Source organism: Ochotona curzoniae, unplaced genomic scaffold (assembly GCF_017591425.1).
Source record: "Ochotona curzoniae isolate NIBS_2020 unplaced genomic scaffold, NIBS_Ocur_1.0 contig_21, whole genome shotgun sequence".
Lineage (NCBI taxonomy): Eukaryota > Metazoa > Chordata > Mammalia > Lagomorpha > Ochotonidae > Ochotona > Ochotona curzoniae.
In genome coordinates this window covers 7,491,574-7,557,561 of record NW_024465322.1, presented here as the reverse complement: position 1 = coordinate 7,557,561, position 65,988 = coordinate 7,491,574, and the positions used below count along the sequence as shown (strand labels likewise).

Here is a 65,988-nt window from a genome sequence, read left to right as displayed (position 1 = left end):
AGCTGAGGCAGTCAAGGACTGGAAGTCAGGTATCAAGGACTCAATCAAAACTTCCCCCAGCTGGCATGAAGACAAGCTGTTGACCATCATCTTCTGTCTCCCAGTAACATCAGCAGAGAGCTCGAATCAGGACCCAGAATCAGGCCATGAACAGAGGCACCCGGATGAGGGGTGTGGGCCCCCCAGCAGCATCATGACCACTGCATTAAATGCTCACTCGTAGATGTATTGCTTAACATGACCTTTTGACACCAAATTTTCTAAAGTGGTTTTTTTTTTAGATTTATTTATTTTTATTGCAAAGTCAGATATATAGGGAGGAAGAAAGACAGAGGGGGAAAACTGATTCCATTGATTCACTTTCCCAAGTGGCTGCAACGTCCAGAGCTGAGCGGATCTGAAGCCTCTTTCAGGTTTCCCACAAAGGTGCAGGGTCCCAAGGCTTTGGATCATCCTCAACTGCTTTCTCAGGCCACAAGCGGGGACACCAGGAAACAAACCATTGCCCATATGGGATCGTGGTGCATCAAAGGACATAAGCCGCTAGGCTATCGCACTGGACCCTAAAATGTTTTTCTTGCTGTAAGTTGTATAAATGAAAATAGTATCAGTCATATGATATCTAACTCTTAAAAAGCATTAGATAGTGCATTACAATAGTGCTCTTCTTAAGTTATATTCAGTTACAGATTGAATACTACAGACATTAAAGAAAGTAGAAGATGTTTGCTTGCTGCTCTTTTTCTGTCTTCCTTTTTAAAATGTTTAATTTATCTGAAAGAGTGACAGAGACAGAGAGAGAGACAGAGAGGGGGAATGAGCTTCCATCCTCTACTTCATGTTCTAATGGATATAAAAGACGGAGCTGGGGCTGTGGCAACCTGGATCCAGGAGCTTGGAACTCCATCCCAGTGCCCCACATGAATAGCAAGGGCCCACGGGCTTGGGCTGTCTTCTGTTGCTTCCCCAGGCACATTAGCAAGTGTCTGGATCAGAAGCAGAGCAGTGAGGACTTCAGCCATCACTCTGACATGGGATGCTTGTATCACAAGAGGCGATTTAACTGACCACACCACAACAGTGGCCCCTTTTAGGTTTTCTTAACTGAAAGAGCAGTATTAGCTCTGTGGCGTGGTGGTGAGTTACTCCGATCCACCAAATCATCTTGTTTTTTTTTTTTTTTAAACCAGTCGATAAAGACACAATGTTGGGTAGTTATTTCCTTTACTTGAACTACAACTTCCTAACTTGTACACAAGATGAGAAAAATAATGAATCAATATACACGATAGCTGAAAAAGTAAAACAAACAAAAAACTACCGACTTTGTTATTATAAGCAACAGGTGTTTAATGCAGGCATGCTGCTTTGAGTGCCATATGTGAAAGACACAATGTTGTTTAAGTAATATCATTTCTGAGGTTGTTGCTGCTATTGATGCTTTTGGCATCCATAATTATTGCATTTAAACAGCCTTTCTAAACCTTTGAGAAATGTAATCTATCCGTTTGCAGGTAATGCCAGCGGTGGTGTTCATAAAAAAGCACTGAGATATGATTCTAAAGAAAAGAAAATGCCTGCATCTGTTTTGCCCGCTGTGTGCATGGAAAGGCAACCCACAGATGTCCCCTTTTGGGGGGGCGGGTTAAGTGAGAGATAAGGGGAGAAGCCCCACCCAGTCTCCCACCCATCCCAGGTCCCTGATGTGGGGCATGCTCCGAGGATCTTGCTCAAGTGGTTTGGATAGTTCAACAGTTATGAATTGCTGCCAATCTTGCCATTCCAAGCACGATGAGGTCGCTGCAGAATCCACTGATTGACATAGTCCACAAGTTGCTGATTGTTTGTAAAAATCAGTTCCTTTGGGGCCGACCTGGTAGCCTAACAGCTAAAGTCCTCGCCTTGCACGCACTTGGATCCCATATGGGATCTGGTTCTGATCCTGGCAGCCCTGCTTCCCATCCAGCTCCCTGCCTGTGGCCTGGGAAAGCAGTTGAGGACAGCCCAAAGCCTTGAGACCCTGCACCCGCATGGAGACCCAGAAGAGGCTTCAGACGCCTGGCAACTGGCTGGTGTGGTCACTTGGGAAGTGAATCATCAGACGGATGATCTTCCTCTCTGTCTTTCCTCCTCTCTGTATATCTGACTTTCCAATAAAAATTAAAAATTAAAAACAAACTGCATTAAGTAAGCTCTTAATAACATCAGTTTCCTCCCCTGGAAACAAGACAGTTGTGGAGATAAAGTGTCATCACATCATGAAAGCCCATATTACAGTGCTTGACATACGGTAAACATTCATCAAATTTAAGCATTATAATCCCTTTATGCACTTTTCTGATAAAATTACAAATATTCCATTTTCACATGTGTTGTGTTTGAGTCAAAATGATTTGCCAAAGTGCCATACGGGCATTACAGAGAGTATAAGCCAAGGTTCCCTGTTCCTCCTCTTTATGATTCCAACCTCACAGTCAGCAGCCAAAGTCAGCAGAAAGAATAAAATCAACCCACCATGGGTTATGTTTTCATATTCTACCAAAATAATATGCATGAAACGTATTGCACTGATCTTTCTTCTTTGTTCTCTATTACTTTCATTTCCATCCCTGCCAAGAGATCAACTTTCAAAGTCCACAAAATTATTTTTACAATTTTCAAAGCTATTCAGATCAACATTGTTTTTTGGACTGCTATGAAGATCTGTGATTTCCTCAGTCTGATTCTAGGTTAAAAAAAAATGTTTTTTATGGAAATTAGTAGGGGTGTTTTCATGTAGAAGAAGATGAAGAAGAAGGGGAGGGAGGAGAAAGATGGAGAAAGAGGAAGGATGGAGGGAGAGGAGAAGGACAAAGGAGAGGAAGGAACAAGAAGGAGAAGAAGCAAGAAGAAGGACAGGGAGCAGTGACAGAGGAAGATGAGAAGGGGAGGGGAGAAGATAGCAAGGAAGGGGGGAGGAGGGGAAGAATGAAGAAAGAATGAGAGGAAGGAGGAAGATGAGGAACAGAAGGAGAGAAGACCGTGCAGGTGGGTCTTCAGTGGAGCATCCCTTGCTGGAGTACCTGAGACCTCCTGGATCTTTCTCCTTACTCAGGCTCCTGCGAGAAGGCAGCAGACGGGTTCAAACAGTTAGGGTTCCTGCTGTGCACCTAAGAGACTTCAGTTCCTGGCTGCTTCCTCGGCCCCAGGCCAGCCCCTTCCTGGCAGTTGGGACTATTTGAGAGTGAGTCAGTAGGTGCAAGCTGTGTTCCTCTTTCTTTTTCTCCCTCTTCGTGTCTCTCTGCTTCTTACACAAATAATTTTTTTTTCTAATGAGCAGTGGAGTTAACTTTGATTTGACTCTTCCTATGCATGTAACAAGAAACGTGCCAAGATGGCTGGAACGATGCCTCTCTCACCCAGACAATATGTTCACATGCTAATCCCAGAGCTCAGTTAGCACCTTAATTTTAGCACTCCTGATCACCAAATTCATTTAGCAGAAAGTCTCTCACTGTTCTTCCATACGTATCCTATCCCCTACCATGCCGTGCTCTTATTCTCCTACCAACCATGCTGCGTTTCACTGTGAAAATGACCATGCTAAAACAGTTCGTGCAGAGATTGGACTTGCTTCTTAGAAACCCACAGCTTTTTCTGAAAGAAGGAATGCTTCCCCCTCCCCTCCCCCCCAGGATTAATGGTCCAAAAAAATGTTGATAGCTGTGTTTGTCATGCATTTCAAACTATAGTAACCAGCTATCGCTAACTTGAACGGCAAATAAACCGCAGAGTTTGGGATAGTGCCCAAATTCATGAAGACTGCAAAGGCAGTATATAAAATATTCACGATGTAAATCCTCCTTTCTTCAAGGAAAAGTGTTGAAAAGGATCCTTAATATGAGTCACTGTGTTGCACACAGCACATGATTATGAAGATTCGTAAGTGGGGGCTGATTTTTTACAAGGAAATACAATTTTTTTAATTTAGAAACATTTTTCAAATTGCCTTTCTCTCTGCACTTTGCTCATTCATTTCAGTTCCAAGTGGTTTTTGCTCAACTGTCTACTTATAGCTAAGAAAACCTGCTATAGTCACTATCAGAATCCATGGGCTGTTTCTCAATGCTAACTAACTTTTCTATTTTTTTTTTTTATTTGGACATCATAAATGTTAGTAGGAAGTAGTTCATTCCAGGAGTTGAGAATGAGGTTTGAGAGGAAGCCAACAGCATAGCTAAAAGGCTGGGAAAGTGAAGGGGAGTAACATATTGTGGAATGGTCCACGGCACCATGGGAATACACGCAAAGATGAAAGGATGGAATTATTTAAACATGTGTTGCTCCAAAACAAAGTTATTTTTTCATCTCTTCTCTAAAAATTTTTTAAGTCCACTCAAATAAATATTCATCTCGGGCTTTTTAAAATCCCTTCAAATAAATATTCATTCTACGAAAGATATCCAGAGAAGACATCCGGTCACATTTCCATTGCAATGCCACATATGCTTTCATCCCTCGTACAAACGAACACATCTCCTGGTCTCTGCTGACCTGTCCGTGAGACTTTGAAGAAGCATTTGTCTCTCAACAGCAGACCACCCTCACCGTGTTTTCCAGCCCTATATCTTAATTCCCGTTGCAAGGATCTTGATTGCCATTGTCTTTGACAAATGACCACACTGCCTCAATACATTGATGACATAATGCTGATGGAATCCAGTGATTGTGAAGTTGCACCTATGGTAGACTTACTACTGGGACGTTTCCATGTCAGAGGCACTACCACTGTCTTCTAATTCTACTTGCCACACAAATATGCTTGAAAAGGTAATGCAGATAGATCAAAGACAGGCAACGCCTCGTTTTTTCTTTGTGAAATGTTGAGGAGTATCTGGCTATCCGTAATAAAGAAAAAAGAAGGAAATGTGAAGGAAGAATGGAGGATTGTCTGTCAATGGGGAACAATAGAGATCTAACCTCACTGCTGGTCACTGTCCTTGGATAAACCAAGTCAAATTTTGAAGTTTAGTTTTATTAGATTTTCTTTTTATCTGTGTTTGGAAAAACTTGACTACGTTTTTTTTTTTTTTAGAAAGCATGGGTTTTACAAACCATTCAAAGATATGTGCTTTGATTATGTTAATGATTTATTTGAAGAGGGATTTAGCTACACTGACCAGCTACACTGACTAGCAACAGCCTGACCTAATACTTGTTTATCCTGTTTTTCCACGTTGTTGTGCCAGAAGCTTCCTCCATCTGTAGCAGCAAGACTCACATCAGGACAAATGTATTTGTATCACTTGGAACCATATTGTTCATATTTGAGTCAATGGTTCAGTTTTCTTTGTAAACAGAATTCATTTTAAATTTCAAGACGATTTTTATTGAAGCACTCTTATTACAATATTCATGTGGCAGCAATATCTGACAAACTTTGGAGACAGGGTAACATTTTGACAAACTGCAAGTCTGTCAGATGCAGAACTGAAAGTAAATGTTATTTAAAACAAAAGTGAAAGCAATAATAAGAGAAGTGTGATGTGCAGTAAGATGGGTTTCAAAGCACAATTCAGTAGCTATTATCCTTCGGACAGAGGAAAAGTTGTAAGAATGATTTAAGTTTAAAAAGCGGGATACCTATAGCAATGCAACTACAGCAAAATGAGATGTTTCTTTGATATTTACTAAAAATGAAACTATGTGGGTAGGATACCTTGTGAAGCAATCCAAACAATAGGACTGAAAAAGAAAAAGGAAAAAATAATTTCCTTGATTCCTCAAGAAGCAAAAGTGTTCTCCTCTAAACCAAAGCTCACACACTTCTGCTGGTTTTCATCGATGTCATTTCAAAATATTAGCTCTTTCCAGTCTTTAAACAACAAGGTCTCAACTTCTCCTCTAGACACTAAGTCCTTACCCAATAGATACATATTTTTAATTTTGTTCTTTTAGACCACAGGGTCTAAAGTGCGTCTCAGTAGCGGTCTAGCAGTAGATTCCAGAGAGTTCCCTTCCTTCTGAATATCCATGTTACAAGGGCTAATTGGGAACATGCAGAATCTGCAGGCAAGATCATCTACATCTGCTCAGGATGACACATGACTCAGAGTTAAAAACTTGCTGACCAATTAAAACCATTTCCACGTAGCAGGTAAAGATTCATTGCAATGGCTGAATAAAATACCGAAATTTGTACTGACACATGTGCTTACAAAGAAAAGGAAATCATCTTTTGGCATATGCAGTATATAAATTGAGAACAACATATAAATATATACATACATAATATACATACACATGGAAACTCAAACATAAGAGTGCTGAAATATTTCACTTAAAGTGCAAAAACTCAAAAGGCTGGAGGTGGGAGAATAGGGCTCTGGAGCAGTGAGTGTCAAGTTCTGAGCTTTTACACAGTATCTTTCATCTCCATGTTGAGAGGAGGCAAAGCAGCAGTAATTTCTCAAATATGGTTGTGTTTCTATCCACTCAGTTGTACCAGCTACAATCTATTCATGGACAAGGGTGGCTCATTGTGATCAAACTGTGCCCAGCTGTCACAGGTCCCTGCATCACTGGGAATGGCTACCATATTTCTCAAGGCCCAGGACCCCAGGATCACTATCAGCACGACTTTCCACGGGGATTCCGTTGCGTTGATCTTATTCCAGGTGAACAATACTAAACACATCCGCCTGACCAACTTCTATAATAGCTGTTTTGTTTCAGCTTTCTCTGAAAAGACCTGTCATTTCCTCAACACACATGGATTTGGCAGCATGTCAGACTAAAACATCTCAGTGAATACTTTTGGATTTGAGTCTTCTGCAAATTCTGCCAAATAATTCCCTTCACAATCAGGAACGTTTATCTGCAATTTCACTTTCTGAGATGACATATTATGAAAAATTAAATAGCTTGGAAGGTAACCGCAAACTTTTCTAAAGTCTACTTATCAGAATATCTGAGATTAAGTCCTGGACGGGTCATCTAAAATTTGCCTTGATTTCCACTGCTGTGTTTAAGCCTAAGAGGCTAAAATGTTCTCAACACTGTATCTATTGTGATGCAAATGAATATTCTGCACAGTTGATAACAGAGGTGGCTTTTAGAACATCACATCTTCCTTGTCTCTTAGATTTCCTTCTTTTTTTAAGCCTTTAACTTCCTGAAGAACTTGTTTATTGAAGGTAATGACTATGGGGAAATTGGGCATAATGTAAGGGAAATAATTTGGGTTAAAAAAAGTATGAATGCTTGGTATAGTTAAAAATAATTCAGAACTGGTCCTGGGTAAAGCTGCCTCCAAGAAATTTCAAACAAAATGTGCAAGTTTTGAAGTGCCATAAAACAAGCTTATCAAATGAGCATGCATCATTGGCATCCAAAAGGAAGCACTTATAACAAGGGAATATTTCATCACATTTAGAAGCCAACAAACTAAGAGCAGGAGACAAAAGCACTAACTGGTCCCACTACCGTGAGCTCTTGGCTTTCACAGTTGGCATGCTTCTTCTGCTTCTCATTGAAGGATGGAACCCATTTCCAAGGGTGTGAGAAGCATGTCAGCAGAGAGCATCCATGCTAACACTAGCCCAAGTTGCCAGTAGCGATGTCATTGTTTAGATGAGCGGCCCTCCCTTTCACCTGTATGCAGACAAGCAAACTGCACTTCCCTATCATTGCGGAAGAGTTAAGATTCTGTTTTGGAAGAGTTGGTATGTCCCTCCGTACAGGGATTACAAATTCACTGGTTGAGCCCCTTTTAGGAGCTGCCTGTCTCTCACACCGCTCAAGTCCCCTGTCCCTGCGACCTTTAGGTTCATCTTCCAAGAAGCACTAGTTATAGGGTGAAAAAGCACCAAAGTGTACAGTCAGGTGAAATGAACTTTGTGCTGTGAGAGTGGTGATGGACCAAGCCACCCTGGACAAGTCTGTCGAAGAGATTCCTGTTTATTACTTATGAGTTTGGCAGTTCGAACAAACACGCTTAAAACCTCAGCAGTAATACTCTTGGGGGATTTGGATTTACTAATTGTCTTCATGGGGAACTGAATGCACCTGTCAATTGAAGGCAAAATAATAATAATAATATACGAAAAAATATTGTATGGCTCTCAGAGCTTAGGAGAATTCCAGCTGGACGTTTCCTGGCTGGGAACGTCATTTGGATGCAACTCTTCTTTCCTCTAGAGCGAAGGATCTGAAGAAGTAGTGGTCTTGAAGGTGACAGGATATTCCAGGGCCAGATACCCCAGTTTTTCTGTTCACAGCAGAGTCACTTTAGTTAGGTTTAGGGGCCAATCCTCATTTAGTCACTTGTAATGGCACACAGGTATCCTCATCCACAGTCTTAGATACGGCCCTCCCCGCCTGTGCACCTGGTCTACCCTGCTCTTCCTCTAAGGATTGCCATTGTTCTCATCATGCAACTTCACAACTGTTGGAAAAAGAAGCAGAAGCCAGTGGGTCGTTTTGTTGTTGTTGTTGTTGTTATTTGTTTGTTTTCTGTTTTTCTGTTTCTTTTTCCATAATCAATGGACCATTTTAGTCTGTTTGGCAGAAGCCATTCCAGACTAGAAAATTTTTAAGATATTTTTTTATCTGGATAAAATTCCAAATCTGGAAAGATGTTGTAGGAATAGTACCAGGGAAAACTCCCCAACTGGTTTTACCCAGACGGTGTACCTTTCCCTATTTGTTCTGTTTTATGTCACAAGCATGTGCAAGGTAATTCCGATTTCAAATGCTGATTGATTTACTGATTGATAGGGAACAAATTATTAACAAACAAGGGCCTGCTTGCATATCTATTTCATGTTGACATTACATGCTTTTTCATTTTTCTTAATCCCCAGTATTTGCCCATCAAAAGGGTTCAGGTTTTTTTTTTTATATATATAAAGAAAAAATGTATTTGTTTCTTAATTTTCCTTGTAAACACTTATTTAAGTTTATGTAATTGTGAGCCGGTAATTGTATTTTCTGAAGTTTTATAGTATTTTCCCATAAAGCATATTTAATCTTTTAAGACGCTGAAGTACAAAGCACTTTCCTACAGTAATTTCCTAGTTAGAGACTAGTTAACAATGATATTTTATTGCTGGAAGAGAGACAATTTAAAAAGTTGTAAACTAAGTCATTTCTCTGTGCTCCAACTACGACTTCAGTCTGTTTGTACTTCTAATACTTATTTCAAAACTATGATGTTCATCTCTTTCCTTGCTTTTACGTTAAGGTCTTTTAAATATTATATGCTTTTTCCAAATCAAACTCTGACAACTTTGTAGGTTTTTTTTTTGTTTGTTTGTTTTCTCAAGTTGGTCAGAAAACTTAAGCTGACATCAGGCAAAATAAACATCCAGCTCTAGACAAATGCTTAGAATTTTCCAGAATGAAATCACATCATCATTTGCTACAACGCTACTAGTGGTCTTGTAATACACATCACCAAGTTACTTCCACAAAAGTTTTTTTTTTTTTTTAACTCCACAGTATATGCTTAAGGAGACTGAAAGTTGGTGATTCTTACATATACACACGTGAGAATATTCGGCGTAAATACGTAAGAAAAAGTGGCCATCAGTAAAAAGGGAGAAGGAAAGAGGGAGGAAAGGGGGAGAAAGAGAAGAAAGAAAGGAAACAAGGAAGAAACAAAGTTCTTTCCCTTGTTGTTTTATGTGGCTCAGTGTGGCAATGGAAGTTGGCTGCTGAAGCAGGTTTTCCGTGTGTATGTGTGTGTAAGTGTGTGTGTGAGTGTGCACGGAAACGTTTTATATGACGGTAGGCTCCGTGGGTGCATACTGTATTCTCACTCTGCTTCTCACTAAATTAGAAGATTATTATTATGTTGGCAGGACATATACTAAAATTGGAACAATACAGAGAAGATCAGAATAGAACGTATTATTGCATGTTGTTCTAGGTTGCGTGTCGTTTTCCATCCTGAATATTTTGCTAGTAGGATACCTAAATGTAGTTTTAACTTGAAGATTTAAATATAAAATTTTGTATTTACAGAAGAACTATGCTATATTCATATTGCATCTAACCCCCTAATTGCTTATTTCCTTAAAAAGTGCAACAGAGAAAAAGTAACTCAGTATTTTGTTATAGATACTATAGTTAAAAGAGAAAATGTAACAAAATGCAAAATTGAAAAGTTGCAAGAACTTATGGTATCAATGACTAAAATTTCTACTGAAAAAGTTTTGTAAGGGCTGCACGATCACAAATACACATTAACCACCATCGCATTCCACCAGAGCACGAAACTGTGTTGGCTTCATCAGTTTGTGTAGCCAGCTACAATTATCTGATATATGTACAATGTGCTAACTTGTGAGTATGGGTAGTGACTTATAAAACCAGGATGTTCCCTCAAAAAGTAAATTTTTGAAGGTCCCATTTTTTTTTTTTAACGGCTGAATCGAAGGAATAACATCATAGTTTTTGGTCATGTTAAACGGGAGAAAGATCATATTGTGACTTAGCTCCTGAAATCTCACTACTGCTTGCTAGCTTCCTACAAACTCAAAGTGCATTCAGAGGCACTGCACAGCCTCCCAGGACAAACGCTATTCCACGACAGAGCGGTGCACTAATCAATTCCTGAGGCTTTGCCTAGGAAGTTGGCATTGCCATCATCCAAATCTTTCTTTTGGAAACACAGTTTCGAATTCGCTCCTTGTTCATAGGCATCCAGAAAGTAACAGATCCCAGGAATGTCACTGGGAAAGTTGGGTGGAAGTTCTTCTCTTGATCGAGGCGTAAACACAAAGCCAGGGCAATCTTTGAGCAGTCTGAAAAGATACAATATGATAATTCAACACTGTCATGGGTGCTTGCATAACAAAACCAACATCACTGGGAATACTCATACATCCGCTATTTAGATATGCGCTCAGATTTGCTATATAAATCAGAGTTCTTGAATCCATGTGCCCACGTCACAATGACAACATCCACTTACACCTGCCATTTAGCCTTGATGATCCCTGGCTAGCCTCATAAGCCTCTGTCCAAAACCCACTGATTCCACACTCTAACAAGATCTAACACAGTCACTGTAACTTGTGCTTATGTAGAATAGTGTCACCTAAAATGATTAAAAGGCGGGATGTGTAATGTCATTATAATGCTACATTATGAATCACTGATTCGAATTTAAAAGTGAAAGATTGAGGATAAGGATTTTTTTTTGGATCATGTATTCTCCTGTGTCCTAAATTTACACGTGTTTCATAAATATGTCAAAGATGTTGTATTTCATATTCAACAGGTAATTTTATTATCTGGGAAATGTCATTTTACGATTCATTGTATTAGCAACAGTTCTCTCTACAGAAATTACTTTCTCTCATTTTTTAGACTTTCTAGTAATGTCTATTCCTTGCCCTGAGTTTTGGCTGAACTTTAAATTACTAATTACACTCACAAGGCATGAATATCTGAATGAGATTTTAATTATCCATTCCTTTTAAAGCTTTCAAAACATATGACAAACAGGAAGTACCTCTGTAGTAAGGAAGAGTTTTAAAATGTCAGAAAACTTATTTTACAGGAAGTATTCATACCTTTCTAGAATAAACCACCACAGAACCATTGCTTGATCTTTAAACACGGTATATATATACAGGCCACAGGCTGGCGATTCCCCACCCTTGGGAGGTTTCGATGCCAGTCATATGTCACCATTCCATACTGGCTCCTGAGTGCAGCTTGAGAGGCAGTAGCTGATGGTGCAAATGACCGGGTTCCTATCACCCACATGGGAGGCACAGGTTGACCAGGGGTGGGCTGGGGTAGAGGGCTCCTGGCTTCAGTCATTACAGGCACTACGACAGTGAAGCAGGGGATGGGGGCTTCTTTCTCAGTCTTGTCTGTTGTTTATTCTCTTTCTCCCTTGCAAATGAACGAGTTATCCCCAAGAACAGGAAATACAATTTGCTTCACTCTGACAAAACGTTTGTATGCAAGAATTTTCTATCTACCAGAGAGTGGATTGGTGACTCTTAAAGATGCTTCAGTGATATCAAAATGGCAGGTTGCTCTGATTCAGGTGCCCACACAGCATGCTGTTGTGGACACAGTCAAATGGTGATTCTTCAGATGCTCATTGACTGTAGTCTCTCTTTTGCTATGTTAATGCCCGTTGGATGCAGGCTTTACCTCTGTAACCCTTGGGAAATGTGTAATAACCTGCTCATTTTCCCTGGAAAAATTCTTCCTTGTTGTTATGTAACAGGGAATTGGCCGGGCCCTGGCCACCAATTACAGGCAGGGATTTTAAAATCCTTGGAATTTCCTGAGTTGTAGGAATGTCTTTGTTTTCCAAGTCCCTTGCATCACACCTGAATTCAAGTTAAATGGATGACTCACAAACGGAACAGGCCACCAGAAAAGTCTACTGTGCAATGAAAAAGCTGGGGATTTGAGCCAGTCTGATCCATGGGCAGAGGAGGGGACTGTGTTAATTCACAAGGCCAAAGGTTCCATCAATCATGCCTACATAATGGAAACCAATATTATTGCTTGAATACCACAGCTCAAAGCTCAGCTCAGCAGAGCTTTCTGATTGGTGAACTCATTGATTCTAGGAGGGTGACACACCCAATTCCCTGGCCAGAAAAGGGTATGAAAGCTCTCCAAGACTCCTCCCCCAGGTCTTCCTAGACTCCAGTCTGCTTTCTCTTTGATTGACTGTTCTGGTCTGCATCTTCTATAACAAAAGTGTGATCAAAAGTATCATACTTACTTGAGCACCATGAATTATTCTAATCCCGGGAACTTCTGAATGTTTGCATCCATTCGGTCAAAAATATCAGTGGCACAAGGACCCTGAGAGTGTGGTTGATAACTATCCTTAATAGGACACTTTTATTGGAGACTGTTGCCTTACATCTCATGGTTATAACTGGGCTGATTCTGGATAGCTAGTGTCAGAATTATAGTGCAGGATAAGGATCAATGGCAGAATAGCTACCTACCTATGGGAATACTATGTGCACAGTTAAAGAGGAAAGATGGAAGAAGACAATGTTGTCTGTCAAGACACAGCTGGACTACAAATATCTCAGAAGCCCTCTCAACTTCAGTTGAAGATAATAAAGCTATTGTTTTTCTCTTTCCTGGATGACTCTCCAAGTCAAAAACTAGTCTGGAGAATTAATCGGATCCATGAGGAAAAATGACAATTGCACATAAATAAAAACAATATATTTCAGATGCATATCATTTCATTTGTACCTGTAAGTAGTTGGGCTGACATTGATTTTCCTTGGCACACTGCAGGACTCAAACTTGTTAGCCAGGGTGACATCGTTTCCAAAAAGACAATAACGGGGCATTTTAACTCCAACAACTCCCGCAAAAACAGACCCAGAATGCAGACCGATTCTCATCTGAAAGCAAAAGGTAACACATAGTTCCCCATCAGCGGTAAGCTACTTCCTGATTGTCAGTACTAACTTAAAGGCCCCGACGAATTGTTTTACCAAGAACTCTCACCACACCAGTCCCTTCCTCAAAACCTTCAGCCGACTTCCCTTTACTTCTCAAACGCAACTGAAGACGACCAGGACACACTCAGCAGTCTCCCTCCTGACGTTTACCCATATTTGAAGTTCATTACATAGAGCTTCTTTATTTCACCTGTTTTCCTACCTGAAGCCATCTCCCTACACAGCTCTCATAGTCACCGTGGCAACAAAAAGAATCGATGGACCATGTACATACACCTGCTCTCTCGCTAAACAGGAGTAGGCCAATTTTTCTGGACTCCGGGAGCTGTTGTCCAAAACACTCAGAGAAAAGGGTCTATGAATGTAATTTATAGGATGTATTAAAAGACCTTTAAAGACATTTTACATTAAAATAACTTTCTACCAAACATGATCACACTAAAACACGACTAATGACCAGGAAAAGATAGTCGTGATATTGAAACAGAACATAATAGAGGAAGGGGAAAGCTGTATCTACTTAGGCCTAAGTGACTATCAATTCACATTACCCTAAACTCTAGAACCATGTACCACCACAGTTGTCCTAGCTGTGGATGTAAGAAGCTCTCTGGGATGTGCTGGGGTGATCTTGTGCAGAGCCAGGAAACAGAATGGTTGAAAATCAGTCCTCTAGAAGATCCGATTACTTTAAGGCAGCGACTTAGGCTGAATAGAGTGTTGGCTATTGGAATCTTGGAAGGGTGAGAGGAATTTGAATTTCAAAAAACAGGGAAATACATACATTTCTACACATCGAAAAACAATGTGCTATTAATTCTCCTGCCCCAAACACACGTGTTTGAATTATGAAGCCCATTTATGTGGAAATCACTGGTTTCCCTCTCAATTATCTCAGCATTTTTTGATAATTATTTTGATGCTCCCTCACAAAATACTAGAAAGTCAGAGAAAGACAAAATTCTCCACTAAAAACTCCAATGATCAAAATCTAGTCCAGTAAAGTTGCATGTAGGGCTTTGTTCACGTGGTCCAAGTTGTTTCGCACTGTTCCTTTTGAGACGCAGGGTCTAAGGCCCTCTTTCTCAGGGAAGCTTTTATAATTGCTATGATCAACAGGATGCAGCCAAGTGTCAGCGAGCATCATCCAAGACAAGGACAAAAAAGGCTATGTAGCTTTCATCCGTCTTGTCCACTGAGATGAAAGCCCCCATGAGCTCTCTCTTTCACTGAAAGTCTCCCTTCCAAACAAATACATAAATATTTTCCTTTCATTTCCTCTCTCCACATTTTATAACACGCCAGATGGTATTCAACATGACTCTGAAAGCTCATTTCTGAAGGTCATCCCTTTACCACTGCTTTACAAAGGTGACAGAAACTATAAGTAGAACAAATAAAGGACCAAAAAAAACTCATGTTTTTTTTTTTTAAAACCAATACCTGGCATAACATTTTTAAACTTTATTTCCTTACATGTGTGAAAAGATCTTTGGGTCATCTAAAAATATTGATATGTTATGTGCCTTGGAAAGTACTGGTACTTCAGTGATAATATCTTTTTTAGAATATTTTCCACTCCTGCAGACAGCGACCAACAAATAGCTACATTTCCCAAACTGCTGTGTGGCACCTAGGTTTGCTGAATCCAATCTGCTTACATGGTATTTGCATGACTGTGGAAGCCTTGGGGCTTTCTAGGTTATATTTAGCAGAGCCCATTTTCCAGTGTATGCCCCATAGTCAGTTCTTTCCTGTTTAAATGAGTTAGAGAAGATATCACACTCCACCACAAAACTTCTATGCACACATTACTGTTTGGATAGTCATTCAGTAACCCTTTACTTCCCTGCCACCTCTTGAATGGGTTATCCTCAGCCTCACCTTGATAGGTTCTCCGTGAGGAGACATGACCTCATCAGAAAGTTCCATCATTTTCAAAGCCATGAGTGCGATCTGCACAGCATGAGTGTCACTCTCCCTGTGCAACCCACCAGCCACACAGTAGGCATCCCCGATGGTCTCCACCTGGGCGAGAGATATTGTCCGTATTAGAAATGAGGACACAGGGAGGATCTTTGCACACATCACACATCATGCAGCAGTTAGAAGGTTGTCAGTGCTTAGTCTCTGTGGAGAGCCAGAATACAGAAATATGCAGAACCACAGCTCAAAGATGGGAGACAAGAAAGAAAATGAAATGAAGCAAAAGCCCTGGCAATAAATAAAAACATGAAATGAAATAAAGGCCTTAGAGTAAATAACACTGACTCCTGCTGGAAGCTCTCACACTCCGTGGATCAGCCTAGGGAGAGACTTTTCCACATCGATTCTTTCCTATTTAGTTCAGCCAGATCTAGATCTTCTCAGAAGCAGTCAGGAATGGAGAGAAGGCTGGAAATGAGGATGGGGAGGGAAGGTGGTTTCCAACCAGCTCCTCTTGGATTCAGCGGGGGACTCTGGGGCTGCTGTTCTTGTGGTAAGGAGTACAGTTCCAAAAGAGTTGATAGGGTTTGTGGAAAACTCCACCCTAAAGGCTTGAGAAGAATCGTGCAAAGGAGAAGGCTGTGTTGCCCGCAGCCTCTGCAGCTGGCCCAGGAGTGGGGCGCGGGGGCACTTCCTGCTTACAGCTCTGAAACAGGAGACTATCTGCAAACAAATGCAGCAAATTCCATAAGAGGCCATCAAATCTAATCTAAGGGAAGCCAATTATTTTTATCTGTAATTATCCATGGGCCTCTTTCTCCCCCACCCCCAGGGAATCATGGCTGTGTCTGGAATTTCCTGTTAGAAATGTTTTGTAGGAAGGGTTTACATCTAAAATCTAGAATGAAAAAAAAAGTGGCAAGGATTTATGTATTCCCATAAATCATACTTGTTTTCTCCTCAATATTTTATTTATTTCATGTTGAGTTAAGCTCCGGAATGCCAGATTGTTCTGCGGCAAATTAAGCAGATGACTCAAGCCAAATGAGAAACACGCTTTATTTTTAATGCCAATATTGAAAACAAAGGAAAATAATTTGAATTGTCCAAAAATGGCTTTTTAATTCTAAAGAAGCAGGTTGAGTTTTAAATCTCTTCATTTTCTCTTTTCCTAATAATACTTACATAACAAAAAGAATGGCATATGGCAACAGGAGCAGTCACTGCTTAGAATGGGATAAGCGCTCAGTATATCCTGGATGCCTGGTCCATGGTCCATGTTATCTAACACAATGTTGATACTAACTACTCTCATCTCTGAAGACCATGGGGTGCACTGCATATTATTCACACATTTTAACTGTGGATATTACTTTCTGGCTATAAAAATGAGAAAGATTATTTTGCTTGCACAACTTTCAAAGCAAGTAAAATGGAGAGGGACAATTTGAAGACAAGTCTTTTCTATTTAAATGTCTCCACCACTGCTCAGAATGCAACTATTTCTTAAATAGATGATTTTGATTTTTGTTAACCAGACATGAAGCATATCATGTTAATTCTGTACCGCGTTGTTCCACTTGAAGAAAACGTGTATAAACTTCCATGCTTATTTTTATAGATACAAAGGATAAAGTTTCCCTCTTGTAATTCATACCTTAAATTGTTTCATGATTAATGAACCAGCACAGTCAAGTGATTGGTCTACTGACTGTCACAACGTAATCCCACAGCAGACTCTACACCCCATCCTCTTGTCCACTCCTTCCATGCCCGGCTCATTCTTTGAGCGGACAAAGTGGCAGCCCTACTCCTCCCTGGTGATGGCTAACTTGACCTAGTGGAGAAAGCCTCTGCATCTGCATTATAATTCAAATTCAAGGTCAATGCTGCTTCCTTGGTGCACCCGTTTCCCTGCTCCATGCCTACCTTGTAGACATCCAGCTCTCCACACTGCCGGTCAAAGCGAGTGTAGAGAGCATTGAGCATGGTGATGACCTGCAGTGGCGAGCACTGGGAGCAGATGGCCGTGAACCCCACAATGTCTGAGAACAGCATAGTGACGTTGCCGAACCTCTTGGCCGGCACCACCTGCCCTTGCCACAGCTGCTGAGCCACCTCGGAGGGAAAGATGGAACACAGGAGATCCACGGTCTTTTTCTTCTCCTCCTCCAGGGCCTGGTGGGCTTGCTCCAGGGTGGCCTTCAGCTTGCCCAGCCTCTTCTTCAGGCCATCTTGAGCTCGGGCTTGTTCCCCTATCAAGACCACATCCCTCAGTGCGTTGTGAATCGGGATGTCCGATAGGTAGAGCCCACGTCCTGTGAAATCTTCCAGTCTATCCACGCACGGTGACCCCAAGAACAAGATAGCACTGGATTCCACGAGGTAGATCATTTGGCCTTTGAGGTCCATAATCTGTGAAGTAAACGTGAACGGATTTGTTGTGATTCAGTCGAGTTTCCTACACCTTCTGAGACACAAGATGAAGAAGTTGATAACAGCAAACATTCCTTTGTAGCTACACTCTATTATTTCAACAATATAAAAAATGCTATATTTTCTTATAGGTATAATTTGTCCTACATTCTAAAATACATACAGACGTTTGAAGAGCATCCCAGAGAATAATCTTTGCAGATGTCAGGATTTGCAACAAACAACAAAAAGTTCTTGCTTCAAGCACCTCTCATTCAGCAGCTTGCTGGTGTGTTTGCTGCTGTATTCTTTGGATATTCCCTTTGGGTTAATCTGCACGTGTTTTCCGGATAATTCTGTCCTCAAGAAATATAGTCTCATGTTCTTCCTTTTTCCTTGTGCTCTGTCACCCTCTCTTACCCAGACTTCCTCCCCTTCTCCCAGAAATTACTTACACTGCATTTCGGAGGTATGGGAGTTTAAAAGCTTCCAAAGCACCCTCTTTTAGCCCAGTACTTGCTTTTCTATCTTGAGTGGCTCCCCAGGTAATACTGATGACAAGTCATCATTTTGCTAACAAGAGGTCATTGGATCTTACGGGAGAGGTTGCTTTCCCATTTCATCTTTGTACCTAACTCTGCCCTCCACAATGCAAGCTGAAGAACAAATTAATGGAAAGAATTGCTCTCGTGGGGTCTTGGAAGTGGATCTTGAAGTGATCATTCTGGGCCACAAAAAGATTTATCTGGATGTATGCAGATTACATGGGCAGGCAGGTTCACTGTAGCAGAAAGCCAAATGCAACTGAAATAGTTTGCAGTAAGCAACTGGTTAAAGTTGCACACATCATACAATGGAATATCACAGTTCCTGCAAAATAGTGAAAGGAACATCCACAGAATGATAGACAAAGATATCCAACACATATTGCTTAGTGATAAAAAAAAAAAGGAGGTTAGTATATGGGATAGCATGGTAAGCCACTGCTTATAGTGCTGGCATCCCATGACACCTGCTCCGCTTGTAATTCAGCTTCCTGCTAATGCACCTGGGAATGTAGTAGAAGGTAGTCCAGGCATTGGGACTCCTGCCATCCTTATGCTTCCAGCTCCTGCCTCTGCCTGACCCAGCCATAGTAATTGGGGCCACTTGGAGAATGAAACACTAGATGAAAGATCCACCTCGCTTTTTCTGTCTCTTTCCCCCTCTCCTATGTTCTACTTATGCTACAAATAAATAAACCTTCAGAAATGGGAACGTAACAAACTGTAAAAGTAGAAGCTGTGAATATTATTTTTCTGTTTCAATCATGGTGTATATACCTCACCGTTTTCACTTTCTGTTACAATGATGTCTTGAAGTAGTATCCTTTTCTCTCTCTTTTTTAGTCATCGAGATAACATTTTATAATACAAAATACTGTAGTTGTTTGCCTTTGGGGAAAGCACTCAGAACTTCTTTCAATGTGACGTGTGTGTGTGACGCCTCTCTCTCCATTTTGCTTGTATCATCAACTACCACTTAACAAAACTTTCTCTCTTGAAACTAAATAATCAGCAAAGTTTTCTACCCTGAGATAGCAAAGTTAGTCTTTCTCCACATTCTGTTAGAATTAATTAAGCAAATAAGGTACTTCTTAAATCTAGTGAATACTACAGCCTTCCTAGCACTTTCTAAGTCTAGTTAATACTACAAACCCGTCTAACACTTTCTAAGTCTGGTAATACAAGCCCATTTTCTGATAAGCAATCAGTAACTTTGGCTTGCTCATGATGAAACAATACCTGTTACTGCTCAGATTAATTTAACTTTCTGATCATAGTTGGAAATACATTTTCTATAAATATGTATTTCATTTAATTACAAAACATGCCAGTGGGTTTCAGAACACAGGATGCTTTCGATAAACACTCATGGAGCAATGACCCCTGTAGGCAAGCAGATGCCAGTCTTACGATAGTTTTGAAAGGTCACACTGCATAAAATCAATACTTACAATGTAACAGATCAAGCCAGCAAATAATTAAATGAGAAAGGAACTTCTGAAAGTTTAATTTGACCAAAAACTTACTTTGCAGTGGTTTTAAGCCATGCATGCTTTCCCAAAAGCCTTTGAAGTGATGCATTTGAGGGAAGTTCCAAAAATTCACGGAAAGTGGAGTTAAAAGTTGTTTATTTTGGTGCCAAAAAATTCCGAAATCTATGTAGGTTTTTTATGAACCCATTTTCCATGAACTTCTGTGAAATCTTTCTCCCGTCTTTTTACTTTTTCATTTCTGATCCTTGCTTAGATATCTATGATCAAGTTTTAAACATCAAGATAACATTTTATAATACAAAATAATGCATTTTATAATACAAAACAATGTTTTCCTTACCCGGGAGGATTTCTTCACAGAATTGTCCCACCGCCTCACACGTACAATGAACTGCATATTCAACATGGTCATGATCCCACTGAATGTTTGGTTGATTTTTGGAGTCAGGACTTCAAAATACTCGTCAAAATGAGGCTTTCCTTGGAAGTCCCTCCTGTTCATGAGCCTTCGGATGCCATTGCCGAACTGCAGGATGACCATCTCTTTGTCAAACATGAAATGAAACGGAAATGTCTTACAGAAGAGCGAGGCAGGGATGACCAGGGAGGACTGAGGCTTGCCCGGGGACAGGGACGGCCTCGTGTTCTTCACGTGGACAGAATAGAGCAGATAGGGTTGATTGACAAACTCGGTGCAATCGTTTCGGAACGTGGGCGGCAGTAACGCCACCTCCACTTGGCTTTCGTACAGGATGTGAGCGGCTGCTTTAATGATGCCAGGGAGGACAAGAGCCGTGGCTTTCTTGGGGAAGAAGTAGTAGACATCGAGGAAGTCGGGGTCCTTATCCAGGCACAGAATGGATGCGTCCTCCGGGCCGCCCCTCTTTTCGGCTTCTGGGCAATGGCTGCTCTGCTTCAGCAGGGTACTGAAGCTGTTGAGGAAATCTTTGAGGGTGCCTCCCACCACACCAAGGATGTGTTCGTCTTCCTCATAGCAGATCTTAAAATGCTCTTCCCCCAGGGACTCTCTGAAGACCTCCACGGGCAAGCCTGAAAGCATAAACACATTTGAGAAGCAGATCAAGAACCTCAACTGCATCGACTTGGTGGCTCTTTGCTGTTGTTATTCGCATCAGCCACAGACATTAGCTTATACTCGGCTAACTCTGCAGTCAAGTCTCAAATCAGGACACTTTTGTTTGTGTAAATCGTGCTATTTTTAACTTCCATTACATTTAACCAAAAGAGAACTATCTGAATTGCAGGATGAAGTCCATATTAGAAAAAGGACCGCTATGTTTCTGGCAACAGTCAGAACGGTCCAGCTTCACAATGGCGGGACTGTGTAGCTCACGAGGCCCCCCATAACATCAGCGTCACACCCGGAAAAGCAATAGCTGTTTAGAGAGGATTTTCTAACTTTTTTTTTTTTCTGAGATTTTGTATTACTAGTCTCCTGGATCTGAATATCTTGTAATTTGAAAAAATGTAACTGTTTGATCCACATAGTGAAATTTTGGAACAGGACATTCCAAAAATCACTCATTGATTTCCCTCCCCCAATTAATTATTAATGTGAGAGCACCGTCAAGCTCTTTCCACAGGATTGTCATCAAGTATTAAGAAAAACAAAAAGATGGGCCCGGCGCAGTGGCCTACTAGCTAAAGTCCTCACCTTGAATGCACTGGGATCCCATATGGGCACTGGTTCTAATCCCAGCTGCCACACTTCCCATCCAGGTCCCTGCTTGTGGCCCGGGAAAGCAGTTGAGGATGGCCCAAAGCCTTGGGACCCTGCACCTGCCTGGGAGACCCAGAAGAACTCCGGGATCTCGGCTTCAGATCGGCCCATCACTGGCTGTTGCAGTTACTTGGGGAGTGAATCATGGGACGGAAGACATTTCTCTCTCTCTCTCCTCCTCCCTAAATATATCTGCCTTTGCAATAAAAATAAATAAGTATTTTTAAAAAATGGAAAAAGAAAAAATATTATTTATTTTACTATGTGGGGTAGAATTTTTTTAATGCAGAAACAAAGCATACTTAGGTTCAAGACCAAAGCTGGTGAGTCTGTTTCCCTCTAAACTTATCTGCTTCTCAACAGTAACATTAAAAGTGGAAATGTTTTTACAACAAATAAAATACGTGTGTGTGTGTGTGTGTGTGATAAAGCAGTCCTCTTTACATTCCTATCACCAGCAACCTATAGAATAGTTTTGAAGAAAATCTTACTTCTACAGGAGGAGGATACACTCACTCACGTCACAGCTTTAAACAATTCCTTTACCTGCCGCGGTTGCTTGATCAGCAATGATTGTTTCAAAGTCGTCTCTTTCCGAAGATTTCCTGAAATTAGTTGGACATGTTTAGTTATCAACTGCCAGAAGAGCGTCTCGGATCATAACAGAGAAGTGGTCATAGAAACTCATTGGAATAACCTTTTCTGTCCAGGAAAATCTCCACTACCAAGCCTACAGAAAAAGGCCTGTGTCAAATACAAACCAAGACAGTGCTGAAAGACCCCAAAATACACAGCACACAGAGTGTTCCACCCTTACTGATAAAGCAGATTCAGCTTTGGGGGTGTCTGTGAAGGAACGAGCAGCACTGTGCTCTTGCAGCAGCAAGGACATAGGAATTACAGCGATCAAGACAAGGACAGGAATCAGCTCAAAGGGTTGTCTGACCGTTCCAGGAACCAAGAGAAGCTACAAACACATGGATGTATCTTTTAAATATCACTTTCTAAAGCAAATGGAAGTCTTTGCTTTTCAGCTTAAGGTTTTATGACGGAACTTCGAAAGTTTCATGGAAAAAAAGACTCAACAGAGAGATTTGTTTTGGCATCAATTTATACACATGACATATTCAAATAGCTCGAGGAAAATGTGCATTATAAACCAACCAAGCATGGATTTCAAGGATCTTTGCACCAAGAAAAAAAAAAATAACTTTCTATTTCATTTTTTTCCATGAACCGTTAAAAATAATCTTTTACATGATTATCTCTCAGACATAATTACCCTAAACATTTATCTTTTGTTTTGCATTAGAAGTAGAAACAAAAGAAATCTTTTGTTTAACCAACTGCTACATTCATTCCTTCAACATAGAAGTCGATAAATCAGCAGCAAGTTTTTTTGAATTTCGGTATTTTCAACTGAACAATTTGTTGACTAAAATTTAGCAAATTGTTTTTCTGATGATTTCTGACAATGATTGAGAATAAATATACCAGCTCATTCAAGTTACTGAAGGACATCCCTATTTGTGATTCAGTTTGCCTTTAGACAAGCCAAGTTGATAAACACATATACAACTGAAATTTTAAGCAGATTTCAATAAAGCATGGAGCATGATAAGAAGTTTTAGAGGCAGTAAAGAAGAAACATTCAGAAGAAACATTGTCTTACCTACATTCATTGAAGAACACTATATAAGAATCAGTTTTGATTTAGAGATTTTTTTTTAAAAATCCCTGGATGAATATATTTTTCTATATTAATCAGTCTTCTTTTCTCATTTAAATGAGTTCTATTTCTTCCTAGAGGGAGAACAAATCTATTCAGGGAACGCGCTGTCACGTTGCCATTCTCCAGGAATCGTGGAAGGAGATGTGAGCCATGTTTAGCCAGTCAAGCATCTCACAGCTGAACTCCACCCTCAACCGGCACAAGCGAGCACGCAGCACATGCTTGCGACTGCTCTCTCTCACTCACTCACTGTGATTGCACAAGCCTGATATGATCAGAATACACAAGACAAAAAGAGAGAGAGACAGAGAGAGGGAAAAAACTAAACAAAGCTTTCTGGGCAACCAATCCCAGTGATACCATCATGAATGTGGAAAAAAAAAAAAAAAAAAAAGAACCAGAAGAGAAGCGACTCAATTCCTTCATTCAAAGGCAGTCTGTTTTGTTTTGATAGACTGCTTGCTTGTCAGGTCAGGTCAGACATTAGGCAGCAGAGCAGTGGTGGATGAAAGGGGAAAAAAAGAAATGGCAGCTGACTCACAGACAGTGGGAGAAAAACAAAGGGTACCCAAGAATGAAAAAGAGCCAAGACAGGAGGCGCAATCCAGAATACAGCAGCAGCAGTCCACTGGACCGGAAGCTCGTCTCAGACACCGGATAATTATCACCTGCGCTGTTCAACCACACGATTGGCCTTTTTCCTTTCATAAATCAGGAAATGGCATATTTTTGGAGATTTACAAATAAGAGGATTGCTATTTAAGTTTTGAGATTTATGTATTTTTTTTTTAAAAAACTACACTGCTGGAAATATATTCTGTAGGAATGTTTTGGTTACAAAACCCTGGGAATTCATTTGAGTGAGCTGGCTGGCAAGGACTTGTGGAGACAGTCTCAGTAGCACAGCGAGGATGACTCGTGGCTATCTTATCAGCCTGCCTAAGAATTAAGGTCAGAGGCATTCTGGAACGCTTTCTTCATCACTCATGTAAACAAAGATTCTGCCAAGCACACAGATTTGCACTCTCTGCTTCTGGACACTCTGTGACCCGTTCCTGGCTCCGTCTTGCTGCCTGTCGCTGGAGTCTGGCGACTCCGCCAGGAAAACGTAAGCACGCATAATCCAGAGATACTCATCTACTCAAAAGTAAGGGACAGATGAATGAATGTATGACGCATCCCTGACAATAATGTTAGTCTTGAAACATGAAGGTTTAGTTCTACAAATGTGAAGCTATTTCAAAAAGCCTGTAGTCAAATTTAAAAGACAAGTTTATTCGTGAACTTTTTCAAGACTTCTCCTATGTATTATCTGAAAATTAAATAATTTTTTTGTGTGCTTTACAACGTGTTTACTCATTGAAAATAATTCTTGAGATTCACAAACTGACAGAACTGAGGGTGAGCAATTCACCTCCTGAAAAAGACATCATTAGGAATTCCACATATTAGGGCTAGCGTGGTGGCATGCTGTGTTAAACCATTACCTGGAAGGCTGGCATTTCATATGGACAACAGTTCCAATCCCCACTGTTCTATTTCCTGTTCAGCTCTTTGCTAACATTCCTATTACCACAGCCTGAGTTCAGCTGCTAGCTCTGGCTCCCAGTTTAGGCTTCTGGCACACCATGGAAGGCAACAGATGAAGGCTAAAGTAGTTGAGTCCCTGACACCTGTATGAGGATCTTGGATTGATTTCCCTGCCCCTGACACTGGCTTGAACCTGTGCCCTAGCTGTTAAGTATATTCAGAACATGAGACAGCAAATAGGAGCTCCCTTTTTGTCTCTCTGATTCTGGAATAAATTTCTTGAAATATTGATTTATTTGAAAAGCACAATGACAGAGAGAAGAAGAAAGAGAGAGAAGGAGTGAAAAGGACACTTCATTTTGCTGGTTCATTCCGCAAATGCCTCAATAGCCACGGCTAGTCTGGGATCTTATCCAGGGGACCATAACTCAGTCTGGGTCTCCCGCATGGGCGGAAGTGATGCACAAACTTTTGCCATTTTCTGCTACTTTCCAAAGCACATTCACAGGAAAGTGGCTCAGAGTAGAATGGACAGGACTGAAACGGGTGCTCAGTTTAACCTACTGAGCTCCAATGCCAACCCGAATTAGTTTTCAAAACAACCCACAGAGAAAAATCGAATTATTTACCAGTTTGTGAGGATGTCAAATTATTTTTTGGGGAAAAAAAAAACAACCTTGTAATCAGATTATTTCCAGAAAAATCACAAAGCTGGAGTATAAGAAAAGCAAGACTTAACAGGGCTGATACGCACAGCTACAGTCCAATCGGTGATGAGAATGAGCAGCTGCTGCCGCATGCCCAGAAGTGTCCTGTCCACCAAAGTGTGCACCTGCTCCCGATGAGTTGTCTGTGGTTTAGCACACCGGTGAGAGATGTGTACTGCATAGGGAGGGGAGCTTTGCCCCTGGGCCTCTGGGTATTACTCAGGCATGGAGTCTTTCCTGGTTTTGGAGGAAATCCATGCCTTACCTGTTGGCAAATATTTTTCAAATTCTCTCTTTGTATGGGAAGAAGATGAGACCCTGTTCAAGACAGACCAATATACGGCAGCATAGTGAAAACACAGTGAAAAATTATGGTTTGGATTTCAGCTCTGCCTTTTTCTATACAGCTATAAACTCCTAAACACCGGGGAAGTGAAGTTTTGAAATCCACTGGAGTGTGTAAACGAAACACACTTACTTTAAAATTGGCAGCAGTTAAAACCCATAGAGCAGTGTCCTGGTCTCTCTCTCTTTTTTTTCCTATAATGCATCCATAAACGTTGATAGGTCAGTGAGTCTTGGCTGCTATTAGCAGAGTTCGTAATTCTGCTAGGAGCTACGCCCCAAGTGGTTTGACTTACCTGATCTCTCTTATTTTATGCTTTGCCAATGTTCTCTGGAGGGCAAGGTTCAATCGTTCAAACTGAAAAGTGAAAAGACATATTTTAAGCATGTCCCTAAGTGGTAATTATTGAAAACTCTGCATTTGTAAAAGTCATCCCGAAGGACACATTATTACTTCAAGAGTGAGGGCAGTAAATTTTGAAACTGCAACAGACTTTCTGTTTATTTGTTTTCGTTTTCTTCAAACAGCGGAGGCAGCATCAGGGTCAGAGGAATTTGCTGGGTTGTGTATTGTGGCCACAGATCTGGACTGCAGAGCCATCTCATAGACGGCCTCAACACTTGATCAAACTGTATCAGAATCCAAACAATGGACTTTAGGCTGGTTACAGCAGCGCTTCCATGATGAAGGCCTGCTTGTTCATTTATTTGAGATGAGTATTTTGTTTACCTCAGCTTGTATTAGCTAGTGATTTTCACCAAATACTTGTGTTTTACTCTTTTCAGGGTTTTAGCTTCTTGCTTTGTAAAAACTGTTTATTTGTATGTACGTCAGCTTGCATACTTCCTAAACACGGCTGACCTCTTCTTAATCTTCCTCTAGAGTTTTGTCTGTTACTCATTATTGATATGTGGGAAACAGCATTGTTAACTAGTGCTGTCAATTTGTTTTTGCATTCCATAAAAATAATCAGATGTCTTTCTGGGTAAGTAGATACTCATTTATTTCGTTGTCCCCTAACTAGTGAATTGAAAAATCTTCTGACTTCCAAGTTGAGAAACTGCTTTTTCTTGGAGGACATTTGTATCTCTCAGTTCCCACTAGTCAAGTGATGCAATGGAATGAAGAACAACAGATCAAGATTCACTTTCAAAGCAATGAGTTAAAAAAAAATGGATTTGCAGTTTTAACAATGCATAAAGCTAAATGAAGAGATTTACAGTTTTCAAGAGAACACTTGGTTGCTGAAGATAAATGAATGACCATTTTAAAAGTGGAACACTTTTTCTGAGTCTTCCAGGTTTGGAAAGGAAAGATTCAGGGCCCGGGTAAAGGAAAGGCTCGTAGGAGACAGTCCATTGCACAGTCTGAATAGGCCGTAGAGGGTTATGTGAGGGTAAGTAGGAAGCCTGACAGACGAGGGAGTCTCATTTCCAAGCACCGCACCTTTTTTGCGTCAAGAATTAAAGATAATGCTATTTTGATAAGACTATCAATGAGATGGGTCAGTCAGCATGCTTGCAAAGTTTGAATTTCTCAATAGCCTCCTGCTCAGCGACTGATTATTCTAGCATTACCAGTCTTTGAGTATCAGTGGGTACATACATCCATGGAACCGGGAAGATCTGCAAGCTATTTCAACCACTGAAACGTATTTATGTGGGAAGCAACAAGCTAAATGGAAGGCCAGCACAGCGGCAACAGTGAGCCAACTTGGCCCCCGTGACACTGTGAGAAGGAGTTGGAGTGCCTGTGAGGGTCTCTGCTAACACACCCAAGACAGCAGCAGGAAATGGCCCGAGTGCTTGAGCCCTTGTACACATGTGGGAGGTCTGGATGGAGCTGGGCATGCTGACCTCCGCCTAGCCCAGCTCCAGATGCTGCAGACATTTGGAAAGGAAGTCAGTGCAAAGACGATCTCGCTCAGTCTTCTTCCCCCTCCCCACATCCCCACACGATCACTCTGACTTCTAAACAAATAGACATTTAAAAATGGCACGTCATTTTGGTGCAAGCAATTTTGAATTGGATGCATACTTCTTTATGGCCATACATTTTTCACAAACTTTCTGAAGTGCCATCCTGTGTCCAGAACTCTTGACTAGTACCCACACTCTGAAGACACTCTGTTCACGTGCATTATCATGGATAAATATATCATAAATAAATAGTATTTCTTCTGTTGCCAATGCAGTGTCTTAAAGGCTGAGCCTATACAATTTATCACAGAAATGATAGAGCTAAGTAGAGAGATGTTACTGTCTTAGTTTCATAATTTAAATGATACCTCTTTTCATGGAATTGCTGATCTAACCAAAGACTTCGATGGACACTAACAAATAACCCCTCTGTCTTCTTCACCTTCTTGGTTAAACCATCTGGTAAACTACATTTTTTTAAATCTCTCTCAGTAAAGATCCTCCTTCATCTTTTATCTTCTCCCTTTTGAATCCAGCAGGTTTTTTATGTTTTTTTTTCTCCAACTAACATATATGCTACCAGTGTTAGAAGGAAACAGAGCCTGTGTCTCGTGCTGGAGTTAGCGGAGCAGATGTCCTAGATTTCCATTTTTATCAACTACTTACTTTTCCTAAACCAAAAAGAGATGAGGAAATGTCAAATAGAAGAGGTGCTATGCAAGTATTAGTATGATACTTGAATGATTAAATACACACTAAAGTAGACTCTAAGACCCTAAGGAGAATCTGTGAGTCACAGCGGAGACACCTGTTCCTAAAGGCAAAGGAAATGCTGCTCTTAAATTTGAATCCTGAACAGTGGCCTTTGCCCTGATGGATGAAGGACAGATATGTGTTTACTGTTCTAAGATGTGTTTGTCTTCTGTGCACTTATAAGAACACCTAGGGACTAACTGTTATTTGAAGCAACGTTGCTGTGTATTCTCTGGATTTTGATGGGCAGAATTTCATTGGTATGTCCTAGCAACAAGTAAATACTTCAGCTGATTCTGAACTTTATGCAGTCTTAATATTTCTCAGACCAGTGAACTATCAACGAATATATCATGTCATATTTTCTCTCGGCAATCCAATAGTTTGGAACACATTTGGGGTTTTGATGATTCTCTTCAGATCCTCAGAGTCTCATCTGCTCTTTGATTTGTGGAAGTGCCATTTACGTATGCATAATCAATTTAACTAATTTCTTTCCATAAACAGGTTCTTATTTGCCACAGGAGTGGATAACAGCCGAATGCAAGCTTCTTAAAAAACACTCTGCATGAGAAGCCGACAGGATTATCAGCAGTAACAGCCACAGAAGGCAAGCAAACAACATTATCAGAAAAATCAGCAATGAGTGAGATGTGCAAAGTTTTCCATAACGTGAGTTATACTTCTATTTTAAACAAATGATGTAAATTTATGTGCCTCAGTTTCTCTGCACAGAAACTAAAAACTCTGTACTCAGTGACCAATAAGACCTCTTACTACTGAAATATCCCAGTGTCTTACGATGACATTTTCTACGATGACTTGTTACAGATACGGAATTTGAATACTTGCCATGACCCTTCAAGTACCTAGTTTGATATTAAATCTTGTTACCTAAAAGCGTCCCTAGGATGCCACAAATACTATTTTGAAACCCTTTCTTTGAATTGTGGACAACCCTGAAACTAAACAGTAGGCTACATATTTGATCTGTCAACATAAAAAAAGAATCAGGGATGGGGGAGAGGGTGTTTTTCAAACACAGGCAAATGTTTGAACAATGAATGAACTCGTCTAGATGAACTGCTACAGTGTTCACACGTATTCAGCACTGGGACATTTACTATCATAGCAGAGATGGCCTCAGTTGGAAAGGAGCCGCAGTAATTAAAGTCAAACGTATGTTTCTGCTTTCTAGATTTTCCACAGCCTTTCCTTCCTGGCTACAAGACGCTGTGGTCAAGCCTTGAAGAGTTGTCGATGAGTTCACAAACAAACAATACAGCTTGATATAAATAAAGTAAAATATAGCTTAATTTTGGTACTCCCTTCTGGCTTTTCAGGACATTCCCTGGAGGACAAAGACAGGGCAATTTACAATGGTCTGCCTGTCTCCTGCAGACTGGGGCAGGAAACATACTCCTGTAACTTCTCCCTCAGCAGAGAGGGAGAGGCTAGGGCATCAATATTAAAGGTCTGAGAGACTCCTAGAAGTTTTAATTGGGCTAACTGGGGAGACTATTGCCTTGGTCAAGCCAGTCTGTGAGACTGAAAGTGTTGGTAACTTCTTCAGCTGTGTAGAAGCCACAGCTGTGGCACACATGAAGAACCAGAGAAACGTGACACCGCCAAAGCAACAGAATAGAGTTCCATTAATCAATCCTAAAGAAATAGAGAGCTGAGGACTGACTGACAAGTAGTTAGAAATAAAACTATAAATAAGCACCGTGAGCTATAAGGCAACACAACAACTTCAGTCCTGAAAACACAAATGAATAAAATGAGAATTTCATCAAATATAATAAAATCTTACAATGCAAGAATGCGGCAGCTAAACTGAAAAACTTACCAGAGAACTATAGAGATATTCAACAACATACTTGAGCACGTACAAACATCAGGTAAAACTAAGACAGATTTGTATTATCAAGTCAGAAGAGGAGAAGAAAGAATGTAAAAAGGGAATGAAAGAGAGAGAGGGCAAGAGAAGCCACTAGAACACCATCAAGTGAACCAGAATATTTTAATAAGAGATTCCAACATGGGCATTATGTCTATTGTAGGAATCCAAAATTTATAAAGCAAAATAACAAAGTTAAAATGGTAATGATAGGCTTCTGGAAAAGCATGGAAGCTACCCAGCTTGTCCACCATCACAATCTAGCTAGACGATGGCAACCACAGGCTCATGCATGACTCAGACCCATGGGACCAGGTCAAGAGCACAGAGAACCTGACTCATTAGCATTATGGAAATTTTGTCGTCCATAAATTGGTGGACCACATAGGATGGTGTTTGAAATCAAAAGGGGAGAAGTGGGATATGCATTATTCTTCAACCGATCTAATTTTATCTTTTAAAGCTTTATTTATGTAAAAGACAGGGTGACACAGAGAGAGGGAGACACATACACACATGTAAGGAGAGTAGGGGCTGGAGGGGGGAGAGAGAGAAACGAGACATTGTCTGCTGGCTTACTTCCCATATGCTCACAACAGCTGGGGAGAGGCTAGCCTAAAGCCAGGACCTGGACCTCCATCCCAGTTTGTCTCCCACTGGTGTTTGGGATCCCAGCACTGGTCATCTTTCGTTGTCTTTCCAGTGTATCAGCAGGGAGATGGCATGAAAACAGCTCCCTGATCTGAGAGCTGGTGTCGCATGGCAGTTTAGCCCACTATGCCCCAATGCTGCTCTCAGGAATTTATTTTTAAAGTAACAGGTAGCAGCTACTGAGCATGGCACGAGCTGCAGATGACTTGGCTTAATCATCTTTGCAACTTTAGAAAACAGTACTGTTCCTGTTGTCATGTCACACGGTTCCTGTTCCCGGGCCACACCGTTCCTGTTCCCGTGTCATGGAGGACAAAGAAGCTCTGAGGAACTAAGTAGCTGTAACAGTAGAAGCTCCTTCCAAAAGGAATTCAAGACATTACACATTTTAAAAATAAATGCATGCACAAGAAACTGTCTTCAAAGAAGTTTTTTTGGGAGAATTTCAAGGGAATATTCTACATGTGTGAAAGCCTGGGATGGAAGAATAAAGGCATATGCCTGAGTTTTGCTTACAACACCATCTTTCTATAATTTCAAAATGGCATTCGTGTCCCAATAAGGAAAGTTCTCACCTCGGGGAAGATGAGTTTACAAATGCTCTCTGCCAAGGTGTGAAGGTAGACTCGGCTGCGACTGGTCTTTCTCTGGGGAAGGCCTCCTTGAGCATGCTTCTCGGGAATGTTCTGACAGACCGGCACAGTGGCTTTGCAGCTCTCTGAGCTTCCTGCCCCCTCGCTGGCTGGCTCTTTGGGCACCTGGCCCGGTGCCAGTAAAGAGAAAGGGCACTCGCCGGTGATCTTGAGGTCCTTGAGCTTGGTGCAGAACATGGTGCTGGCGGCCTTCACCGGATCTCCCAGGGAGCGGCCGTGCTTACGTGGGCGTGCGCACTGTGAGAGCCACTTTCAACTCAACGACACCTGTGATCGTGGGATCTCTGCAAAAGAGTAGAAAGAACGGTGCTTTTACAAACAGAAGACAGGCAAAACCAGCCAGGCACGGGCACTATTTTCCAAGTAAAACAAATAACCAACAACAAAAAAGTTGTGGTGGAACTGCCAATTATAAGGGAGCGAAACCTCCAGTCTTCACCATCTGTACGTTTCAGCAGGCTAGTGACGCACTTGCTTTTAACATTCTAATACTTTTCAAATGGGATGTAATTCACGCCCAGGTATACTCAATCTGTGGCTTTTTATGTTTAAATGCATTTGATCCAGTTTGGTTTCAAAAGAGTAGAAAACCGTGGTTTTCTGAAAAGCACGTTCATTCATTAGCGCTAGCACTGCTAGGTAATGCTATCCTTTCTAGAGCGTCAGAATTATATTGATCAGTGTGTCCCAAAGTGCCTGAAGGAATAAAATACATATGATGGTGACCAAATACATGTTTTCAGATTTGAAAAGCTCTTAGAAGGAAAAAAAAAAAAACCTGAATAAGTACTGTTATTTGCAGAAGAAAGTTTTATTTCTATAAAGAATAGATAATTTTATTGAAATGGTATCATCGATAAGGGGGAAAACTAATTTTTCAAATAACTCCTGAGCCGTAAATATATCCAGGGGTTTACCAAGAGCTCTGGATCTGAGTCCAGAGGACCCTGGGCTAACGCAAGCAAGCTTCTTTTACTGGAGGTCATGAACGTACAACATTGCTGTTCCTTAAGATTTTCCACTGTGCGTGATTTTTTTTTTGATATTGTTTTTAATTGACATGTTTACCAATAGGTGGGAAATCTTTCTCTCTGTCTCTTCACCTTAAAAACAAATGAATACATAAACAAAATATGGAAGATCACATTAATAACCTAGGTTGAATGAGTCCATTAACTGTTTCCTAGTCACAAGAAAAAATAAATAAATATACACAAAGAATGGGAAAGAACCCATGTTTGCTAATTCTCTACTGTGGACTCAATATTTGCATTTAGGCCATTGGACACTGTCCAGCTGTAGGCAACTGCCTGGGTTGCCTTATACTTAGGCAGGTGTTACACTGCTGGGAAAAAAGCAGCCAATAGCTGGAAGGCATTCAGGGCCTGGTTATCAGCAAATTTGTGTTACCTACACTAGTGTGCCAGCATGGTTTCTCATTCCATCATTTATCTATCTATCTATCTATCTATCTATCTATCTATCTATCTATCTATCTATCTATCTATTTAAATATATGTGAGGAGGGCCCAGCACGGTGGCCTAGCAGCTAAAGTCCTTGCCTTGAATGCGCCAGGATCCCATATGGGCGCTGGTTCTAATCCCAGCGGCTGCACTTCCCATCTAGCTTCCTGCTTGTGGCCTGGGAAAGCAGTTGAGGACGGCCCAAAGCATGGAACCCTGTACTCACATGGGAAATCTGGGGGAGGTTCCTGGCTCCTGGCTTTGGATCTGCGTAGCACTGGCCATTGCGGTCACTTGGGGAGTAGATCATCCGACAGAGGACCTTCCTCTCTGTCTCTCCTCCTCTGTATATCTGGCTTTGTAATAAAAATAAAATAAATGTTTTGTGTGTGTGTGTGTGTGTGTGTGTGTGTGTGTGTGTGTGTGTGTGTGTGAGAGGAAAGCAGGGAACAGATAGATTTATTCATTGTCCAGTGTCCTCGATAGCTTTCGGCTTGAACTTAACGTAAGAGACAGGGACTTCATCCAGGTCACTGAAGTGGGTTGCAGCAACCCAGTTTCATCACGACTTCCCAGGATATGCATCAGGAATACCAAGGACGTGTTTTTGTTTTTTTTTCAGGTCTGCATGCCCTTATAATATGAAGTAACAAGCTGTTCATGTGTAATAAAAGCCTGAAGTTTAAATATTGGAGGGTCTCCTTCCATGAACAATAAATTATCCTAAGGAAGCTGTAAGTTAGGTCTGGGAGCCAGAGTACTCTTACACTGGATGAGTCTATCTTAACTAGAGCCACCCTGAGACCAAACACCGGCATCCCCACCATGTACCTTCCTTCCAGACAGCTCACTACTTTCTCATCCACATATTCAATGTGGCTGTGCAAAGTGACCAGTCCACCGCCTTGAAATTCTTTATTTTCCCCTATTGTACAGACCCATAATTTCCAGCAAATTTGTGTTTCACAAGGGTTGTTATAATTAACAAAAAATAGCACCTGGAACCAAGTTGTGCTTGCATCAAAATCAGTTAAATGTTTAGTCTTATGAAATCACATGTGTGTAAACAAACCAATTAGCATTCTTCACCTGTTCGGCTGATGAGTTTACACTCAAAGATGTACTCAGCATGGATACCTTGGGAACTTATGTTTGTCTTGTGCTTGCTGCCAGGAATACAAAATATGCTCTTCATTTCAGAGCAAGTAATGACTTTTCATGTGTTACTTTAGGAGTGACTTCAGAAACTGCTTGGTTATTTAATCAGTTCAAGTACGCAGCTGATTACGGAAGTGGCAATGATAAATGCAGTCAGGGAAAAACAGATTGAAATGGTAAATTTGGCAATCAGTTCTCAGCAAGGAGTTGGATAATATGTTCTCAGAAACTCGGAGAGGTACCTGCAATTCCAGAGGTTGATGATTAAACAGCCTCCAAATATATTTAATGATCTCTCCCTTTCACTGGTGAGTGATTAACTTTGCCATGGTGAGAAATAGAACTCAACTATTGGCCTGCTGTTACTAATTAGGACATTTTATTGTTCATGGAAAGAGACCCTCCATCATTTGAACTTCAGGATTTAATTACACATGAACACCTTGTAATAAGGGCATGCAGACCTGGGGAAAAAATGCTCCTTAGGTATTCTTGAGACAAAATACCTCTTTTGTAACAGCACTCCATTTCAAAATTAGAAATGGAGCAGGTGCTTGGTGACCAGACAGGTGCAGGGGAAAAGTCATCCATGGGATGGCCACATCCCGTATTGTAGTACCTGGGTTCGAGTCTCAGCTCCTGATTTTCATTCCAACTTTCTGATAATTCAACATCTAGGAGGCAGTAGATGATGACTCAAGCAGTTGCCCCTGCCTCCCATGTGGGAGACCCAGGTTCAGTCCCAGCCTCTGACTTGTACTTGGTCCAGCCCTGGCTTATGTGGACATTTATTGTGGGATTCTCAGGCTGAAATGTCTCTCACTGTTTCTGTCTCTGTCTTTCAAATATGTCAGTAATGATAATAATAAAAACCAAGGACCAACACTAGAAATAGGGGAGGCAGTGGCAAAGCCAAGCACTAAGTCTCCATGATAAAAGGAAGCAGCTGCATTGGATGCTAACATCCAAGCTGCAACCCAGATGCCACAGTGTCTATGATCGTAGAGATAGTCATGTTTTAAGCTCATAGTCAAAGTTCCAAGTTTTTAAAACCAATCAAGAGAAAGAGAGAGCTTAAAAGTAAATAGTCCTGATAATGATGAAGTTGGTGGGCTTGAGTACAATAAGACTGATTCTTATTTTATTGGAAGTCAGATTTACAGTCAGAAGGAGAACCAGAGAGAACGATTTTCCATCTGCTAGTTAATCCCCAAGTGGTCACGGTGGCTGGATCTGAGCCGATCCAAAACCAGGAGTCTCTTCTGGGCCTCCCACGTGGGTGCAGGGTCCCAAGATGTTGGGCCATCTTTTATTAGATCTTTATATGTAAAGACACAAGTGTGTATATTTGTGCAACACAAAACTAAAGCTGATTTTTAAACTTTAGCTTTTCTATCTTAATATTATTATTATTATCAATATTTTCAACTTTTGGACAGAGTGAAATCGAAGGATCTACACAATTTCGTGAATTTAATTAGAGCCTGAATTTTCCAGAAAGAGATATCAATACTATTTGGTATAATTCCTTATACTTCTATTCCAATTCACTGTGAAATCATATAAATGAAAAACCGTATATTATTCAACAATTTCTCCTAAGAATAATTTAGCACAGTTTCATGTATGATTAGATATGTGCTGAATGTCATGAACAGGATTAAGTGTATACATTACTAAGTATTAAATAGAGGAAAAACTAGGCAAGGATAACCACAAGGATCCGTAAAATGAAGATGGATTGCTTCTCAGAAACAGGTTTTAAAATGAGTTGTTCCTAAATTCAAATAGATTTCAATTAAAATTTATTGATGAAACTATTGTGTTCAGTTGCTTAGGAGGTTGATGAGGACTCTACCCACATCTGCACCGACTCTTCCTAATCAGTCATAGGGTAAGTGGCAGAAATAAAGTATTAACACTCGTTTTAAACCATCCCTCCTAGGCAGCATTAGCTAATGAAGGTGCTGGAAAGCCCTAGTCTACGTAGAATTTAAGCTGATTTTTGAAAATGGCTTGAATTTAGACATCACGACGATGTCTAAAGGGCATGCCGTAGAGACAGAACACACAGCATGAATATGAGAAAATTAGGAAGTTGTGGGAAAGACACGGGAAAAGGTGGTTGCTGGAGATACTTAAAAGTTAAGCAGGCAGGATGTGGCAACTCGCTAGAATGAAGGAACCTGATAACAGGTTTTTCTTGGAACGCTGGCGGTTTTGCTAATACAAGAAGCAGAAGTGTAACAATGGGTCTGAAACAATGCTGAATTTTTGGGTTTGTTTTATACATGGCATTTCACTGGTAACAGGATCTCCTGATAGAGATAAAGTCGCCTCCATGTTTGGAACACTATATATGCTTAATCAACGTTAACAGTTCTTATTTGGACTTGATGTTATTGCAGCATCTTTATGTTCACCTTGTTCAAGAAGCAGTTGACCCAAAACTGTATGTTTTCAAGTGTTGTACACAGACTCCTACAGATGACCTGAGGCCTTTTCACAGGACGTGCAAGGTCAACACTGTTTTCATAGTAATACCCCGATAGTGTCTTTTTCACTCTCACGAGTTGGTGGAGTTCAGTAAAGTGTTCCAGAGGCCACATGGCACGCAGCGATGCAATCATTCCGATGAGCTCTACCTTTGTACGATGAGGCCATAAACGTAGGTTGTCTGAGATTACTGCAGTTCATCGGAGCTTTAATTTTGTTCTTCCTCACCACCACCACACTTACTACAATCTCTGCAAGAACATTATTATGTAACAAACAAGTATTTTGAAATCCTCAACTTTTTTCTTATGTGTACATGTTCATACAAGTAGCAAAGAGACACATTGTTTTGGATTTTAGTCGAAGCAATTATTTTAACTTTTAAACTTAAAATTTCTATTTAAGCTTATTATTTTACAAATCAATGCCTATCATCACTAATTAGGAAATCTACTTGTATTTTTCTTTTATTTAAGGATACATTTTTGGCTCAAAAAATAAGAATTTAGAAAGTTTTTCTCTGCCGGTAGCTATTCCATTAAAATCTTCCATGATAAATCTCATGGTTTTATAATATCTAATGAATTTGATTTTTTGACACTGTATAATAAAGTGTGTCACAACCTGGGAAATGTGTAACTCTCAATGAACAAATGTTTTCCAATAGCCATGATGTTATATATTATGTTGTAACAAATCATGCATGGGTGAAGGGTCCATTCAAAGAACACAACAGAGCAATGGGTACCGTTGCTGCATCTTTGGCACAGTAGGTTAAGCCATCATCTATAATGCCTACATACAATACGAATGCAATTTAGAACCCAAACAGCAGATGGTCCAAGTGTTTGGGGCCCTGTCACCCATGGGGAGGACCTGGATTTTCCAGAGTTCCTGGTTCCTGGCTTCACCAAGGCAAAGCTCAGGTACAGTTATCACAGTCAATTGAGGAAGAAGTAAGAGATTGATGCAGTCTCTCTCTTTCTCTCTCTCTCTCTTTCTCCCTTTGTTTCTATAACTTTCCAATGAATACATGAAGAAACACAGACACACACATAAAACACAGAACTATGGGTACTAATGGTTTTATAACCGTATCCTATCTCAATATTTAAGGGATTACCATGTCTCAGTTTTGGTGTTACATCAAATATGATCTAAAATGATCTGACACCATTCACTATAGGTTGTACTCCTCCATTACAACTACGGATTAGCTTAAGGCTGCTTTCTTTTTCATATACTTTTCCAACAAAATAACTTGGACAAATAAATTACTTCTTGTTCCAAATAACTATCCAGTGAATATGAATTATTTGATTCCAAACATAGCTACTGGCTAGGAATTAACATGGTCTGAATTTATATCTCACCAATCATTTGAATGACGCCATGTAGCTCTTTTTTATGTAAATGTCATACTAACTCTGTATCCTTCAGGCATCCTTCTGATATCAAACAAGGCTGATTTTCTAATCTTTAAAGTTGATATTCTGCTCTGGACTCTATCATAACAGTATTTTTTTTCAGTACGTTTTTTTTTTTAAGATGACTCTATCTAAAATCTTCCATCATTTATTCATTCACATAACCCCCAAATATTTATGAAGCACTTAGTATTACATTGTGAATGATAGGGCCGCAAGAATTGAAAACAAAATCAGCTCAGCCACGGACCCTGAAGGAATAGACTATGAGAAAGGACAGAGTCAAATCAAGTGAAGTCTTGGCAAGTGGTGATGTGTTCACCAAAATTCTGCAGCTAACCCTGAATGGCATGCTGGTACCCAACCACAACTAAGAGAAAACACCTGTGGCACAGCTGGGACGTGCAAGCAGCATCAGGACACAGGGCTGTGTGTTGGCCAATAATGTAGGGGCTGCAGATTACCTGTTTGAACCCCACATAGCAGATATACCAGTTCATTTTTTCCCCTCCTTTTAAACATGTGGCAAGTAGCAAAAATCCCTGATACTCGTATTTGCCATCTTATTCCTTACCAGAGACAGCTCATGAAAAGAATCTCAGCATTGAACAGACTGTGACAATAGGCACCTACGAATTTCCATTATACACTGAAACAGAACCCAGGGTAAGATGACTACTCCTAAGCTGTTTTCACCCTGCTTCAACTTGCACAACCTGCTGATAAGGAAACTGTCCATGCCATGTCCAGGAATGAAAGCAAAACAAAAGTGTAAAGAAATAGCTCTCTTCAGGGAATTGGGCAAACCAGGTTATGCTGCTTAAGACAATTACCCCACAGACTTCTATAGACACAATCCAAAGGGCTGCCTCATCGCCAAGAAGCCTTGGGCCTCAGAGCAGGACAAACGGGACTCAACCTGCTTGGTGACATTGGCCTTGGAATATGCCCTGTATCTGACCCTTCCCTTCTCTACCAAGCCTTCAGATAAGCTACAGGTGACAACCAGCTCAAGTGATGACTAATTCCTAGCCTCAAAGAAAGGGTAGAAAAAGGAAGAGAGGGGAAAGGCAGTGACTTCAGTTGGGAGAATTTGGGATCCAACCAAAGTACAAACCCTGATTGACAACTGTAACAGCTGAATATTTTTAGCATAAGATGACACAACAAGAGCATGAGTATTGCTCCGAACCAGTCACCAGAGAAAAGAACCAGATACATACACTGTGGCACATTAAATTGTTATTTAGGGTGGAGGTGGGCGAGGAAGAATGTTATTTACGATCAGGAACTCAAAATATTGTAACACATAAAAGGAAAACTAGATTTTGCCCAGTTTCCACTGCGAAGACTATCTTTTGTTAAAACATCTTTGCAATGTCCATGTAGCATAAAAACATCACCTTTAATTCTTGACATCTCAGTTACTGTACATATTCAGATCTCCTTTACCGCATGGACGCCACTCAATTCTTTAGACACAGCGCTATCTCTTAAATCACTACATTCAAAAATTTCACGTAAAAATCTTATTATGTAAACGGAGTGTTAAAAACACTCGTCCTATTTTCATTAACTTAATACGATCATGTTCCTGTATCCATGCAGACGGATACCAAAACATTCCACAGAGACTTGAAACTACACTCTGTACCAAACCCATACTTGTTTTTTTTTTCCCAATACATACACACACCTATGAAAAAGTTTAATTTAGAAATTAGGTCCAGTAAGAAATGAACAATAACTACTCATAAAATAGAATAAGTAGAATGACATACATCCACAAATACTTTTGACATGTATTTAATATTTGTTTCTGGAATTTTCCATTCTATACTTGCAAAACATACCTGCTCTGTGGAAGGAAACCATGAAAAACAAAATCATGGGTAAAGGAGAACTAGTGTAACAAAAACCAGACATCACGTAACCATGTCAAATAGAGTATATCTAAAGCATTGGCAGTTGAGAACAGAAGGCAGCTAAGCGCTGCAAGGCACAGAGTATATGAACTCAGACTATGAATAAAAACACCTCCAGGAAAGAAGGCCTGGGGTGTCTCAGTCTCAAGGAGGTAAATAAAGCAAGCCATGTTACTGAATAAGCATTGGCGTCCTCTCAACCCGAAACACGATGACAGGAAGTGGGGTCCTTGAAGCATGAATGTGTCATGAGGGCACCTCCCTTGTGAGTAGATTAGTACCTTTACAAAGCAGACTCCGGAGAAATTCGTGTCCTTTCCTGCCCCATGAGAACCTGCAGAGATGACCATTGTCCGGCTATGAAGATGCAGGTCTTCTCCAAGCACCAAACCTTCTCCTGTGTTTGTCATGAGCTTCCTGGCCTTCAGTAATCATGGCAACTCATTCTGTTCTCTATAAATCTGCTCATCTTCAGAGCTTTGTCATGGAAGTCCAAGTTGGACTAAGACACAGATAAAAGATGCCAGGTAACTTCCTAGTGAAATGTAGAAATGTGTTTCAGGCTTATAACTATTTGATTTGGTTTAAAAAGGTCTAATTAAAACTCAAAAATCATAAGATGGTTCCATACTGCCTAATACAAATAAGACTCAACCTGAAATTACAGTCTTCTTATAATATGATTATATTAAATCACTTTTACTAATATCCCCCCAACATAACCTCACCACTCCAAGCTGGCCCTCTCACACACTTTACTGACTGCTTGAGAGCCACCAAGCACTCCAGCTAAGTGTGTCGGCACACAGAAAGGAGAATTAAACAGAGGATTTGTCTAATCAGGAAGACAGGTGATTCAGCATCCAATCAGCACGTAATAGAATAACATCGTAGCGAAAATCTATTATAACACCATAGTGAAAATATCTCCAGAAGAAATAACAAAAAGCTTGATTCAGACTTTGAAGAGCAGAGACCATTTCTGAGATGTAGAACCCCGAGCTTGACAACCAAAGGGTGCAAAAGTGGTATTCTCCACAATGACAGGCATCCAATCTGTGGCTTGTCCAGGCTTTATGTAGCTCTTTCTGCCTCCATATCCTGGCCACACACACACACACATCCCTCCCTGCCTGCAATGCCTCTTTTTCCTCTTCTAGAATACTCTTTCTACTCTTGTTTGTACTGAAGCCCTAAGATCCAGCGAAGTTCAATGCCCTGGTGTTGTTTTAAAACATCCACTAAGTACTAGGTCTCAGGAAAGCCTTCCCCAATATTTCTAGCATTCAGAATTCGACTTTATGTAAATCCTTTAAAAGTTATAAGAAAAAAGAAAACTATGCCACAAATGTCACTGCGAAGTGCTGACATGCAGAATTCTGAGACTATTTCTTGCCTTTGTTATCGCCACACGCAGACTTCAAACTTCTTCATGTCAGGAACTGTTATAAACATTGCTTGTAGCTCTCCCCTGACAAGTGCAATCCATTACAGAGTTTATTGAGAAAAGTTCAAAATATTGACTGATTCGCTAGGAAGACTGTCAGAGAGATTTAAAATAGAAAATAAGCAGAAGCTTTCAGAACTACAAAATATGAGATTCATAAAGTCACGCTCCTCCCAGTTTGTTTCATTTCCATTCCTTAAGAGTACAATATTCAGACTGATGAAAGTAGGACTATCTTGGAAATCATAAATTTAAGGCTAGGGGTAGGAGATGATGTGAAATATTTAAAATGAGTTTAAGTACATTAATTTAGAAAAATTACATCACAGAACATTGGACTACCTTATATATAAAATGATTGAGTCATACAGCCATACGTGATTGACAAAGAACCCAGACATTGCCTCAGTTTTCAGAGCAGAGAAAGTGGGTGCAACCAACTCCAACCTAGAGAGCTACTCATCAATTCCAGGAACAACACCAAAAATATTCTTGAAATCATTAGCTTGGGAATTCCAAATGGGAACTGGTATTATCTATGAGCCAAATGCACGTCACAGGAATATATGGTTATAAGCTAGTCTCCTCTTGTTTCCTTTATTGCTGTCTGTAATGCAGAGTGTAGATAAGCATTTAAGCTTGTCATGGTATACTCCTGGGACACAGAATGGATTGTAAACTCGAAAGAAAGTTATTTATACAACTGGCTGAACAGCCTTCTTAGGGAGGACTAACTTAAGGATCACCATGAAGCAGGAACAAGGTAACTAGAATCATGCTGAAGATCCTTCTAGTTCAGCATTTACACAATCCTGATCAAAACTGCTAATGCCTCCAAACTGGGAAAGATGTCTAACGTATATTATGGAACCTGAATCCAAAAAGACATTAACCTTCCGAAGCAATGCCCTAACCTCTTGTAACAAATTGACTGCCTTAAGTAGTTTTAAAAATCTCCAATCAGGTGGCCAAACATAAAGTTAGGATAACAGACGTTATCTCTGGAAGAATGGGTGACAGCTATGTCATGAAACATTGAAGTATTAATGAAGGATACAGAGGAAGGCTGACAGGGTTGTATTACAATACTACAAGCATCCAGAAAGGCCCCGTGAAGAACCTGCTCTAGAATGAACCATAAAAAGGTAAACTAATTTGGTGGCATTGTTAGCCATTCCTTACACTGAAGCTGGAGTGCATCATTCTGCAGCTGACCAAAAGTCACAACCATATGACTTCATCCATGAAAATCTACAGCGAAAGTGTAACAGACATTGAAAAAGCTGAGATCTGGAGGCAGGTGCCGATGGGTCCAGCAGCAAGCAATCAGGTGTTGAAGAGGAGTTGCAATTTCTGTATACCATGTGTAGGATAAAGGCAAGGAAATATTAGAAAAAGAAGGTAGCTAGAAAACAAAATGGACAAGGTGTGGAGTGTTAGGTGGTGTTAAGTGAATGGAATGATTGAAAGGATAGGAGGTAGTTTAGAAAGAGAAAATTCTCAGATTTCTCTAATTCAAAGTGATGAGAAGGCCCACGTATTGATGGATATCAACAGATTCCCAAAAGGAGGTAGCTTAAGTTATGATCCAGGTCCAATGTGTAGATGTCGAATCAAGTGCTGACCAATGATGAGAGACTACGTGAAGAAAGGCCCATGTGGTTTTACACTCAAGGAAAGTGGACTTCTCAGTGAGTGAGGAAGCACTGCTAATAGAGTAACAACAAGGGGGAAACTTTACAAGGGGAAAAGGGAAGGGAGAAAAAGAAAGAACAGCACACATGCAGTTCCCAACAGATTGCAAACCCCATGAGACAGCACGGAAGGACCTCTGTGTGACCAAGGCCGTAATGCTGCATGTGGGAGATGGAATCAAAGTTACAAGTGCATTGCTATAAAAAAAAATTCTCTTTGAAATCTATGCATATGATGGTTGTTAAACGGGTTCAGAAAATTCATGCTATGAAAAAAAAAGATGCATAATTTCAAAATTGCTGGCACCAGCAGAAGCTCATACTTCCATTCTATTTTCCCACAAACTTTTGAATATTGTCTAGGGATTCAAGTATGCTGAAACTAACAATAAAGTCTGGAGGGCTATTAGAGCTTGGTAAGAGATGCAGACACTCATACAGTCACTTTCACTGTCCTGTGACGTAGGGAAATAGTTGTGGAGACACTGGGTGTAGGAGATTAATCCCCTCCTTTCCCCAGGGAGTGCACTCTCACCGCCAGGGCTTCTTACTGTTTCTTAATATTGTGAGAATTATTTGCATGTGACTTCGTTCATTTGTGTTAGCTTCCATGTTATCAAAGGGAGGGTTTATTTTAATAGCAGATTGTTAATGACCAGAAAGTGTGCTAGGTCAGAGGAGTCAGGAGCTAAAGCAGTGACCGTCACATTTTTGTTGCTCAGGAGCCTTTCAAGTCTGAAAAAGTAGAACTTCTCTCCTAGCTGAGTTTGAGGCTAGTCCTCAAGGCCTTCATCCTCACGGATAATTCTGTTCACACTCGGCATGCACACCCCACCCCTTCCCCAGGCTGTTTGGAAGATGCAAGCTGCTGGTCTGTACTTCTCAGAGAGTGCATTAAACATGAAAATAGGAAAGGCATTTCCAAATGAAGCAGCTTTGAGTTGAACAGTCAAGAAATCGCCATGAACCCAAGTCAGTCAACTAGTTTACATAACTGGTTCCATAAGGAAACTGCAACTTGCCAGAAGTTCTTGTATTTGCTCAAATTGGAGACGCCCAAGACTAACCACCATCCAGGGCCGGAAACTTGCGGAATGCATATAGATGGCCTGCAAGTGAAACATACTGTGGTGATTGATGCTTTACAAAGAAAAAAAAAATGCTTGTTTAGACAAATGGACAGAAAAATAAGAATGTAGAGTAGCATTGGCTGCGAAAGAATTTCTGAGCCTCATACAAATCAGTACTGTGGAAGTTGGATATCCAAATAATCAACAAACAAACAAACAAGCAAAACAGCTAAGTAACTTCCCAGTAAATCTGGTATCCAGAAAGGCATTCTGAATCATCACTTGTGAAATGTCTTTGTACCAGTGGTGCAAATCAAAACTTATCCTTTGGATTTATCCAAATACTATTTCAACTTGCCATTTCTCCTAACTTGCAGAGACCCCTTCTTGGGTTACTGTCCTTTCTCACCTATCTGAAAATTCTGGGACTCTTGTCTAAAAATTCAGCAACTCGCAGATCTGAATGCACTCTTAGGGGCTGCCTAAACCCTTAAAACAGACTCACAGAAGCAGCTGCTAAATAACAGCCACGCACAGACGCGCAGCCAAGCTCCACCGAAGGAGGAAGAGCAAGCTAAGATTTGGAATTCTAAGACATTCCTTTTGTTACACCGTTGCTATCATTGATTTCTCCAAGTCATCCCAACAGCCTGAAATGCTCACGCTTAAAAAAATAATAATAACAAACACAACCATTTAGGAAAAGCCCACAGATGACTTGTACATCTCCAACCAAGATATACGTTGTTTGTTAAGGGACCATGTTCCTTCCTGGGACCAGTTTTTAAAAGTGGCTGGACCTTTAATGAAATCACCACCACGGGAGGTCTAATCCTAAAAACAAAACAAAACAAACCGAAAGAACAACAACAATAACAAAACACTACTGAAATGTTAAATCACGACGGTTATGAAGTTTTAAAAGAAAAAAGTTCTATTTAAATCCTAGGAGGGTTTTCCTGGTTGGAAACCAAGATGCCTTCATCTAGTTGCCCTAAGCGTCTCCTGCATCTCCTGCTTTGCAGCCTGCACGCTTTACCAAGCGCAGCATGAAGTTAGAATCCTGTGAAAGCCAGATAGCTAAAGGAAACCCCCACAGAAGCCACAGAGGCAATAACATGACCACTCGACCAGAGGGTCCCCCGACAGAAGGGTCGCCCCAACCGCAGCACAGCCTGCCAGACACCGGCAGCCGCGCGGGGGCGAGGGGGATGACTCCCTGCACGCTAAATCGCCCTGGACACCAGGAAACGGTGCTGAGCGGTCTCCGGCGCGCACGCACGCTCAAGTTTGCCGGCTGCTTTCTGCAAGCCAGCCGCTGATCGCAGCCCTTAGCTCCGCGGGAAGGCGATCCTTACCCACGCAGTAGCCCAAAGGACCAAGGTGCTTGCCAGCCTGGGCGCGGCCTCCAGCCCTCGCCGGCTCTCGGTTCCAGCCGTCTCTTTGTAGCTCCGGCTCGCTCAGCCGCTGCTCTCAAGGCCAAGGCGCTGAGCCGGGCTGGTGTTGTCCGCTGCCCCGTGCCCTGGCCGTGGGAGAGCAGCGCCCCGGCGCGCCCCGCACGTTCTCACGGCCCAGCCCTGCGAGCGCGGCCCTCCGCGTGGCGCGGCCGAGCGCCCACCCCCTTCCTGCTCCTCCCACGGCCGCCGCGTGTCCCCCGGGCCCTGCACCGAGCCCCCCGGGCGTCCTTTCAGCCCTGGTCTGCCTCCTCCCCTGCGTGGGAACCGGCCCGGGCTTCCCAGGGTTGGGCAGCTGGGAGCACAAGGAAGGTTTCTCAGGAAGGGGAGGAAGAGGACGAGCTCAGGCCGCGGACACAGGGAGAGGGGAGGCGACTCTGCGGAGCCGCAACCGCTTACTCAGGGGCTGCCCAGATCTCGGGCTGTGTGGTGGGATCTGCAGCAGCTCCCGGGCACGCCTCGTGAAGCCTCACTGTGAATGCAAAAGAGAGCTGGGCGGGAGGAGGGCGGGACGCGCTGGGCGGGAAAGGGGACCGGCCGTGGCACCTGTCGGTCTCCGGGGGAGCGCCGCCGGGGGCCCCACGACACCGGGACTGAGTCTCTGGCTCCTGGCTGTCTACCTGCTCAACAGGCTGAGCCGGCGCGACGTGCGTGCGGCGGAATCCCGACTGGCCGCGGGCGAGCACTCAATCAGTTCTTGTCTTTGTTTCCACCAGGGTCTCAGAGCATCACCCTCCCCGATGACCCCAAAGGCTCCCTGGCAGATCCTTGGCGCACAGCTCCCGACTTCTTGGCACACCTCCTCCCGCCTCCACCCTTCTCTGCACCGAAAAAGGCTGAAGAAGAAGAAAAAGGCAGAGAGATCGAGCGCGAGAAAGAGAGAGAAAGGAAAGAAAGTAGCGGGCCAAACCCACCATGATGAAGTCAGGAGAGGCCGGGGTCCCTCAGCGCTCGCCGCCGCACCTCCCCCGCAGGTGCCCTGCGCCAGGCGCTGCTCCCTGGCCTCCTAGCTTTTTGTCTCGGGTCTAGCGCAGGGATAGTGAAAAGAAAACTGCGCAGAAACCTGATGGTAGCAAGGGACTCTGCGCGCAGTCCCACCCCCTACATTCACAGCAGCGCGGGGAACAGAGCCCTGGTCTCCGCAGCTGGCCAATCGCCATCTCAGAAATTACCGCGTGGAAACACACACACACACACACACACACACACACACACACACACACACACACCACGAGGGAAGGGGGTGCAGGAAGAGAAAGGAGAAGCATAGAGTGGGCTCCCGGAACCTTTGGTCCACTTAAAAGCAAAACCAAAAGCATAATTTTTCCCCCCCTCTCTGTTTAGCAATCTGGAAAAGCTAGTTTTCTATTTGTGCTGGGAAGCTGAAGCTTGCCCTTATCTAAACAAGTGATTTTTTGAAAATGCCATTTTTTTCCAAAGTTGAAACTAACATGCTTCTTTATCCACAGATTTCTGTGTTACAGAGACTCTCTTGAATAAGGTGCTGCATCTTCCAGGTTCCGCGTTCGGTACGCCTGTGTGACCCTGTACCCTCTCAAGTGTCTTCCTATATTTTTTGAGCTGTTCTGCTCATTTGAAAAGAGTCCATTCCTATCGTGCTATTCCACAATTAATCATCAGCTTTCTGTGATCCGTCTCCAATTCCAGGAACTCTTGGCATAAATCATTCATGGTCTTAACCTGTATGAGCTGCCCAACCCACTATCTAATCTGATCCCATTTAAAGTCCATCAATTTTGCCAAGGTTGCTCCCAGCCTTGCCTACTATGCTGGCCACAATACAGATGTCCCTTGAAACAGATAATGGGGGTGGGGGCGGAGGGGAAGTGACATTTCAATAAGCCAGGCACAAAGGCAGCCAAAAAAACAATGGAAAGAAGGAAGGAAGGGAAGGAGGGAGGGATAAGAGAAGAAAAGGGAGGGAGGGAGGGAGGGAGGAAGGAAGGAAGGAAGGAAGGAAGGAAGGAAGGAAGGAAGGAAGGAAGGAAGGAAGGAAGGGGAAGAAAAGAAAAGAAAAGAAGAAAAGAAAAGAAAAGAAAAGAAAAGAAAAGAAAAGAAAAGAAAAGAAAAGAAAAGATGGAACGTCATGTGTAGCTCTAGAAACTTTGACCTTGGCACAGAGTATAGTAGTTGCTGGAATGCATTTTCAAAACTCTTCTGTAGTCTCAGAAGCTTCTTTATCTGTGGCTGACCTGTGGAACTCTGAGATCACTGGCTTGCTTGTACCCAGAGTAATTCGGCCTACAAGCAAAACTGAAAAGAAATACCCAGTACCCAAAATTTAAAAATGGAGATCATGCGATATTTTTTTTTTAAGTAAATTAAATGTTATGAATAGTCACAGGAAGTGGAAACACCTTCTGACAGGGCAGTGCCCAAGCTTTCAACTTGCTTCACAATCACGTTTGGAAACAAGATGAAACTGGGAATGCCTTGTTTTTTTTTCTTTCTTTGGGTGGAGAATGTAAGCAAAGTTATGGAAAATAGGGTGACAAGGTTATGGGGGCGAGAGAATGTGCAGCAGTAGTCAGGAAGCAGGGAGCTAGACCCTCCATCAAAATGCAAATGGCACAAAAGGATCAGGGGATGGGAAAGGGCAGCTTGGGTCTGCATGCCCTGGTTTACCTGTCCTGTGTTCATCGTGAAATATTGACCTGCATAAAGGCTTTCCCAGTCGATGTTACTGTGCTCCAATGCAATGGACACCAAAGTCTCAATGGACAATTTCCGGCTTTGAAAATGGTAGAAGTCTCAGGCGAGGACTGCAAGCCGCCTGTGCACGCAGCATTGGGCTAGCAGAGTCTTCTCATTTAGAATTTTCTGTAAGAAAGCAACCCTGCCCCTGTCTTGGCTTTAGCCTAGTGAGATGCCTTTTGGGCTCCGACTTCGACAAATGAAAGATATCTTGTTTAAACACTACGCTTGGGATAATTTGTTAAACACCAATAAGAAACCCTTGGAAAGTTTGACTCTTGAAAGTGGATGATATTGGAACAAATAGCGGAAAATGTGGACGCAGTGACAGAAGCTGGCAGGGGCAAAGCTGAAAACTCCCTGTAGAGACAGCTTGAAAGAAGTCTCAGTTTCATTGTCAGTAGCGATGTGAACATTGCCTCTGCCTTGACACTTCAGAAGAAAGTAAGTAGCGCAGTGGAGACTTTGTTATCTTAGGAGATTGATGAGCAAACCTCTAGTACAGACATTCAAAATGCTGCCGGGGCAGACACATAAAAATGAGAGTAGTGTTCTTAGAAATTGGAAGAAAGGGGGCCCGGTGCAGTAGCCTAGCAGCTGAAGTACTTGCCTTGCACATGCCAGGATCCCATATGGCACATTACTTATTTTCTTAGGTAGATATTTTCCTTTTATGTTGGTTGGGCTCATTAAAATGAGATCAATTAGTTAATAAATTGTTATCACAATTTGAGTGAATTTTACTTCCCATGGCAAGCATGGTTTACATGTCTAAGTCAAAAATGTATAGTTTTCTACAAGAAGTTTCATAGTTTCATCTCACTACTCAAAAATGTAGAAACATAGCTTATATGATAAAATCTTTTAGTATCATTTGTAGGTCAGGTCTGAAAGAGGCATATTCTTTGAGCTTTTCTTACAATTAGATAATAATTTTAGTCTGGAGCATTTATTTATCTAGATGGATAGCTTTTAGATAACCTTTCTTTACTGTCGAATAATTTTATTCCATTTTCAAAGACAAAGGAAAGTTTTGCTGGGTATGTTATTGTGGTCCAACAATTTATTTTTTTCCATTTAGAATTTGAAATATGTCATTCATTTTCTTCTGGCCTATTGAGTTATCTCACAATTGCATCTTTTAATGGGTAATTTTTCCAACAGACATTCTTTCAACCAACATACTTTCCATTTTTAAAATATCACTTTAGAGGAACAAGAAAAGTTTAAATTATAATGGTTATTATAAATGGTAACATCAAGAAAAACTTTCAAATTCACCATTGCATTTCCTGTAAAAAGGAGGAACTGTTAGCGTCTGTGAGTGAAATGTTAAATAAGATAGGATTTACATTTGGAATTTACATGGCACAATCTCGGCACACTGTAAGGCGAAGTTTACTCATCACGACACAAAATGGGAGTTGCCCAAGTGTTCTGGCTGTACAGATAGCAAAACTGAGTCATACAGTTACTCAACGTTCATCTTAGTCAACTAAATTTAATCAAACAAACATTAGCTTCAAGATAATTGGAAATCTTCTTCAGAATAGCCTGTTGCTTGGACATTGAAAAAAAGAAAACCAGATTAATGCCCATGGGGCCTTTTCTTGGATAATGACAATTTGACTTGAATCATGACTTAGTCTACATAAAGACAGGCGCAAGAGACTAACATCTATAGACCATCTGCTTGTCCACCATCTTAGAAGAGACATATTCAGTGAACATTTTTCTAAAAGAGGCAGTGTAAACTCATACTACTGCAAGCATACTTATCTATATTATATACAAAGTATAAATATCCACATAACATTGATGACAGTATTTTTTTTAATATCTGTTTCTCCAGATAAAGCAAATCCATTTCTTCAGTGGGAAATTTTCTTTGACAAATATAAAAATATGTTTTTTTTTATTACTAGGTGGGAATAAATGTTAGCAATAATCATTTTCTTAGAAGTTTCTGAAAAGGAAACATCTGGCTTCCTTTGTTTGTAACAAAAGTTTCCTATGCCCCATTCTAGGAGAGCCTGTATTTCAAAAAAGCTTTTATGTCTCAGGAGAAATTTCTTTTATGTGACTGTCAAGTTAGATAAATTGAAAGAACAGCAAAGATGATAAACTGGATATTGAAGGTATTTTTTCCTCTCAATTCTCTCCTTAAAAATAAAGGTTATTTGCTTTCATGTGCTAGAGGTGTGGAGAGACTATAGAACCAACACATTTGATGTGGAATACTGCATTTGAGATTTAGAAATGAAGGGTCTTATTGAAGTAGAGACAAGAATGATGGCAGAGATTGCTCTATGAATAAATGTACTGTGTAGTTTCCCTTCATTAGTCGAAGCTCAGAACTAAATGCACATCAACAAAGCATAAAAACACCTCCAAGTTACATCAACGTTAAGGAGACATCTGTACAATATTGTTTGCTGCACAATGTAAACAAGTTTTGACAAATTTGAAACTGAAACTAGTTATTTTTAAAAGCATCATCATTCAGTGCCCAAATCTAGGTTGTAAATTCTATCCTCCAATAAAATGAATTGGAGCTCCAAGCAGAAACAGCCGAAATCTCAGGCTAGAGCAGAGAACATACTAAGATCAGGACACCTTGGAGTGCCTGAAACGCAGAAAGTGAGAAAGTATTGCAGCTACGTAACTGAACAAACATTACAAGCATGAAAGACACAGCAACTGGTGTCAAAGGCACAGAGGAATAATATACATTTACAATAACCCAAAATGGATATTTCCAAGCCAAAACAAAATAATGATAAAGAATCACTGCATTGTAAATCAAAGTATGGACTAAATATTCGTGAGATTATATAATACGGTTTGAGTAATAAAATAGGAGGACAAGTGTAGCCAATGCAGAAGAAGACAGAGCATATAGAAAAAAATAGAAAAATTTCAAGCTTTTCGCTCAAGGAAGTGAAGCGCATTTTCCTACTGGAGTGCAGAGAAATCCAACATGAGCTATTCAGGCAGGTTGCAGAGCAGATGAACATTGTAGATGCTGGATGCCAGGCGATTGGCACTTTTCCTTGTCTCCACCCCAACACCAGTGACTCCTGTGTCCTAAACTCATCTACAAAGCACCAGGTGGCTGACTTCTAATTCTGAGAAATGAAATAGACTCTCCCCAATCAATAAACTGCAATCCTTACACTCATGAGTGTTGGAACAGCTGTAATCACTCAACAGCTAAATCCTCACGCCAGGATCCCATGTTGCGCCAGTTCATGTCCTAGCTGTTCCACTTCCCATCCAGCTCCCTGTTTGTGGCCTGGGAAAGCAGTCGAGGATGGCCCAAAGCCTTGGGACCCTGCACCTGAGTGGGAGACCCAAAGAGGCTCCGGGCTTCTGGCTTCAGATTGGCTCAGCTCTGGCTATTGTAGCCATTTGGGGATAAAACCAGCAGATGATCTTTCTCTGTCACTCCTTCCCTCTGTATATCTGCCTTTCCAATAAAAAATTTAAATCTTAAAAAAAAATTACTAGTGTCCATTAATTGCAATCAATTATAACCTAGTTTTTACCTTTTGGAAGAGGGGAGACAGGGAGAGACAGAGCTCAGAGATGCTGCTGAGGTTTCCAAATGCACACTGTAGCTAAGACCGCAACACTCACAGTCGGGATCAAGCAATCTCAGTTTTCTCTTGTGAAGGACAGACACCCAACTGCTTGTGCCGTCATTGATGCTTGTGGTTCGCTTTGGTGTATGGCTGTCTCAGCTAACGTCACGACCGCTAAGCTGAGCATCTCCAGGTAAGTCGTGCTAGTTGTCGTGTGAGACATACAGCTACTCAGGAGAGACTCCACAGTTCTGCTCACCAAGATCCAGGGCAGGAACTGTGAATGCTGTTTGGTATGGCGAGGTATTTTCTATCATGAGACCTATACGATTCTCTGTACTCAATTGCTTTACAACAAACGTGTTTAATTTTGTCAAGAGAATTAAATAGATGAATTAATCCCTTTTAAATTTTGATAGGTTGAATATTAGTGTTTATGACTGTTTTTAGAAGAGGCTTTTCCTAAGTAGCCATGAAGGGTTTCCATAGCCAAAACTCATGTATTAATAATTCATAGTCAGTATAAAATTTGGACTCTCTAACAAAAGACTTACATTGCTACAAGACAGTATCGACCTCAGCATTTTTCTTGCGTGTTTAGAAGAACTTCATTTCTGAGGTTTTACATTATAGTGCTTTAGAAAATGAGATATTATCACTTATCTATGTTCTGAAAATCCCCTCTACGCTAGCCAATAAGAACTGTGTGTTTCATTAGTTGCCAAAGGTCACCAGACAAGAATATTGTACAATGCACGATGTCCATCAATCAGCTAGTTACAAACAACAGTTATACTCAAACTGGACGTTTACTATTAAGTGACAATCCCTAAAATGATTCTGCTCATCTGACTTGCAAATAGGACAGGTATAAAATGTGGTCCAACAGATGGAATGTTTAAAGGAGAAGCAGCTGCTTATAGTCAACTTGTTTTCCTCAGCAAATGTACTCTCCCAGTCATTGAAATGCTTTCTCTCAAGGCCATTCACAATCTTGAAAATAGCTGTTTTGTCAACACACATCTGCACATTTTCAAAGGCTGCACAGTATGATTTACAAGATAATTAATGGGGTTTCATTTGGAAGAGTGCAAAAGAATATAAAAAAGAGGAAAATGTCTTTCAATAGGAGACAAGTGGATGTATTCTAGAAGACGGATGAGAATTTTCCACATTAGCGTGTAATAAATGTCCATTTGGTTATTACTTTACAAGCAGTAATGAAAAGATCAGCAGGAATGTGAAGAAAGACTGTAGTCATGGAAATGATAAAAGTTTATGTGAGATTTAAAATCAGTATTTCTTTTTCATTCTCTCATAGGAGAGTGAATTTCAAAATATTGTGTTGCTAATTGCTAATTAAGATTTTGCTAATTAATAATTGGTAAACACTGACAAAAATGATTATTTAGAGCTGGTGGGGAAGAGTCATTGGAAAGAGCAGTGGTAAAATGCTTATAACTTGCAATCAGTACTTAGTGCTAATACTTCTGAAAACAAGACTCATTTATATGAGTAAGCGCCATAAATGAACTTACAAGAGTTTGTTTTTCCATATAAAAACCACCCAAACCATATATCTTAGATGAAATATTTTTGATTTTGGTATCTCACACCATTCCAGACAATTGGCTTCGGGGTAGCAAAAAATGTGATCTCGGGCGGCAACCCATGCCTAGTAGTTTTTGAGAATCCTGGTGTCTTGAATGGTGTGTTCTTTTTTGAGGCACATTCTGGTTGTGGAGTGCCTCCCCACCCCCATTAGCTACCAGAAAGTACAAGGCTTACTCTATACAGAGCTTATTCTAAAACATGTCTAATACAAACAAGAGTCCAGAATCTCTGAGAAGCTGCTCAAAGACTAGAGTTTAAAATGAAAATTATAGGAACTTGTAAACAATGGCATGAAGGCTGATTCTAACCCAAATAGGTAAAAATTGCTGAAAAGAAAATTATGATTAGGCTTTAAACATGTAATTATATTGAACATGTTCCCGGGTCATTGATTTTGCAGATGCTCTAACCCCTGGGATCTATAGCTTGATAAATCTTACAAAATTTCTGCTTAAACATAAGGATATTCAAAGATTTGGATAATACCAAGAGTTACATTAAGAAAAATCACGGACAATGTGGTAACACAGCTAACAATTTTATTCTTATTCTTATTGCCACTATGTGAGTGATCTGTTTGTAAGGAAAAATCCAATGATTCTTACTCATGTATAACTAATAGACACCTTCAAACTGAATAATGAGAAAAAAAGGTTAGTTTCCCTATGTAAAGACTTTTTAAGGTTTTATTTTTCTTAAGTTTCTATTTAAAATGCTTTGTTCCTTAATCTAAAAGTTTATTTCCAAAGGAAGAGTGAGTCATGTCAGAAATGTTGTCAGTTTTGCTTTTATGAGATCTGGCAAAAAGGCGTTCTATTTTCCTTATATTTTATGATATCTCAAAATAGTTTAGGAATCCCTCCCCACCCGCTCCAGTTCCCAAGAGTCAATATGATACTAACTTGTGTTTACAGAATGCTTCACACTTAGCATCGAGCTTACTCCTTCCTCCTCTGCTTCTCAACCCCTCATGTTGAGTGCTCCGGTGGGTCTCCAGGAAGCACCACCTCTGCAGCTTCTTTAAGAGCAGAAGTCCTTCCTCCGGAGAGAGCACAAAAGTATAGGGAGATGTGCTTCTCCTTAGACTACAGGAATTCTCTCCATGAGAAAAATCTTGCTCTGCTACATAACATTTTATTTTTTTCTTGTTTTCTTCTTTCATAAGCCATCTTCCTGGAAGACATTAATCACTCCATAGCTTTGTTTTAATCTAAATTCTGATGAATTCTATGTTAATAATCCTAGCTTGGATTTCCCTTCTATCTTGACTTTAGACTTGGAAGTTAATCTGCCTGTTGGATAACTCTATTGGATGTTCTCCAGGAGAGCCAGGCTAAATCCATCACAAATGTATCTTACCGTTGTCAACCCCCTGCTGGCTGCTCCTCTGTTTTCTTTATTGGGATTAGTACCATCCTTCATAAACAAACCAAAACGTGAATCATGTCCTAATATCTTTTTTGTTAATCCCTCATGTCCAAGCACTTGCTAATTGAGCTAATTCACTTTCTTCCTCTTATATTGTATAGGCCTTTTCCTTTTTATTGTCTTTATCTGGGGCTGTCCCTCAGGCATTTTCAGCACTTTCTAACTGGTTCCCTAACCTGCAATTCGACTTTGTTTCCACATGAAAGTTAGTTATCAATGACTAAGCAGGGTGCTTATCTTAAAATTTTAACTCTTTGGTGTGTTCAATAGAAGCAGTCTGATCTGGCTGATGGCTGCTTGACTAATCTTGAGCCTTACACTTTCTGCTTCAGTCTCTAAGCTCCAATAAATGCTTTGTTCTGTGGACTGAGCCTCATGGAGTATAAATACGTTGGGCAAGTATCACTTTTGGATGATAACTCTGACAGCCATTGTGTGGGTCATCACCTTCTATCTTTACGCAAGGTAACGGATGGAAAGCTTGTCTGCCTGTGTCTGGGAGAGAAGACATGGGACAAGGTTGTGGGGAAAATAAGACGGACACATGAAATAAATACAATATCAACTTTGGTGGTTCCAGACCCCTGAGACTTGGAGATCTTTTGTTATCTCAGCATCATTTAACCTAGTTTTACTGATGCATTTGCCTGAAATGCATTATTATTATTTTCCATCTTGGTTCGGCTCACTCATGTCTATTTGTCTCCAATGATATTTCATTCTCGTATAAGTTCTTGCATGGGTGCTTTTCTCGTGTTTTTGTGGTGCTTTGTATTTCCCTGAAAAATCACAGTGCTTATTGTACATTGGGATTTCCCAGTTGCTCTTTGTGTCTCCTATTCAGTTCTGAACTCTTAAAGGACATGGTCCATTTCATTCTTGTTTCTCATTTTATTCCTATCTCATGGCAGCTAATACTAAACATCATGCAATAACTACCTTGTGTAAATGAAAGATTTCATTTTAAAACGAAGGGCAAATAGTGTGTGTAAATGAATTTGCACATCTCCAAGCACTTTTTAAAGATTTTTAGCCTCAGAGCTGTGTGCACAAGGACTCTCTTTGGGAATTTGCTCGGGTGACAGATGGAACCCTGGAAGAAAATCTTGTTACTACTGGCCTGTGGCTTTCCTGTATCACACATTTGCAAACATTCACAGAGCTGTGAGCAGCTTTCATCATAAAATGCAGCCTCTATTACATTTTTGTTTCGTGAATTGCTTGAACGTGTTCGGCTTCATTCTTGCGGTCACGCCAATAACAAGTCCACTAACATTAAAGGACAGTCTGTCCTAAGCACAAAAACGTGAGAAAAAAAAAGAGGGCATTGTGACACAGTGGTTTAAACTACCACTTGCAAAGCTTACTTCCCACGTTGGAGTGCCTGTTTCCGGTACTGGAGTGTCCATATCCCAAACTGATGTGTTGATTCAAGTCCCATCTACTCTGCTTCTCACTCATTCTGGTGCAGGAGATGATGGCTCAAGTGGGTGGCTCCTGGTCGATGTCTCGGCCTCCAGCTGGTCTGGTTGTGGGTATCGTAAGCAGTTGGAGAGGAAGCCAGCAGGCAGATGATCTCTTTATGTGTCTCCTTTTCCCTCTCCCTTCTTCTTCCTTTCACCGCCTTTCAAACAGATCAAAATACTGAGGCAATAAAAAGCAGGACATCTAGTTTCAGGCAGAATTATAGAAGTGTTTACAAGGATGTTTGGTGAATAGCAATCTACCATAATCTAATGTGTTATTCTCTTAGACAGAAGGCACTTCAAAGACTTGAAAAATGGAAGGAAGGGTAAACTTATTTTGGTGCAACTTGTTAAAGACAATACATACGAGGGGTCTTTAAAATCTTACTAAATGATGTATTATGTCATGTATAGATTTCAGTTTTTTTGCATGGAATAAATTTACCTTTGATTCTATTACTCCACATACTTTAAGTGTCTTATGGATAACCTTGGCTTTACATCTAAACCATAGCATTGTTTTATGTGTTGTCTGCTGATAACTCTAGGATAACTTACACGATAGGTTTTAAAATAAATATCTGTCTCCAATGACAATGTTCATCAAGTTAGAACATACTTCTTTTCCCTTTGTCGAACGTTGTAGAAGCATTCAAGAAATAACACATATTTTCAGATCTGTTGTCTGACATTTCCTAGCAGTCATTTTTAATATTCTACATGCACACACGTACAAAGCTAGGACAAATTACTCTTTGGGTTTCAGATTATGGAAATCCTGCCACAATTTTCTATTAAGGGAAATTTCCTAGAATCCCTGATTCTAGAATGTATACATCGTCTTTGTTTTCTGCATATCGTGCAACCTGGAACCGTATCTTGACTTCTCTCTCTCTGTCCTCACTCCTTGTATAATAAAGACAATTAAATTTTTTTTAAAAAAAGCTTTACAAATAACATTCCTAACAGATTTATAGGTCATGTTTTGGAAACTTATTTGTTCTGGGAGCTCCCAACTAAAGTTGGGAAAATTAATTTTGTTTGGGAACTAGGAAAACCGGTGGTAAAAGAAAGTATCTTATGCCCTAGAGGGTATCCGAAATTTAATTAAATAGAAAAAGAAGGAAATAGAAGTTCTTAAATATAGATCCCTATGATTACTGGGAATTGACCAGGAATGTCAGATATCTGTCTTGGATACAGAGAAGGCAGAAGAAGTTTCCAGTTTATGTGTTTGGCAGCATAGCGTATTATCAACAATTAGATAGTAAGCTTTCATGAGATTCATTTTTAGGTGCTTGGTGAAACAGCATTTAGGATTTTCTGTGATCTTCACAGATAATATTACACAAGCACTGAGCCTTCCATAGTCAGCGTTTTCTTTTTCCTTTTCAATTTAGCCAATCATTGGGTCAGATAAAAGGCATTTACCAAAATGTAGTTTCGCAGGACACTAATATCCCAAGCATTTGGGGGATGTATATGCACAAATAGGGTAAGAGAGCAAATTCCTTTGCTAAAATTTATTTGGGAAATCCTAAATGAAGCAAAATTAAAAATTTGCATCAGAGCTGATTTTTGAAAAGACTGACAGATTGATATATTTTCTAAATCGTGTCTTACCACGTAACCCTGTCATCCATAACTCCTTACTTCCACCATCATGAATGAATACCATCTAGACACTTAACAGGACTTGAGTATTTCATTGACCCCACTATGGAAAATGCTGACACTGAGGCTGGCCAGCTGCTTTACGCAGCCTTATTCCCAGCAGATTCACACTCCCAGAGCTACTAGGCACAGAGCCTAGAACAAGGCTGAACGTATCCAACTCCAGTGTCACGTTCCATTGCCTATACAGGATCGGCCAGACTGGCTTCTTGAATCCCTAGCCATTCTCTCATTTCTATCCAAATTCAAAAAAGTGTCTCACTTGTTTCCTCTTGATCTAAGAAAGAGAGCAACTTCCTAAATTCTTACATTTGAAGTTTTAAAGTCTACCAAAAATGTTTTAAAAAGAGACAAGTAATTTGACACCTTCGATTTTCCCCTGAAATGAAAACAAGATTGCAAGGCTTTGTCTGTGGTCCATTCCTAAATATAATAATACTTATTGGTAACTTAAAAAGGAAAGATGTATATATATATATATATATATACATATATATATATATTTTTTTTTTCCAGATCATTCGATGCTATTTTCCTCCTGGCTTGGTGCTAAGATCTCTTCATGACTGGGAGTTTTTGCTCTAGTGCAGCAGAAAAGAAGAGGAGAAAGGAAATTCACTAATAAGAAATCAAGACAGAATTAGGTTGAAATTCCTAATTATTTTCTCACCTAAAAAAAAGGAAATGGTGTTTAATTGTTGGCCTTTCCCCATGTGAACTGGCAAAATGAGTGAATTAACAGTAGTGAAGGTATTGTTACCATCACAGTGCGTTTGGAGTTAGGCTGTGGGAAAGAGGAGTTTCTACAGAAAGTTAAGCCAAGTTAAACAGAGAAGGGAAAAAATACTGTTATTCCCTTTACTCCGAGTCTGGGTTAAAGGGCTGATTATGTGGGAAGATGCCAAAGGGTCAGATATACAAAACCAATGGAACCTGGCGTCTTGACAAATACCTAAATATAACTTATGGTTTCAAGTACTTTTTCTTGTTTTGTTCCATTAATTTAGGAATTCTGATGTAGATTATTATCAAAACCCAAAGGAAGCAGTTTATTCTTTCTTACAAATGACTGAGACATTCACAAGGTAAATAATAAGTTCTCTGCACGGATGGCTGTATAGCTTTCTGACACTGTAGGTTTTACTTAAAATGCAATGTGTTCAGTATACAACCAGCCCCTAATATATTTTTGGACGTGTATAAATATCACAGCTTCGATGAGTTCAGGGAAGATGTTAATGTTTTATTTTCCTTAGTTGATATACAAAGTTCCATTCATTTGGCATTCTGATGTCTTTTTAGGAAACAGGCCTAGACTAGAATCACTTAAATATGTAAATTATTAAAATCAAATTATAGCAGCAATCACTCTATCTTATCTCAAGGATGACATTGTTGTTAGTGGATGCTGACACTCTGAAACTTCAGCAAGCAAGAATGCACTGTATTAAACAAAAATTTGGTCCAACATATGCACGACTCTGTTATTCTAGATTTATACCATAAATATTACAATAATATGGTGGATTCCCTATACCTATTATCTTATTTAAAGACAAATATAAGTTCTTTTCTAAGAAACATAGTTCACTTCCCCTCCCAGCCCGCCCCGCCCCATTTAAGCTTTATATTATTGTACTTAAAATTTTTAGGCTTGAAAGAAATCCCTTAAATCAACTTTAAACCCAAAGCCAATTTTTACTTTTCTTTTTCTCTTTCCAACCTAACGCCGTTTGGCTGTCCTGATTTAAGTCTGTTTTGAATTCATTGTTCTTTTGATGAAGAGCTAATAATTTCCCCCATAACTCATTCACCTTCCATTAGGAAGTCTAGAATGCTTCTAGAAAGGCTGGGAGTTCATTGTTTCTTGGCTAAGAAAGCAGCGTTGTTATTAGACCTTTGGGAGCAGGCAAACACAAGAGTGCACGGATGGAAAGTTGAGATTAGACTTTAGGTCTACAGATCAAAGAGTACAAGGAGGTCATCTACTGTCGTTACCACAACAGTCTCCTGAAGGAGAAAGTTATTATCGTGGCTTTTACAGGGCCAGTTAAGAGAAATACAACCCACAATGGAGTAAGTGGGATAGTCAGAGCTACTCTTGATTTAAAAAAATCCTGTCAGTATAGACAATGAAAAGTAACAGGGATGGTTCAGGGCTGAGATTTTTGCCACCTATGTGGGAAACCTCGATGTAGTTCCTGGGTCATGGCTGTTGTGGGGCATGTAAGGAGAGAACCAACCACTGAAAATGTCCCCTCTCTCTCTCTCTCTCTCTCTCTCTCTCTCTCTCTCTCTTTCTCTCTCTCTCTCTTTCTCTCATTCCACACTGTGTTGAGGCATTTACCTAACAAAGTATGTCTCCAAATTGAACATCAATTCAGCTTAAAAACCACAATTATCCCAGTGGCTAAAGGGAAGCATGGGCTGAGCTCTGAATCCTCTGGCTTGCCCTGATATGCAAGGGCATCCCATCCTGAAAAAAGTAGGATGAAGGAAATTGCAAATGAGCAACAAGGCAGCTAGTACAGATTTGGTTCTTATTTTTTTTTTATGTGGTTTAGTAGCATTCATAATCACCCTCAAGTATCTTATCACTATGCATTGTTAAATCTCACTTTTCCAAACCATGTATGTATTTGATTTATTGGAAAAACAAAGAGACAGACAGATATACAGAGATACAGCTAGAAAGATCTCCCATGTGCCAGTTCACTTCCCCAAAGCCCACAGCAACCAGGACAGGACAAAGCTGGGATCCGGGAACCCAATCTCACATTCTGAAGTGTGGGGCAGGAACTCAGTTCCCTCAGCTGTCACCTGTTACCTGCCAGGGTCCACATACGTAGGGGGCCGATAAGAGAAGCTTGAACTGGAACCCAGGCACTGTGATGGAAGAGGTGGGGATCCCAGGCACTGATTCGTAAGCCACACATTCACCATTCAGCCAATAATGTAAACAGTTAGTTACAGCCATAGTCTGTACATCACAACGGCATGCTATAAGCATTTCAATATCTGTTTTTAAAAAAAGACTCAAAATCTAAGAAGGTATTTTTTTTTTCCCTAATACAGGCGATCGTGTTCATTAGCAGATTCCATTGCTAAGTGTAAGCTAATGCGTGTCAAAAAGCACTGCAGATTTCTGGATTTCCTGTCTTTGACTTTCTAAACATTCATTTCATAAATGCTATTTTTACAGTGGCTTAAGTCAGAAATGTGAACATGACTTCTCATTCCAACGGGGTGTGAGTCCTTGGAGGATTAAGTGAAAAGTGCTTTGTAGTATGACTTAGAGTTGAGAAGGAGACATATGGTGTTATGCACAATGTATGCCAAGAGTTATGTTTGCGGAGGATAGAAACCTCATTTGTGGAGAACCAATATGGGCTATTGGCAAACGAATAATCTTTATAGTGGAAGAGATCTGCTATTCCTAGATGCTCTGACGAAACTAAGAAAAGCAGAAAGGAGGGGAAAAAAAGGCAATCTGTGGCTCCAAGAGCAAGTGAGTTCTAGGATTTCAATTGTAGCTTTCAAAATGTGCTTTTAACCTGGCATTCTATAGTAGGGCAAGAGGATAGTCATGGCTCTCTGCACCTCTAGGACAAAGCTGTCCAATAGGATTATCCAGACTGATGAAATATCCCACAAACGTTCTGATAGAGCGGTATTCTGCAACATAGAACTATTGAGCATTTGAAATGTGTCTAATATGAGAACAAATGTACTTGCAAGGATACAAAAAAAGCCAAATCTAATAGATGCTCGATTTATGCTACTAGTATTTCACATAGGAATTTGCATGGTTATTGAAGGAACCAAAACAGTAGAAACTGATCTTAGGTAAAAATAAAGATGCAAGAATGGTCATGGCAATCAAATGGCAAAACTGCGGTATTAGCATCATATATTACCGTGCTCAGCTGTTCCGCTTATGATCCAGCTCCCTGCTAATGGCCTGGAAAGCTGATGAGGACTTGATAGCTCAAGTCCTTGGGTGGGACGATGCACTCCCATGGGAGGCTAGAAAGAGGCTCCTGGTTCCCAGCCTCAGGCAGGCTCTGCTCTGGCTGTTGAACCCTTTTGGAGGGAGTGACCAGAGAGTGAAAGATTTCTCTCTGTCTCTCTCTCTCTCTCTCATTCTTTTTCTGTAACTATGAGTTTCAAGCAAAATAAATAAACCTTATAAAAGAGAATAAACCTAACCTTAAAACACACAAACGGGAAAGGTAGTGAGTTGTAATCAGTGATAGCTGTACTTGCCTGAGTTGTTAGTAACCAGGGAAATAGCAACGAGCTGGTCAAGATTTACTGCTGCCTGTGCACACTGCTCCCAAGCCACCGTCTGCGCATCTAGCACAACCCGTTTCTCAGCAGAGAGAGCTTCTCCCCCAGGTCCTTGTTCCCTGTGTGCTTGGTGAGTGTTGCGTGGCCCTCAGCCTCACTCTGCTAAACGATCAAAGCCGGTCTTTCTGAACAATTCTGGTAAACAAACGAGTGGCTTCTCTTTGCTTTTATCCCCCTTTGACCTCCTCTTTTGGTAAATCTGATTACAGAAGGCTGTTTAGTAGAGACTTTTCCCTGAAGGAGTTATGGCCCAGATTCACAGGAGAGTAACAATTTCTTCTATAAGAAATATCACCGGTTGCTGAGACAGGGTAACAAAATGTAGGATTCACATCATTGCTGCAAATAAATCTATGTAAGAAATTAGACTTTGTGCCTTTCTCATCACTATAAATTCTGTGCCAGTCTAGGACTTAAAGAGGATTTAAACAGCAAATGTACATAAAATTTCTGTGAAAAAAAATCTGTTATTCAAGCAATCTATTACTTACAGTTTATGTAATTAAATCATAATACACATTTTTTTTATTATTATTGGGAGGCAAAAAAAAACCCCTCATAACATAAAATCCATCTTTCCAAAAGTTTTTCAGAAGATATGTTTTTAAAGTTGCCCCTAGGATTCAACAAGATTTTTAAATGCTTTCTTTTAAGTATTAGAGATTGCTTCATTCCATGTAACTTTAGGACCATGCTATTGATGTGAATCTAATATTTTGAGAAGAAATAATTCCATAGAAACTATTTTGGTGCAGTTTTTCTGTATCATTAAAATTGTGTGGTGGATGAATTTTTTAAAAACTAAAATCTTCCCTGGGAATTTTGATTTACTGGTTCTGGGGGAAGAGAGGAACATTACGGATTCTTAGGAAGTGTTTTTAGGTAAGTGTTCCACGGAAGCTGATTAGGAAACATAGTTACAAAGAATGCAACACCCCATTTCCCATCACACTTTTGGCAGTGCCATCTTTTCCCCTACACTTCAGAGTGATAGAAAGTTTTTTTTACTTGTATTAAAGATTTGGCAGGGTGTTGGGATCCCCTTGATTCCTTTTCAGTCCATCATCTGACACCTGCTGTGGGGCTACTGAACCACTGGGCTGTTTCTTTGCCGACTGACATCTCTTAAGGGATGGGGATGGCTCAATATAGTTCTACCAGTTCCTCATGAAAAACTTCAAAAGGAAAAGTTCCTGAAACAAAGATTGAGAAAAGCTGCTCACCTTACAGAGAAAGATTGGTCCATCAAATGGTTTATTAACAAAAGTTAAATGTTGACCTTTGTAACAGTTGCCTCTGTGTTGACTTAAATGTTTGATTTGCTCCTTTTAGTATCAGGTTTGGTAATATGTTTAAGTGATAAACATCCAAGTCCTAAACAGAAAACTTTGTACAAGAAAAATGCAAATCTTACAGAAAGCAAAAATGGAGGAATGGAACCATTAGTTAAACCCATGTAAGCCGACACCACATTTATAAAATAAAAGAGGGTGGATTTTTGATGGGGTGATCCAAGTCCCCACTGTCAAAGCCCAGGTTCCTAATCGGGATTCGAGTTAGAGCTCCAGCCACTTTGTTTCCAGTGCAGCTGCCTGGCCGTGTCTCCAGGAGGCGGATCACCATAGCTCAAGCACTGGGATTCTTGTCACCCACAGGGGAGACCAGACTGGAACTTTAGCCCAGTCCGGATCGCTGCAGGCACCGGGTAATGAAGCGGCAGATGGGAGATTGCTCTCTCTCTCTCCCCTCCTTCTGTTTCTATCTCTCTGTCACTCTGTCCTAAATAAACGGAATCTTCAAAAGCTGCATGTTTACAAAAATAGACACAGCATAATTCTTTAATCTTGCAATAAATAATCATAGAAATAAACAGCTTATGTGAATAGAGAAAACTAAAGACTGGAAGGAAATACTTGAAAATAACTTACATGACCTTTTTTCCTGATTCTTAAATTCAGGGTAATTTCATTTTTATTCAGCTCTTTATTTGTATATTCAAACATTTAAAATTATAAAGGATTATATTTGTAGTAAAAATGTTAAAAATTATATGAGAAAAGATCACATTCTTTTTCCCTGAAATATTATTGACAGTTGCCTTCTTACTCACTTTTTAATTATTCCTTTAAAATCAACCTTAAACTTTGTCTGATATTTCCACAATCTAAGCCGTAAATTTATTCGCCAGAAAATCTACTGCAGAAAGTTCAAGCTGAAGGGTGTGCTTGATAAGCTGACATTAATAATACACTGTCAATTCTACATTTAGATATTTTCAAGCTACTTGGAAATTTTTAGTTCTACATTAAAACAATCCAACATTCACGTGAAAAGAAAATGACAAGAAATAATTTTACAAAAAGAGTTGGGAAAAAGCTTACGTACACACTCACATGGACTTACCTGCAGTGATTTTTTTTTAAAATTTCAAACCACTTACCTTTTTTTTTTTTTAAATATCCTTTTTGGGTGGAAACTTAGAGAAACATTGTGATTGATGCAGGGCCCCAAGGCCCAGGGCAAGGGCTTCCACTAAGGGGTTAGAAGATGACAGGTGAGTGTGGATTTCTTCAAAGATTTTAGGTCAATATATTTGTTTTCCTCTTAAATATCCTATAGAGGTTATCTACAAATAATATCCAAAAGTGTTAATGCTGACTTTGAGGTTTTAAAAGCACACTCTAGTCCTGAATACCTCAAAGGGGTTTTAAAGTTTAATGACCATCTCAAGTCTGTTCTGTGTAACAGGGTGAAGTTGGAGCAGCGCCAATGGTTATCATCTAAACCTTCTTTTGTGTATTAATTCCTTTGGAGCTCATGCTTTGAACCTCTGTGATAAGCAAGTGGTTCCATTAAATGAACAGTAGATGCCAAGCATCACTTTAAAAATACACTAAGGGCCGGATGCAATAGCCTAGCGGCAAAAGTCCTCGCCATGGACGAGCCAGGATCCCATATGGGTGCCAGTTCTAATCCTGGTGGCCCTGCTTTCCATTCAGTTCCCTGCTTGTGGCCTGGGAAAGCAGTCAAGGACGGCCCAAAGCTTTGAGACCCTGTACCCATGTGGGAGATCCAGAAGAGGCTCCTGGCTCCTGGCTTTGGATTGACTCAGCTCCAGCCATTGCAGCCGCTTGGAGAGTGAATAATCGGATGGAAGATCTTCCTCTCTGTCTCTCCTCCTTTTGGTATTTCTGAATTTCCAATAAAAACAAATAAATCTTTAAAAAATTAAAACATATTAAAAAAACAGCATGCAAATCCCA

The 65,988-nt window shown here is 40.5% G+C and overlaps 1 protein-coding gene across 2 annotated transcripts; it reads right to left on the bottom strand.

Moving 5' to 3' along the window:
• Positions 1-5,345: 5,345 nt before the first annotated feature.
• GUCY1A1 (guanylate cyclase 1 soluble subunit alpha 1) lies at positions 5,346-31,936 on the bottom strand. Of its 2 annotated transcripts, none has more exons than XM_040971315.1 (8): positions 31,682-31,936; positions 26,179-26,240; positions 22,115-22,173; positions 20,168-20,877; positions 17,304-17,789; positions 15,333-15,476; positions 13,234-13,388; positions 5,346-10,787 (listed from the first exon to the last, which is right to left on the bottom strand). In XM_040971315.1, the coding sequence occupies exons 1-8, from the start codon at positions 31,934-31,936 to the stop codon at positions 10,586-10,588; spliced, it is 2,073 nt and encodes a 690-aa protein (XP_040827249.1). In that variant the 3' UTR covers positions 5,346-10,585. The 2 variants fall into 2 exon arrangements, with proteins under 2 accessions (XP_040827249.1, XP_040827250.1); XM_040971316.1 differs by having other exon boundaries at positions 20,168-20,370.
• Between the last annotated feature and the right edge of the window lie 34,052 nt (positions 31,937-65,988).

Bases quoted from the DNA above. Each gene is read 5' to 3' on its own strand.
- GUCY1A1 (XM_040971315.1), bottom strand. From the start codon at position 31,936: ATGTTCTGCACCAAGCTCAAGGACCTCAAGATCACCGGCGAGTGCCCT. The intron at 13,389-15,332 runs GTGAGGCTGAGG...TTTTGCTTTCAG, and splicing joins CTCACGGAGAACCTATCAAG to ATGAGAATCGGTCTGCATTC. The intron at 10,788-13,233 runs GTACAAATGAAA...GTATCTTTTCAG, and splicing joins GTCAGCCCAACTACTTACAG to ACTGCTCAAAGATTGCCCTG.